Source organism: Zea mays, chromosome 7 (assembly GCF_902167145.1).
Source record: "Zea mays cultivar B73 chromosome 7, Zm-B73-REFERENCE-NAM-5.0, whole genome shotgun sequence".
Classification (NCBI taxonomy): domain Eukaryota; kingdom Viridiplantae; phylum Streptophyta; class Magnoliopsida; order Poales; family Poaceae; genus Zea; species Zea mays.
Genome location: NC_050102.1, coordinates 119,706,577 through 119,778,665, shown reverse-complemented (window position 1 = coordinate 119,778,665; position 72,089 = coordinate 119,706,577). Strand labels below are relative to the sequence as shown.

The 72,089-nt window shown below is 42.6% G+C and overlaps 3 protein-coding genes, 1 long non-coding RNA gene and 1 pseudogene across 5 annotated transcripts; 4 read left to right on the top strand and 1 right to left on the bottom strand.

The window, feature by feature from the left end:
* The first annotated feature begins 27,961 nt into the window (after window positions 1-27,961).
* On the top strand, window positions 27,962-28,995 carry LOC100126914 (uncharacterized). The gene has a single exon (XM_008654488.2). The coding sequence runs from the start codon at window positions 27,985-27,987 to the stop codon at window positions 28,894-28,896; it is 912 nt and encodes a 303-aa protein (XP_008652710.1). The 5' UTR covers window positions 27,962-27,984; the 3' UTR covers window positions 28,897-28,995.
* Window positions 28,996-31,150: 2,155 nt separating this feature from the next.
* Window positions 31,151-47,338, top strand: LOC109941144 (uncharacterized; annotated as a pseudogene).
* Window positions 32,898-34,160, top strand: LOC103632752 (uncharacterized). The gene is made up of 2 exons (XM_008654487.4): window positions 32,898-33,775; window positions 33,859-34,160. Exons 1-2 carry the CDS (start codon window positions 33,134-33,136, stop codon window positions 33,868-33,870), a joined length of 654 nt encoding a protein of 217 aa, XP_008652709.1. The 5' UTR covers window positions 32,898-33,133; the 3' UTR covers window positions 33,871-34,160.
* Window positions 47,339-47,653: 315 nt separating the features above from the next.
* Window positions 47,654-53,593, bottom strand: LOC103632751 (uncharacterized). Of its 2 annotated transcripts, XR_002263876.2 has the most exons (6): window positions 53,437-53,593; window positions 49,881-49,973; window positions 49,605-49,781; window positions 48,883-48,963; window positions 48,600-48,707; window positions 47,654-48,046 (listed from the first exon to the last, which is right to left on the bottom strand). It is a non-coding gene; the product is annotated as an uncharacterized lncRNA (long non-coding RNA). The 2 variants fall into 2 exon arrangements; XR_556125.2 differs by having other exon boundaries at window positions 47,723-48,046; window positions 49,605-49,973; window positions 53,437-53,525.
* LOC100283918 (uncharacterized) lies at window positions 53,307-55,133 on the top strand. The gene is made up of 2 exons (NM_001156816.2): window positions 53,307-54,193; window positions 54,303-55,133. Exons 1-2 carry the CDS (start codon window positions 53,313-53,315, stop codon window positions 54,934-54,936), a joined length of 1,515 nt encoding a protein of 504 aa, NP_001150288.2. The 5' UTR covers window positions 53,307-53,312; the 3' UTR covers window positions 54,937-55,133.
* Window positions 55,134-72,089: the final 16,956 nt, after the last annotated feature.

The window sequence follows — 72,089 nt, the reverse complement described above, 5'->3', positions numbered from 1 at the left end:
TGGTCACATGCCTCGTCATGGGTAAGCCTTGCCTCGGGCAAACTAAGGCTAGAATAAGATAACACGAAATGGGCGTGGAGCGGTGGCGAGAGTAGCCTGTACCCTCCGTGGCAAGAGGCTGGACGGTGGTGTATCTGTGCTCTCGGTTTGCGTGAACCTGATCTGGTCTTAAGAACCCCGGTGGCGGGTTGACATATGCAAGGGTTAAGTGCTACATATGTCGTGTGATTGGAGATCCTCAGCTGAGTATAATCGATTCGGATCGCCGTACCTTCGCGGTTATGAAGACTTGGTCAGTGCCCTACACATAGCATTCCACTAAAGATGATGGGTTTTTGTTAAGAAATTGGCTAGTGCAGGACCAGTGATTGAACTAGGGTAGAAAGAACTCTAGTTACAGGTAATTCTACTTAACTTGACAAATAAAACTGGATTTTAAGGATCCACTTTAGTAAGCATTTCTGCAAAACAGAGTCTTTGATTATTGAAAAGCCTTACCTTGACTCCCATATAACCAGCATACCCTTGAGAGTCTTTTCTTTAGTCGGGTAAGACTTGCTGAGTAATTCCATACTCAGGGTTTATCCCTTCGTTGTTTTTATGTGAGGAAGTAGCAGATTTCTGTTGCTTCTGTACTAAGGTGGTTCCTAAGGAGGAGAAACAAGAGTGAAGATGCGGGAGGACTTGGTCCTCCGTATAGAAAACTTTTGTGAAAAACTTATCGGGAGGAGTTTTTGCCTCCCTTAGTTATGTAATAATACTACTCTGCACTGGTTTATATTTCTGGTCTGTAATAAACAACTTGATCTTACTTTTTAATAAATGTAAGTTATGTAATCGCTTCCGCATTTCTTCATCTCCGATGTTCTGTATGTCTGCAAGACGGGTGAAACGTTCCTGGAAAGGTAAGGAAAGATACCGAACTTGTCAAGTAGTTCAGGGGCACCTACAGGGTTGTCTGAGGTCTGTTGGACAAGGACAATTGTAGGTGGGCCTAATTACTTGGGAGGTTCCGTCACAGCTGGTATCGGAGCGTAGCCCTTCTTTGCAGATATTATGAGGCATCTTCAAAAGAATTTTCTAAAAGTCTTACCTAGAAATTCTCTTCTCTTCTTACCTAAGTATTCTGAAGAGTCTATCTTAAAGACCAGATAGGAAGAGTGCAATGAATAAAAGGTTGAATCAACTAAGGTTGATTCTGTATTTACACATGCATCATGCTAAGAATTATACTAATAAAATTTCCCCCCTTAGAAAGATGCCGCCGCGCACAAGGAAAACGGCGCGCAAGTCAACTGGACCAATCGGCATGCCCCAACATCAACTGGCCCCTCGACATGAGAACAGTAGCAGCGGGAGTAATGATCCAATAGGAGATCTTGAAGCACGAGTAAGTCGACTTCAAGCGGAGTTGCAACACAGGACCAACGCTTGGGTTGCGGACGGAGATAGAATAAATGAACTAAGAAGAGACATCCGCCACCTGCGGGATCAGCTTGCTGATCGGGACTTGGCGCTCGACTGGGCAGTCCAGTCCCGTTTGCTGGCATGTGCTAAGGAAGCAAGGGCTCAAGCCTGAATCAAGGAACTTAGCTCAACTGTCGACGACCTGCAGGTCTATTACAATACGTTACATGAGGAAGTCCATGTACTGTATTCGCAATTACACCCTAGTGCACCTGCGCACCCTGTTGAGGCGGAAGCCGGACCCTCCCGTGTTGCAGGACACGCGCTCGGTGGGGAGTTAGACCTTTTTGAGCCCCCTCCTTCCATGAGGCTGGTCGACGTATGGACTCCCACACCCGACGACGAGGCCGCCAAGAGCAATGGGAAGCAGGACTAGTGGTATAATAGAAGTAGTGTAGTGTATTGTAGGTTGTACTGGTGTATAATAGGTAATGCTATTGTAAACTAGGTATTGTATCTTGTGTAAGAGTCTTGAGTCTGTAACATTACTTTTGGTAATGTAAAATGGAATGGCTTTTTCTTTGGCATATCATATTGTTTTCAAATGTTGTTGCCACAGATGCCTTCCAAGACTCGAGCTCAGGACGAAGCTGGTACCTCCCGAGGGAGGGAATCTACACCCAATCCACCTCCTGTTCCTCCAACATTGGCTGAGGCGATTGCCGCCTTAGTAAACGCAACTGCTGACAATACCCGCTTTCTAAGAGAAATGGCGGGCCAACAGTTCCAGCAGCCTGGTGGGCGGGGCTATCAACAAGGCCCCCGCGAAACTTCTTATTTGGACTTCTCGGAAACCCGTCCACCACTATTTGTGAAAGCTGAAGATCCACTGGAAGCCGATGAATGGATATGGGTTATTGAGCAAAAATTTGGTCTTATGCGCTGTTCAGAGACACAGAAGCCTTTATTTGCAGCGCAACAACTACGCGGCCCTGCCAGCACTTGGTGGGGTAATTTCGTGGCCATTCAGCCGGCCAATCATCAAGTAACCTGGGAAGAATTTAAAGTGGCATTCCGCGAGCATTATATACCCGAAGGTGTTCTGCATATGAAGCAAGAAGAGTTCATGAAGCTAAAACAGGGAGGAGATACTGTCAATCAGTATCTCAACAAGTTTAATCACCTGTCGCAATATGCAATCGATCAGGTGAACACTGATCTGAAAAAAGAAAAATTGCTTTATGAGGGGTCTAAATGATCGATTGCAGAGAAAAATGGCCACCTGCATAGATCTCACGTATGGAAAGGCTGTCAGCACAGCCCTATCTGTTGAAGCAAAATATGCAGGTTCCGGAAAGAACAAGGGATTTGGTGGTGAGAAGACTAATCAGGGCCAGGCAAAAAGGCAACGGTTTATTCTCCGGCCTTCTAACCAGACTCCTCCACGTGCACCAACCTTCCCTTTCAAGCAGCCGATAAGTATTCGTCCCAATAAAGCCCCCACTGCCCCAAGTCAGCCGGGTGCCCCGGGCACTCGATTCCCAGCTTTGCCTAGCTCTTCAACCGGATGTTTTAATTGTGGCAAGTCTGGACATTTCATCAAAGACTGCCCATATCCCAAGCAGAATCAAGCAAATGCTCAGCAAGGATCTGGGAAATCAGCTCAACCCAAGGGAAACAATGTGGGGAAGAATACAAGGAAGACGGGACACGTATACTATACACAAGTGGCCACTACACCGGAAGGTGAACCTGTGATGATGGGTACGTTTCTCGTGGCCAGTCATCCTGCAATTATTCTTTTTGATTCTGGTGCTTCGCATACGTTCATTAGCAAGAAATTTGTGGAGCAACATCATATTGCATGCCATGAATCAAAAGAGGGATTTAAAGTACACTCGCCTGGGGGACAAATCTTTACTAGAGAAGTGGCCTATCAAGTGCCCGTATCATTGGCCGGACGGGACTTTCCTACCAATATGATCGTCCTGAAAGGCCAAGACATAGATGTTATTTTGGGTATGAATTGGTTGGCCAAGCATAAAGCAACACTCAATACTGATCAAAGAACCATCAGGTTGAGTCATAATCAAGAAGAAATTCTTTTGCCCATCCCTATTCCAAACAAAACTACTGGCAGAGTTTATGAAGTCATGGTACCGGAAATCAAGGATATCTCGGTAGTATGCGAGTTCCCTGATGTCTTTCCCGAGGATTTGCCGGGATTGCCACCTGAGCGGGAGGTAGAATTTGTAATAGAGTTGAAGCCCGGTACGGCTCCCATTTCTCGAAGATCGTACCGTATGCCTCCTAATGAGTTGGCAGAATTGAAGATTCAATTACAAGATCTCCTGGAGAAGGGATTTATCCGGCCAAGCTCATCGCCATGGGGTTGTCCAGCCATATTCGTCAAAAAGAAGGATCAAATCTTACGAATGTGTGTGGATTATCGACCCTTGAATGAGGTCACCATCAAAAACAAATACCCTCTTCCAAGGATTGACATTCTATTTGATCAACTGACTGGAGCAAGGGTATTTTCAAAGATTGATCTCCGATCAGGCTATCACCAGATCCGTATTCGGCCTGAAGATATACCAAAGACCGCCTTCACTACGCGGTATGGGTTGTTTGAATATCTGGTAATGTCTTTCGGGTTAACAAATGCTCCGGCCCACTTTACATATTTGATGAACTCGGTGTTCATGCCCGAGCTAGACAAGTTTGTGGTGGTCTTCATTGATGACATTTTGATATACTCCAAGAATGAAGAGGAGCACGCCCAACATTTACGGATCGTGTTAACGCGCCTGAGGGAACATCAGTTGTATGCCAAGTTCAGCAAATGCGCGTTTTGGCTGGAGGAAATTCAATTTCTGGGACATGTTCTATCTGTTAGAGGGATTGCGGTAGACCCCAGCAAAGTCAAGGACATTTTGGAGTGGAAACCCCCGACCACTGTTCATGAGGTCCGAAGTTTCCTTGGACTGGCGGGATATTACCGCAGATTTATACCAGACTTTTTTAAGCTTGTGAAGCCAATCACAAGTTTATTGAAGAATGATGTTAAGTTCAATTGGTCTTCAAAGTGTGATGAAGCCTTTAAACAATTAAAGACCTTATTAACCACTGCTCCGGTATTGGCTCAACCGGACATCACCAAGCCTTTTGATGTATATTGTGATGCATCTGGTAGTGGACTCGACCGTGTACTAATGCAAGAGGGCCGAGTAATTGCGTATGCTTCACGGCAGTTACGCCGACATGAGGAGCATTACCCAACTCATGATCTGGAGCTAGCTGCTGTTATTCATGCCCTGAAAATTTGGCGTCACTATCTGCTGGGAAATATCTGTCACATTTATACAGATCATAAAAGCCTGAAGTACATCTTCACCCAGTCAGAATTGAATATGAGGCAGAGACGATGGCTTGAGCTTATTAAGGACTATGAACTGGAAATTCATTATCACCCAGGCAAAGCCAATGTTGTGGCAGATGCACTAAGCCGCAAGGTTTCCTGCCATTGTTTAACGATGAAGACCTCTGACAACACTTTATGTCAAGAGATGGAGAAGCTAAACCTGGGAATGGTCCAACAAGGAACTTTGAATCAGCTAAAGCTTGAGTCAGTCCTCTTGCAAAGGATAATTGATGCCCAAAAGGATAATGAGGGTATGAGACAGATTCGTGAGAAGTTAAGGGCTGGAAAAGGCAAATGCTTCAAAGAAGATGAACAAGGCATTGTATGGTTTAATAACCGCATAGTTGTACCGAAGAATGAAGAGATCCGCCAGCAAATTCTTGATGAAGCACATCTTAGCCGCTACTCTATTCATCCCGGAAGCACTAAGATGTACCAAGACTTGAAACAACATTACTGGTGGACAAAGATGAAGGTCGAAATTGCACGCTATGTGGCGAGATGTGACACCTGCACACGTGTCAAAGCCATACATTTGAAAGCTGCCGGTCCATTACAGTCACTACCAATACCAACATGGAAATGGGAAGACATAAGTATGGACTTCATTGTGGGATTACCCAGAACCGCAAAAGGGTATGACGCTATTTGGGTTATCATTGATCGACTTACCAAGATCGCCCACTTCCTCCCTGTCAAAGTAAAATATCCTGTCATTACCTATGCGGAGTTGTACATTGCCCGTATTCTCAGTTTGCATGGTGTTCCAAAGACTATAGTGTCGGATCGTGGACCACAATTTGTATCCAAATTCTAGGAAGAACTTCATAGATCCCTGGGTACTAAACTGCTCCACAGTTCGGCCTATCATCCTCAAACCAGTGGACAAACTGAGAGAGTGAACCAGATACTTGAAGATATGTTGTGGGCATGTGTTCTGGACTTCTCACAGAAATGGGATGAATGTTTGCCCTTGGCGGAGTTTTCATATAAAAATAGCTATCAAGAAAGTATCAAGATGGCACCCTTCGAAGCTTTATATGGACGACGATGTCATACTCCGCTAAATTGGTCTGAACCTGGGGAAAGGTGCTTCTTTAGGCCTGATATGGTGAAGGAGGCCGAGGATAAGGTTCAGAAAATTATTCATAATATGAAGAAAGCACAAGCTCGTCAGAAGAGTTATGCAGACAAACGGCGAATGCCCTTATATTTCCTGGAAGGAGACTATGTCTACCTGAAGGTCTCACCAATGAAGGGAGTATCACGTTTTGGGGTTAAAGGGAAGCTTGCACCACGATATATTGGTCCTTTTCTTATTTTGGAAAGATATGGGCTAGTGGCATACCGACTCCAACTACCCGAAACATTGTCTGCGGTGCATAATGTGTTCCACGTATCACAATTGAAGAAGTGTCTTCGGGTTCCTGATCGAACCGTTGAAGTGACAGATGTTGTCCTTGAACCGGACTTGACATACTCTGAGCACCCTATTCGAGTCTTGGATCAAAAGGACAGGGTTACCCGGAGAAAAACTCTCAAGTTTTATAAGATACAGTGGAACCAGCATTCCGAAGATGAGGCTACATGGGAAACTCAAGACTTTTTAGATAAGAATTTCCCAGACTTTTTAGCCTCTTGTAAATTGTAAAGCCTGTATAGCTGTTGTAATAAAGGAGTAAATTCCCAAACCACCCTTGCCTTGTACCAGAAATAAGGAAATAAAAGTATGCCGCGTTTCCTTTTCCATTACTTACCCTAGGACTTTTAATCTCAGGACGAGATTCTTTTATGGTGGGAAGGATGTAACACCCCTGGTGTTACTATAACTAAAACTTGAGCATGGCATCATAATCATTGGCATTGCATATGTTTGATACACCTAGAGTGCATTCACTATGTAAAAATTTCAAACAAGTTGTATTGTTTTGGTGTTTTGCAAACAAGACCCTGGAATAGGAAACTTAACCCTAAATAGGGATTAAAGGGGTAAAACCTAACCCAAAGTGAGAAAACTTAAAGGCTTTAGGGAATTAGTCATAAAATGCCCCCAAAAATAAAGTTGAATCACACTTATACCCCTGGGATACCAAAAACCCTAATTGGAACCTTGGAAAACCCTAAAACCAAACCCTAGGGACCTATGTGCAAAATTAGTCCACTTTTGGACTAAAGTGCAAAAACTATCAAAGTAAGGTATCTTAAGTCATATGGTTCACAATCATGAAGATTTGCAATCTAAACCCTGAGATTTGGACTTAAGTGCAAAAGAGCCACACTTTTTCTCAAATGCTTAAGTCTGATTTTCAGTGATATGGGCTCAACTTTGGAGCCTTGTAACTTTCAAAGTATAGGGTGTTTTCCCTAGGTCACCACATCAAAATTGTAGAGCAATCAATGGATATCAAGTTTGCTTAAGAGTGCAAGCCATGTTCTTGTGAGAAATTTAGAGATAATCATGCCTAAAGTCAGGATGTCAGGCTGAATAAGTCTGAAAATCAGACTGACAGATTGATGCCATCAACTTCAAGCTTAAATTCAAGCATGATCCAATGGGGTTTTGTGGCATCATAATATTACAAAGTTGTAGAGGGCATATTGCTCTACACTTTTGCTGCAGAGCTTGACTTGTGTTGACATTAGAAATTAAGAGAAAATGATGCTCCAAGTTTGGCTGACAGGCTGTCTGAATGGGGTTTGCCATTGTACAGTACTGAAGAAGATCAGAACGCCAGCGCGACAGTCTCTCACCGCCGTGATTCGTGTCGCCGGCGTCGAGATTAGTGCCTGGGTGTTGGATAGCGCTGCGGGGTCACGAAAATATCGTCGCCATGGATAACTCCGGGCAGTAAACAATTCCGGCCGCCGTACCGCACTCACCACGGCGGATTTGGATATGCTCGCCGGCGACAGCCGCCTCCCGACCTTGCGCCGTGTGGCTCAGCCCCTCCACTGCATAGCCGTGAACCCTTGTGCCTCTTCGTGGCTCGTCGGAGTAACTGCCACGGTAGATGCCACGAATTCACGTGCGTCAGTATCTTCTCCACCTCCGGCCGCCGCGCGTCCATCGTAAAATTCCCGGCCACCGCTTGCGATGCCTATAAATTGAGCCCTCCCCTATCTGCGTTAGATTATCGCGAACCCAGACACGAAGAATCGTTAGCTATCATCCCCCAGTGAGTCCCAATTTCCAATTTCCCCCAATTCAAGCTTCCGCCACCGTGAAACGAGCTTCACTGTCGCCAGCCCTTTTCCGGTCAGTCCCCGTCCCCTGCTTCCTCGTTTAAGCTTTCTCACATGCCTACGATGCTTGCTGAACCACCAATTTGAACTGCGGGCTCACCAATCACCGGGAACACGATCAACTGTCCGCCGCCCATTCGGTTCACGCGGACAGAGTTTGATAGCTCACCAATTGTGCAATTAGGTTAGGGGAAACACTCGGGGTAGGTCCGATGTGATGTCCGCCGCTCGGGAGCGCCGGTCATCGCCCCAATCGGCCGATCTGCTAGCTCGCCGGAGCTCTGCGCAACGCTGTTCGACACCGGGGGTTTATCCAGTGAAGAAATAGAAGTCGGGGGACCCCTGTGTAAAGTGTCAGCGACTGTTTTGAATAGTGTTCGGACTTTCTCGGGTTATTCAAAACTGTGGGGGCCTCTGCGCAAACCTGCCCCGCGGGCTCGGGCGCGCGCGCGTTTCTGGGTGAATCTGGGCCGCTTGGGCCGAAACCAGCCAAGAACTATTCACTGGTTTTTCCTTTTCTTTTTATTCCAGAGCCAAAACAATTATAGAAAATGTTAGAAAAATCCTAAAATTGTGAAACTAATTTTCCTAGATTACTTATTTTTCATAGTATTTAATAAAAATAATTTTATGATTTTTAGAGGAAATAAGGAATTTTAAGGCATTTTAAATAGTTTAAAGTCTTAGTTCTGGATTTTTAGAAAATAGATAATAAGTCCAAAAATGCCCAAACTTTTATATGAACTTAAAACAATACTTAGAAGCCTTGGGTAGAGTTTGAATTGATTTGGACTATGTTTGATAACTAAACCCCAAAATCCCCCCTGCCCTTTGAACTCCTTTACAAACTCCGGAAACCCTAAGTTCTCGGAGTTCCGTGAAGGAAAGTTGTATTCAAGACTTAGATAATAAATCTTTATTATCTTCGCACTTCATAAGCATTACATGGCATCCATTCTTATATATGTATATATATGGTTATGTTAGAACGCGAAGAAGAAGTGGAAGTCACTGAAGAGAAGACACCACCACCCTCGGATTCACAGGCAGGAAACTGCTTCTACTTCGATATTTGTGGATCCGAGCCAGACTCACCTGTGAACGAAGGCAAGCCCCGGTGCATTTGCCACCTCCCTTGATGTTTTTAAAATCTTTCTCACTTGCTTGCTGCATTAGGTGATAGGAGTTGATTGCTTAAACAATTCCTGCATTACCTTCCTTGAACTTGATTACCTTCCTTGAAACCCTGTTTTTACAAAAAGGTTTTTCTATGCTTAGTATTGCTTTAGAAAAACAAAAGGATTTGTTTTACAAAAGATGTTTGGCAAAGTGGGAGGGTTGTTTTCGAAAATAAAATTTGATGGTGGATCCATCAGGGCCATGATGGGTTCAACATCGGAAAAGATGTACCTCTGCCAGGTACCAAGATTTGGGTTTAAATGATTAAGCTGAGACCGGGCGGGTGACTTGCACGAGAAGAGAGTCTCGGTGTAGTGTCTCCGTCTGAGTCGATTAAGGACCATCTCGATATAGGCTTGATGATCGAGGACCCTTTAACTGGTCACATGCCTCGTCATGGGTAAGCCTTGCCTCGGGCAGACTAAGGCCAGAATAAGATAACACAAAATGGGCGTGGAGCGGTGGCGAGAGTAGCGTGTACCCTCCGTGGCAAGAGGCTGGACGGTGGTGTATCTGTGCTCTCGGTTTGCGTGAACCTGATCTGGTCTTAAGAACCCCGGTGGCGGGTTGACATATGCAAGGGTTAAGTGCTACATATGTCGTGTGATTGGAGATCCTCAGCTGAGTATAATCGATTCGGATCGCCGTACCTTCGCGGTTATGAAGACTTGGTCACTGCCCTACACGTAGCATTCCACTAAAGATGATGGGTTTTTGTTAAGAAATTGGCTAGTGCAGGACCAGTGATTGAACTAGGGTAGAAAGAACTCTAGTTACAGGTAATTCTACTTAACTTGACAAATAAAACTGGATTTTAAGGATCCACTTTAGTAAGCATTTCTGCAAAACAGAGTCTTTGATTATTGAAAAGCCTTACCTTGACTCCCATATAACCAGCATACCCTTGAGAGTCTTTTCTTTAGTCGGGTAAGACTTGCTGAGTAATTCCATACTTAGGGTTTATCCCTTCGTTGTTTTTAGGTGAGGAAGTAGCAGATTTCTGTTGCTTCTGTACCAAGGTGGTTCCTAAGGAGGAGAAACAAGAGTGAAGATGCGGGAGGACTTGGTCCTCCATATAGAAAACTTTTGTGAAAAACTTATCGGGAGGAGTTTTTGCCTCCCTTAGTTATGTAATAATACTACTCTGCACTCGTTTATATTTCTGGTCTGTAATAAACAACTTGATCTTACTTTTTAATAAATGTAAGTTATGTAATCGCTTCCGCATTTCTTCATCTCCGATGTTCTGTAATGTCTGCAAGACGGGTGAAACGTTCCTGGAAAGGTAAGGAAAGATACCGAACTTGTCAAGTAGTTCAGGGGCACCTACAGGGTTGTCTGAGGTCCGTTGGACAAGGACAACTGTAGGTGGGCCTAATTACTTGGGAGGTTCCGTCACACTTACTCCGTGCTTCTTTGTGAATTTCAAGTGTAAGGGCGAGAGGCTCCAAAGTGTGGAGATTCCTCGCAAACGGGTTATAGTAATGCAAGCAAAACACCGTGGTATTCAAGTGGGTCTTTGGACCGCTTGAGAGGGGTTGATTGCAACCCTCGTTCGTTGGGACGCCACAACGTGGAGTAGGCAAGCGTTGGTCTTGGCCGAACCACGGGATATACCACTGTGCCATCTCTGTGATTGATCTCTTGTGGTTATTATGTTTTGTTGAGACTCCTCTCTAGCCACTTGGCATTATTGTGCTAACGCCTAATCAAGTTTTTGTGGCATTAAGTTCAAGTTTTACAGGATCACCTATTCACCCCCCTCTAGGTGCTCTCAATTGGTATCAGAGGAGTTCTCTTCAAGAAAGGGACTAACCGCCCGAAGAGATGGATCCTAAGGGCAAGGGGATTGTGATCAATGACAAGGAGAAGGAGTCACTCGTCAACGAGCCCAAGGATGACAAGCCTACCGACTCGGGCTCGGGCCACAAACGCAAAGATGGGAAGAAGAAGAAGACAAGACGCATCAAGGAGATCGTCTACTACGACGACACCGATGAGTCCACTTCTTCCCAAAAGGACAACGACGACAACGACTACGAGAGAAGGAAACCGGTTAATCCGAACTTTTCTTTTGACTACTCTCGTATTCCGCAAAGTACAAATGCTCATTTGCTCTCCATTCCACTTGGCAAACCTCCTCACTTTGATGGAGAGGACTACGGATTTTGGAGCCACAAAATGCGTAGTCACCTGTTCTCTCTCCATCCGAGCATATGGGAGATTGTGCAAAGTGGAATCAAATTTGATAGCTCAGATAGTCCTATGTTTATCAATGAACAGATTCATAGAAATGCACAAGCTACTACTGTGTTGTTAGCCTCTTTGTGCAGGGACGAGTATCATAAGGTGAGCGGCTTGGACAATGCCAAGCAGATCTGGGACACCCTTAGGATCTCACATGAGGGGAACAACGTCACCTTACTCACCAAAATGGAGTTGGTGGAGGGCGAGCTTGGAAGATTCGCAATGATCAGGGGAGAGGAACCAACCCAAACATACAACCGGCTCAAGACCCTCATCAACAAGATAAGGAGCTACGGAAGCACACGATGGACGGACCACGACGTCATTCGTCTAATGCTAAGGTCCTTTACTGTACTTGATCCACATTTGGTGAACAATATCCGTGAAAATCCTAGGTACACCAAGATGTCGCCCGAAGAAGTTCTTGGGAAATTTGTAAGCGAGCGAATGATGATCAAGGAGGCGAGATATGTCGACGACGCATTGAACAGTCCAATCCATGAGCCTCAACCCATTGCTCTCAAGGCAACAAGGAGCAAGGAGGCTCTACCTAGCAAGGTGGCGCAAGTTGAGGCGGCCGGGCTCAATGATGAAGAGATGGCCCTCATCATCAAGCGCTTCAAGACGGCGCTAAAGGGTCGCAAGGGGCAGCCAAGCAAGACCAAGACAAAGGGGAAGCGCTCATGCTTCAAATGTGGTAAGGTTGGTCATTTTATTGCTAACTGTCCCGACAATGATAGTGACCAGGAACAAGGGAACAAGAGGGAGAAGAAGAAGAACTATAAGAAGGCAAAAGGCTAGGCACATCTTGGCAAGGAGTGGGACTCGGATTGTTCGTCATCCGACTCCGACAACGAAGGACTCGCCGCCACTGCCTTCAACAAGTCATCCCTCTTCCCCAACGAGCATCACACTTGCCTCATGGCAAGGGAAAAGAAGGTAAGCGCTCGTAACACTAGTACTTATGCTTCTTCAAGTGAGGATGAGTCTAGTGATGATGATGAAATAGATTATTCATGTTTATTTAAGGGTCTAGATAGAACCAAGGTGGATAAAATAAATGAATTGATTGATGCTTTGAATGATAAGAATAGATTGCTAGAAAAGCAAGAGGATCTCTTATATGATGAACATGATAAGTTTGTAGAAGCTCAAAAATCCCTTGCTTTAGAAATAAAGAGGAATGAAATGCTTTCTTGTGAATTGTCTACATGCCATGACTCTATTTCTAGTTTAAAAAGCATAAACGATGACTTGAATGCTAAGTTAGAAATAGCTAATAAATCAACATCTTGTGTAGAACATGTTGTGGTTTGCACTAGGTGTAAAGATTTTAATGTTGATGCTTGTAGTGAACACCTAGTTTCAATTTCTAAATTGAATGATGAAGTGGCTAGTCTTAATGCCCAACTTAAGACTAGCAAAAGCGATTTTGATAAGTTAAAATTTGCAAGGGATGCCTACACGATTGGTAGACACCCCTCAATTAAGGATGGACTTGGGTTCAGGAGAGAAGCCAAGAACTTAACAAGCCATAAGGCTCCCATCCCCGCTAAGGAGAAAGGGAAGGCCCCTATGGCTAGTAGTGCTAAAAAGAACCATGCTTTTATGTATCATGATAGGAGACATGCTAGAAATGCAAATAGAAGTTATGATGCTTTTGATTCACATATGTATGATTCATATGCTATGTTTGCTTCTAGTTCTTCCTGTATGCATGGTAGAAGTGTGCCTAGGAGAAATGGTGTTAATGTTCCTAGGAAAATTAATGAACCTTCGACAATATATCATGCTTTAAATGCTTCCTTTGCTATTTGTAGAAAGGATAGGAAGATAGTTGCTAGAAAATTAGGGGCAAAATGCAAGGGAGACAAAACTTGCATTTGGGTCCTTAAGACAATTGTGACTAACCTTGTAGGACCCAACAAGAGTTGGGTACCTAAGACCCAAGCCTAAAATTTCCTTGCAGGTTTATGCATCCGGGGGTTCAAGCTGGATTATCGACAGCGGATGCACAAACCATATGACGGGGGAGAAGAAGATGTTCACCTCCTACGTCAAAAACAAGGATTCCCAAGATTCAATAATATTCGGTGATGAGAATCAAGGCAAGGTAAAAGGGTTAGGTAAAATTGCTATTTCATCCGAGCACTCTATATCTAATGTGTTTTTAGTTGAGTCTCTTGGATATAATTTGTTATCTGTTAGTCAATTATGCAATATGGGATATAATTGTCTATTCACAAATATAGATGTGTCTGTCTTTAGAAGAAGTGATGGTTCATTAGCTTTTAAGGGTGTATTAGACGGCAAACTTTACTTAGTTGATTTTGCAAAAGAGGAGGCCGGTCTAGATGCATGCTTAATTGCTAAGACTAGCATGGGCTGGTTGTGGCATCGCCGCTTAGCACATGTGGGGATGAAGAACCTTCACAAGCTCCTAAAGGGAGAACACGTGATAGGTCTAACTAATGTGCAATTCGAAAAAGATAGACCTTGTGCAGCTTGTCAAGCAGGCAAACAGGTGGGAAGCTCTCATCACACTAAAAATGTGATGACCACATCAAGACCTTTGGAGATGCTTCACACGGACCTCTTCGGACCCGTTGCCTATCTAAGTATAGGAGGAAGTAAGTATGGTCTTGTTATAGTTGATGACTTTTCTCGCTTCACTTGAGTATTCTTTTTGCAGGATAAATCTGAAACCCAAGGGACCCTCAAGCGCTTCCTAAGGAGAGCTCAAAACGAGTTTGAGCTCAAGGTGAAAAAGATAAGGAGCGACAATGGGTCCGAGTTCAAGAACCTTCAAGTGGAGGAGTACCTTGAGGAGGAAGGGATCAAGCACGAGTTCTCCGCTCCCTACACACCACAGCAAAATGGTGTGGTAGAGAGGAAGAACAGGACGCTTATAGACATGGCGAGGACAATGCTTGGAGAGTTCAAGACCCCCGAGCGCTTTTGGTCGGAAGCCGTGAACACGGCTTGCCACGCCATCAACAGGGTCTACCTTCATCGCCTCCTCAAGAAGACGTCGTATGAGCTACTAACCGGTAACAAACCCAATGTTTCGTATTTTCGAGTTTTTGGGAGTAAATGCTACATTCTAGTGAAGAAGGGTAGGAATTCCAAATTTGCTCCCAAAGCCGTAGAAGGGTTTTTGTTAAGTTATGACTCAAATACAAAGGCGTATAGAGTCTTCAACAAATCATCGGGTTTGGTTGAAGTCTCTAGGGACGTTGTATTTGATGAGACTAATGGCTCTCCAAGAGAGCAAGTTGTTGATTTTGATGATGTAGATGAAGAAGAAGTTCCAACGACCGCAATACGCACCATGGCGATTGGAGATGTGCGGCCACAAGAACAAGATGAGCAAGATCAATCTTCTTCCTCAACAATGGTGCAACCCCCAACTCAAGATGATGAACATGAGGCGTGTGATCAAGGGGGAGCACAAGATGATCATGTAATGGAGGAAGAAGCACAACCGGCACCTCCAGCCCAAGTTCGAGCAATGATTCAAAGGGATCATCCCGTCGACCAAATTTTGGGTGATATTAGCAAGGGAGTAACTACTCGATCTCGATTAGTTAATTTTTGTGAGCATTACTCCTTTGTCTCTTCTATTGAGCCTTTCAGGGTAGAAGAGGCCTTGCTAGATCCGGACTGGGTGTTGGCCATGCAGGAGGAGCTCAACAACTTCGAAAGAAATGAAGTCTGGACACTGGTGCCACGTCCCAAGCAAAATGTTGTGGGAACCAAGTGGGTGTTCCGCAACAAACAAGACAAGCACGGGGTGGTGACAAGGAACAAGGCACGACTTGTGGCAAAAGGTTATGCCCAAGTCGCAGGTTTGGACTTTGAGGAGACTTTTGCTCCTGTGGCTAGGCTAGAGTCCATTCGTATTTTGCTAGCATATGCCGCTCACCATTCTTTCAGGTTGTTCCAAATGGATGTGAAGAGCGCTTTCCTCAATGGGCCAATTAAGGAGGAGGTGTACGTGGAGCAACCCCCTGGCTTCGAGGATGAACGGTACCCCGACCACGTGTGTAAGCTCTCTAAGGCGCTCTATGGACTTAAGCAAGCCCCAAGAGCATGGTATGAATGCCTTAGAGATTTTTTAATTGCTAATGCTTTCAAGGTGGGGAAAGCCGATCCAACTCTTTTTACTAAGACTTGTGATGGTGATCTTTTTGTGTGCCAAATTTATGTCGATGACATAATCTTTGGTTCTACTAACCAAAAGTCTTGTGAAGAGTTTAGCAGGGTGATGACTCAGAAATTCGAGATGTCGATGATGGGTGAGCTAAGCTACTTCCTTGGGTTCCAAGTGAGGCAACTCAAGGATGGAACCTTCATCTCCCAAACGAAGTACACATAAGATTTGATCAAGAGGTTTGGGATGAAGGACGCCAAGCCCGCAAAGACTCCGATGGGAACCGACGGACACACCGACCTCAACAAAGGAGGTAAGTCCGTTGATCAAAAAGCATATCGGTCTATGATAGGGTCTTTACTTTATTTATGTGCTAGTAGACCGGATATTATTCTCAGCGTATGCATGTGTGCTAGATTTCAATCCGATCCTAAGGAGTGTCACTTAGTGGCGGTGAAGCGAATCCTTAGATATTTAGTTGCTACGCCTTGCTTCGGGCTCTGGTATCCAAAAGGGTCTACCTTTGACTTAATTGGATATTTAGATTCTGACTATGCTGGATGTAAGGTCGATAGGAAGAGTACATCGGGGACGTGCCAATTCTTAGGAAGGTCCCTGGTGTCATGGAATTCTAAGAAACAAACCTCCGTTGCCCTATCCACCGCTAAGGCCGAGTATGTTGCCGCAGGACAGTGTTGCGTGCAACTACTTTGGATGAGGCAAACCCTCCGGGACTTTGGCTACAATCTGAGCAAAGTCCCACTCCTATGTGATAATGAGAGTGCTATCCGCATGGCGGAAAATCCTGTTGAACACAGCCGCACAAAGCACATAGACATCTGGCATCACTTTTTGAGAGACCACCAGCAAAAGGGAGATATCAAAGTGTTTCATGTTAGCACCGAGAACCAGCTAGCCGATATCTTTACCAAGCCTCTAGATGAGAAGACCTTTTGCAGGTTGTGTAGTGAGCTAAATGTCTTAGATTCGCGGAACGTGGATTGGATTATAGCATACTTGTGTTTATGCCTTTGATCATGTTCCTTATGCATTTTGTTGCTTATTTATGGTACTCAAGTTGTACAAACACTCCCCGGACCTCACAAGTCTGTTGCAAAATGGTGCACCTATTTAGGGGGAGATGTGTTACAACTTGACCCTTTGAGACTAACTGTGTGCTTGAGTTTGCTTAATTTAGTCTCAAAGGAGGATTGAAAGGGAAAAGGTGAACTTGGACCATGCAAGACTTCCACTGCACTCCGATGAACGAGTAACTTCTTCCAAGTTCATCTTAGTACTCTTATTGCCTTTTACTCTTAGTTGAAGATTTTTGGTGAGGCAATGGGGTTAAAGGGCCAAAATTGATCCCGTTTTGGTGCTTGATGCCAAAGGGGGAGAAAATAAGGCCAAAGCAATAAATGGATCGGCTACCACTTGTGAATTTTTGAAAATAATAGAGTTAGAGTTTTTGTTTGTCAAAATACTCTTAATTGCTCTTATTGTCGAAAGTTGGTCTCCTGTGGGGAGAAGGTTTAATTATGGTAAAAAGGGGGAGTTTTTGAATCCTTGATCAATTTTTCGTGAAATATCTCTCTTTATGTTTCAACATGTGCGTTTGACTTAGAGATAGGAAATTGAGTTTGATTTGCAAAAACAAACCAAGTGGTGGCAAAGAATGATCCATATATGCCAAATTTGATTCAAAACAAATTTGAGTTCTTATTTGAAATGATATTGTACTTGTTCTACTTGCTTTATGTTATGTTGGCATTAATCACCAAAAAGGGGGAGATTGAAAGGGAAATGTGCCCTTGGGCCATTTCTAAGTGTTTTGGTGATTTAGTGTCCAACACAAGTGCCTAAGTGTCAAATGGTGGACAATGTACAAATCAAGTATAAAGGTATGTTTCTCAGACTTAGTACATTGTTTTAGTGACTAATGTATTGTGTCTAACTGCTGGAAACAGGAGAAATCGAATTGGAGAAGAGATGGCCTTGTTCAGCCTAAGCCAGCTCTGTCTGGGTGCACCGGACTGTCCGGTGAGCCAACGGTCGGCCTGGCCAACGGTCGGCTGCGCGATCCGCGCGAGACACGTGGCCGAGCCAACGGTCGGGAGGGGGCACCGGACTGTCCGGTGTGCACCGGACAGTGTCCGGTGCGCCAACGGCTCCAAGGCTGCCAAAGGTCGGCTTCGCCAAATAAGGAAGGAAATCCGCACCGGACAGTGTTCGGTGGTGCACCGGACTGTCCAGTGCGCCAGGCGACAGAAGGCAAGAATTGCCTTCCCGGATTGCTCTCAACGGCTCTTAGCTGCCTTGGGGCTATAAAAGGGACCCCTAGGCGCATGGAGGAGCAGACCAAGCATTCCTTGAGCACTCTTGATCACTCACACTCCATTCTTGCGCACTTGTTCAACATTCTAGTGATTTGAGCTCCGTTCTAGTGTGCTAGTCTTTTGAGCTTAAGTCTGGGTCTTGTGTGTGCGTATTTGCTGTGATCTTTGTGTCTTGTGTGAGTTGCTAATCCCTCCCTTACTCCGTGCTTCTTTGTGAATTTCAAGTGTAAGGGCGAGAGGCTCCAAAGTGTGGAGATTCCTCGCAAACGGGTTATAGTAAAGCAAGCAAAACACCGTGGTATTCAAGTGGGTCTTTGGACCGCTTGAGAGGGGTTGATTGCAACCCTCGTCCGTTGGGACGCCACAACGTGGAGTAGGCAAGCGTTGGTCTTGGCCGAACCACGGGATATACCACTGTGCCATCTCTGTGATTGATCTCTTGTGGTTTTTGTGTTTTGTTGAGACTCCTCTCCAGCCACTTGGCATTATTGTGCTAACGCCTAATCAAGTTTTTGTGGCATTAAGTTCAAGTTTTACAGGATCACCTATTCACCCCCCTCTAGGTGCTCTCAGTACCCTATTGAACTCCTGAAGAACTGCCCAACAATAAAAGTGGGGTCTAACGATTGTGGATTCTTTGTTATGAGATATATGCAACACTACGACTATATGGATGGAGCTACGAGTGCAGTTATTGATCCGATACGTAATCTATAGCTAGGCTTTTTTTGTGTTATGACATAATGTATGTATAATTTTGTCTAACTCACCTTTTCCTTATATTGGTTTGCAGGATAATTCAGAGGACATTCGCTCTCCTGTACTACATTACATCATATTCCATCGCCTAAACAAAAATAGCTCCATGCTTTCACATCTAGAGAGATTCAAGTTCTCTCAGTAGTAGGCTAGTATAGTTTACTGTCACTGAATGGTAGTCTCAACATGATGGTCTGTTGGCTTTTGTTGGCTTCAAGTTATCTCAGTACTAGCCTAGTTTAGGGTACTGTCACTAAATGATGCTTATGTACATAATGGTCTGTTGGCTTATGTTAGCATACACATAATACTTTTGTCCATATGCGCTCTTAGCAAACTCCTAGATATGTCGTACCAGATATGTTTTATATGGACATATTTATATATGCTAGTTATGCACTTTATCATTTCTACCCTGGCATGATTATTCATCTATCTGTAATGGTTTATGCCTTTTTATTTAGTGTTTTACGATATGCATCATATACCTAGTGACTTCAATGCGCCGGCTGTTTATGTTCAGTTATGTACTCTTTTCAGTTCTGCTCTGTCGTTATTATGCATTTAACTAAAATGGTTTAAGCCTTTTTATTTAGTTTTTTATGGTATGCGCCAGTATATACACCGTTACTTCAATGCGTAGGCTGTTTATTTTTTGCAATATAAATACTTTATGTCATGGAATGAATATCTGCTTATATGGCCAAACAAATCCAACATTAGCATAGTTCATAGGTAATTATTACGTTGCATTAATAGATATAATCCATACAGTGAGCTTTTTAACGTAAATAATCATCATATAGTATCATGATCATAACATTTCCATACAATCATGTCAAATTATCGCCATCAGATCCATGTTCTCCAGAATCAATCAGTTTATGCTTCTTTGATGCGGATGTCTCATTCCACTGGGGGGCTGTTGGAGACTTGTTCTCAAATGATATGAATTAAGAACAAGGCAACACAAGATGTTAAATGTTAAAGTCCTTCGTCCTTCGAAACATTATTTCCCTTAGGATATAATGATCTTTAGACGAAGGTTATGAAGGACATACCTTCATTATCGCAGTGTACATTAAATAAAAGAAGAAGAAGTATATGAAATATAGGAAACAATATGTACAATTATATAACATTACTGATTCATTTTATATAATCATAGAAAAGCAGAAACATGAATTACAGAAGTACCTTCGGCTTGACAGAAGGCAAAAAAGTACAAGCGTGACGCAAAAGCGAGTACATGTCAGCGTGAACAGTATGGGGGTACTATTCACCTATTTATAGGCACAGGACACAGCCTATGAGAAATTACAACCATGCCCTTCACATTTACTATTGGCCTATAGAAAAATCTATGAGGACTGAATAGCCTTTTCCCTTTGAAGTCGGTTCCCTTTTCTGCGATTTAGCCGAAGCTCCCTTGCGCACAGCTTCGGCACTGCGTCAACCTTCGTATTGTTCGTGCTTTTCAAACTGCGTGGTTCTGATCCGAGTCCGAAGGTACCTGTTCATATATTACACTCGGGAAAAATTGTTAAATCATGTTTTTGAGGACCTTCGGAAGATGAAGGCCCCCAACAGGGGCCATTGTTGAATTCTTGTTTCTAGACACATGCGGTCGTCCTCTTTTTCTATCAGCAAGGCTAGCCAATTTAACCCTATTTTCCTCCACTGATAGGCAGGTGTGACTGTTGTGTCCATCAACAATGCCACATTTTTGGCACTTTTGAGTCTTTTTCTTTTCTCCTTTCGCACCCAGTTTCACAACTCTTTGCTCACTAGTTTTGATCGTCCTTCCCTTTGGCCTTGCATTATTTGGGCGCACTAAGCTTATGCCATCTACATCATATTCGAGTCTTTACATGCCATACAAAAAAATATTTATAGGGACAAATGTTATGATGTCCGATTATAAATATTTATGAACATTAAATAAACAGAATATTTGCAATTTAATAAAATTAAAATTTATACCTTTCTAACATCCTCATATTGTGTCCCTTCACAATCATCATTTCCAACAAGTGTCATTTGCAACTCAGATTGATGATGTGCATCAATATTTCTACTTACATCCTACTCGTTAGTGCATTATAGTCAATATTTCAAACAATGTATAAATCATCACATGTGTTTGCATTATACATAAATTGCCATTGATTTTTTGCCATATATTACCTGTTGCAGTGAACGTACTACCACATTCTCCTCGTTATCACATTGCGATACATGTTCACCTTCATCGTTTCCAACAACATCCTCTTCGCCCTGTAACGTTTAATTATTACAATTAGCAATAATTAAGTTGTGAATAAAATGTACAATAATTGTATAAAAAACAACACCCACATGGTTGGCCTCTCCAGTACTTGTACCACCAACATCATCACATCCTATATCTGGCTCCAAACGCCCAAGCAGCTCCAATAGTTCATCCATTATGTCCAAGGCCTTATCACTTCCTGCCTTTGACATACTAGCATGGTTTACCACCTTCATTGCCTTTTTAAGCAACGTTTTCTGCCTATATGATTTTGTCTCTCCATCTTTTCGACTCATTTTCCTGTCATCTCTTGAAAATACCACATCTTGCCTAGATGAGTATGTGTAACGCTGTAGAATGTATTTCTTAGGTATCCTTTCTAGCTGAATGTGCATGAATGTTCGGATAAGATGCACACAAAATAGGCCTACATTTAAACAAGGGGGCAACATTTCACATTCACCTTTAATTATTAGCGTATAAATCATATGACGTTATATCAGAACTCTAGCTTACCTGTGTGCTCCCACTGTTTGCATTCACATTTAAACTTCCCAGCCTCTACATCCGCCATCACTCTGAATTGGTGTTGTCCCCACATGATTTTTTTCGATCTCGATGTATGCTGCACCAACCAATCATTTGCGCCTCCATCTAGATCAAGTGATATCCTATATGCAGTAGCGTATTTTATTGACTCCTCGAACCTATTCATCACAGCCCTTGTGTATGCCCTTGCAACCCTAATTTCGAACATATATAGTGTTGTGGTATCTTTTTGACCATGCATATGTAGTAATTAGATACTTATTGTGAGCCTAATAAACAATATAATGCATAAATAATATTACATACCACACAACCTAGTGTCTCCTTTCCTTCTTGCATCTTCTTGCTATGCAGTAGTTTCAACATTCGCTTCGCAAACTCATGAAGTGGGGTGTTTGAATCGACATGAGCGCTCTTCACTAGTTTGTTCATGCTCCCGCTACGTTGTGTAGAGACCATAAGCCCACAATAGTCATGTTTGAAAAAAACAGGAATCCATTCCTTACACATTTCATATAATTTTCTAAGAGTGCCATCTTCATGTAGGTTAAAGTCATCAAGCAACATTGTCCATGCAGCCTCAAACTCTATTACAGTCAATGGATGATGTACTATGGACTAGAATTTTGTCTTAAAATCCGCTACAACATAACGTGCATACAACTCATTTAGAAATGTCATGTACCTATTTTGCACATGCCGTAGACACAACCTGTGGACTGTTTTTGGGAAGACCCGACGTAATGCCACTGGCATTGCAGGGTCTTGATATGTAAATATACATTGTGAGACATTATTAGATGATTATTTATGTAAACAATGTATGGTACATACCAAAACATGACTCACATGCATTGTAAATAAGCACAAGTTGTTGAATTTATACTCCATGTATTTCGAGTTCATATTTATTATATATACATAAATCATACCTGTCAACATTACTCTTGGTCCTTCAGTCCCCATGCATGTCTTGAATGCATTAAACACCCACTCGAATGTTTCAACAGTTTCATCTCCCAACAATGAAAACCCAAACACCGTGCATTGTAGGTGGTGGTTTGCACCAACAAACATCCCTAGGGGTTTTCCAGACAAATTAGTCTTATGAGTTGTATCAAAGGTAACTACATCCCCAAAATCAACATACTCTCCTTGCTGACTAGCATGAGACCAAAAAATACTCAAATTTTTTCCTTTGCTGTCTAGCTGGAAGTCAGAGAAAAATTGTGGATTATCCCTTTTACATAAGGAAAAAAAGCCAAAAGCTTAGACACATCATTGGCATTCTTTTCTCGTTGCTTCGCCTATTTCCTGTATAGTTCAAAAAAATTATAATTATTACTCATTTGCTTTAACCAATTTGTATGGACATTGCTTGCGCCAGTGCTTTAACCAGCTACAATTCTACTATAGGGATCTTGCCCATTTGCTTATTCCTTTGAGCATGAATCGAGTTCAAAGTTCCTCAAAACTCACTGATAGTCAGTATTCAGCTTTAGAGTGGTCTGATAGCCAGACTTTAGGGCTAATTATCTCCATTTTTTGTATAACAACAAGGCTTAAGCACTTAAGCAAAGTTGTACTCCTACAATGGCTCTACAAGTTTGATGTGTTGACCTTAGGCAAATTCCTTATTTTTTTAGAAATATAGAGCTCCAAAGTGAGCCCTCTTCATTGGTTTTGGGACTTTTTGCAAGTAAGCCCAATTCTCATCCTTTGACTTGGGAATCCTCAAATGTGTGAAGCATATGATTTGAGGTGCCCAATACCTTGGTTTTTGCACTTGGGTCCAAAAGTGTGCAAAATTTACATATAACCCCCTAGGGTTTCAACTCAGGGTTTTCCAGGGGGGTCTTTTAGGGTTTTTGGCACTTTTAGGGTTTGGATGCCACTCAAGTCCATTAATGGTGATATCTTATGACCATTTCTAATGAGGTTTGAAGTTTTCTCATGTTTGGGCTTCATTGTCACTCCTAATCCTGTTTTAGTGTTAAGTACCCTACCCTAGGGTTTCACCCATAACAAGTCACATCAATACAACTTGTTTGAAATTTTTACCTAGTGAATGCACTCTAAGTGTAACAAACACATGATATGCTAATGCTCATGATGTTATGCTCAAGTTTTAGTGACAATAATACCAGAGGTGTTACATACACAGTGCGTGACAACTTTTTTGAAACTATCTCAAATTTTTACTAGAGTCTCTACACATGATACCATGACATGTCAAAAAGTTTCATGATTTTCTGACTTTGTTTGTGTTTTATACAATTTTAAAACAACTGAATCGCAAGTTCACGGTCATGTTTCGTAAGCACGGTGCTCGAAAATTTTGGTCTGTTCCTAAAATAGGTCGTAACATGTGCGAAATAACATGAATATAGTTTTTGCATTTCGCTGTTTCCTATTTTCGAGTGACTTGCACTTCAAATATGAATTATCCGAAGACATTTAATTAAACAAACTAAATCTAATAGTTATAGCAAACACTTTGATAATTGTGTCAAAATTGAACATGTAGGTCCATATAGTGTAGAAACATAGTTGAAATTTGGTGAAAAAAAACAAAAATATACTTTGCCGAGTGTCAGAAAAAGACACTCGACAAAGAAGTTATTTTGCTGACTGTCAACTTCGGACACTCGGCATAGGTAACGAGCGTCAGCTATAGACGGCTGCTGACGGCCCTTTGCCGCGCGTCCGATTTCGCCGAGAGCTTGACACTCGGCAAAGGCTACTTTGTCGAGCGTCAGTATGTGCCGAGTGTTTCGCGCTCGGCAAAAGAGGTCTGTGTCGAGTGTCATTATTCGTCGAGAGTGGCACTAGCACTCGACAATTCATATTTTGCCAATTTCCGATAAATTACACTTGGCAAAGCGCCTGACACTCAACAAATAGTCTGTTTACGGTAGTGAACATTATATTAGTTGAACGAAACTACTATTTCAACGATCAATAATGACTAAATGTGTGTTAATTATATTATTTTGATTCATAAACAAGCAGTTGTATGACTAACTATAAGTAATTAACGACTAGTTACATTCTATGCTAATCACAAATTTTGGCGGCTAACAAGAAACAGTAAAAAAAATAGATTATATAAAATTAGACACTCACCTCACGGAGGCAGTCAGGCAGCAGGGTTGGAGCAGCCGGGGGAGAGGGCGGGATTTTCGGTGGCATTGTCCAGGTTGCTGGAAATTGCTACGGACATCGAAAGTAAATCCTTTACGTGGGATAAAAAAAAACTAGTTTAGGGCTAATTTGTTAACCTTATTTTTTTTAAAAAAATTAGTTCATTATCTTTTGGAAAAATAAAAATCTCTTAGGGCTAGTTTGGGAGCCTAAATACCGAAGAGAATTGGAAGGGCTAAAATCCCCACCTTATTCAAAATTGTATAATGAGAGAAATTTAGCGTCTCCAATTCCCTCCGATTTTGTGGCTCCCAAACTAGCCATTAGAGTTGATTTGGTGACAAAAGAATCAGGGGAATTGGAGGGAAATGAACTAATTTCTCGTTCAAACCCCCCGTCCCCCACCCATAATCTCTGGTCACCAAATCAGCTTTCTAAACTAGTCCTTAGGGTGGAATTGATTCTAGCGTTTGGTTACGGAGGCCATCTCCATTAGTTCCCGAAAAAGAAGTTCCTAAAATTAATTTAGGGTGTTAATAACAAAAAAAATAATGCTCCAACAATTTCTTGAATAAGATTATCAAATATACTAAATATATATCTCTATTAATGTATTCTCTAAACTTGGGGAGTTGTTTCGTATGCCCAATAACCTATTCTGCTCATAAATCGTACCATGAAATAATTACTTGTCAGCCATATGAGTTCGCACCGTGTATACAAGTGATGCACTTAGAATAATTTAAGTTGCGGAAATGATGAATTTATTATCGAGGTAGCATAATTTAAAAACTGGAACTGTTGGAGGTTAAGTATATTTTTGTTCTTAATATATATTTATGAACTTGCTAAATTAAAGTTTGTGGAGCTTTTTTTTTGAAGTAATGGAGATGCTCTAAGGGGAAGTCATTTTCTAAACAAATTTAAGAATAAAAAAGGAAAACACAGGAGCAGCTATAGGTAAGGTGCTATAATCGAAAAAGAATTGTTGTACTAGGTAGCATTCGAGGAGCATTTTGTAGCTAGATGATTAAGGTAAAAAAAGTGTGACTGCTGCGGCCAAAGAAGCATGCGCAAATCTTTCTCTCGGCTCCCTTTGCATGCACAACCTACTCTTTGCCGAGTGCCCTCGATCCGGCACTCGGCAAAGGCCTTTTTGTCGAGTGTTCACTCAAAGAATTGACTTAGGGTTTTTAGAAATACTTTGCCGAGTGTCACACGGATGGCACTCGGCAAAGGCATCTTTGCCGAGTGTCCAAGCCTGGACACTCGGCAAAGTATATTTTTATTTTTTAAATTTTATCAACCAAACTTTTTGTGGTATGTTTTTGTACACTATGTAGACCTATATGTATCATTTGTGGACAATTATAACAGAGTTTTCAATCGTTAGTAGATTTAGTTCGTTTATTTGAATTTCTTCGAAAAATTCAGATTTGAACTGCAAGTCACTCGAAACTTGGAAAACCGTGCATGCAAAAATGATATTCATGTTACTTAGCATAAGTTACGACCGATTACAGGAGCGGACCGGAAACTTCGAGCAACATGCTCACTAAACATGGCTGTGAACTTGCCATCCACATGTTTAAAAATTGTATAAAACACAAACAAAGTCAGAAAATCATGAAACTTGTCCACGTGTCATGATATCATATGTACAGGCTGTGATAAAAATTTTAGAATGTTTTGAGAAAGTTGTGAGACACTATGTGTAGAAACCTAAGAGAACCACACATGAAATCATAGAGTTTCAATGTGGATCTCTTAAGTTTGTACGCATAGCGCGTAATAGTTTTCTCGAAACTTTTTCAAATTTTTATCACAGCCTGTACAAATTTTGGCGGCTAACAAGAAACAGTAAAAAATAGATTATATAAAATTAGACACGTTGTATGACTAACTATAATTAATTAACAACTAGTTATATTCTTGCTAATCACAAATTTTGGCGGCTAACAAGAAACAGTAAAAAAATAGATTATATAAAATTAGACACTCACCTCACGGAGGCAGCAGGGTTGGAGCAGCGGGGGGAGAGGGCGGCATTTTCGGTGGCATTGTCCAGGTTGCTGGAAATTGCTACGGACATCGTTAGTAAATCCTTTACGTGGGATAAAAAAAAACTAGTTTATGGCTAGTTTGTTAACCTCGTTTTTTAAGGAAAATTAGTTTATTATCTTTTGGAAAAAATAAAAATCTCTTAGGGCTATTTTGGGAGTCTAAATACCGGAGGGAATTGGAAGGGCTAAAATCCCCTAAAAAACTAGTTTATGGCTAGTTTGTTAACCTCGTTTTTTTAAGGAAAATTAGTTTACTATCTTTTGGAAAAATAAAAATCTCTTAGGGCTAGTTTGGGAGTCTAAATACCGGAGGGAATTGGAAGGGCTAAAATCCCCTCATTATTCAAAATTGTATAAGGAGAGAATTTTAGCGTCTCTAATTCCCTCTGATTTTGTGGCTCCCAAACTAGCCCTTAGGGTTGATTTGGTGACAAAAGAATTGGGGGATGAACAAATTTCTTGTTCAAACCCCTCGTCCCCCACCCATAATCTCTGGTCACCAAATCAGCCCTTAGAAAAATAAAGTTTCCAAACTAGTCTTTAGGGTGGAATTGATTCAGGCGGTTGGTTACGAAGGTCATCTCGATTAGTTTCCCGAAAAAGAAGTTCCTAAAATTAATTTAGGGTGTTAGTAAGAAAAAAAATAATGCTCCAACAATTTCTTGAATAAGATTAGCCATATCGAGTTCGCACCTGTGTATATAAGTGATGCACTTGAAATAATTTAAGTTGTAGAAACGATAAATTTAATATCGAGGTAGCATAATTTAAAAATTGGAACTGTTAGAGGCTAAGTATATTTTTGTTCCCAATATATATTTATGAACTTGCTAAATTAAAGTTTATGGAGCTTTTTTTTGAAGTAATGGAGATGCTATAAGGGGATGTCATTTTCTAAACTAATTTAAGAATAAAAAAGGAAAACACAGGAGCAGCTATAGGTAAGGGCTATAATCGAAAAAGAATTGTTGTACTAGGTAGCATTCGAGGAGCATTTTGTAGCTAGATGATTAAGGTAAAAAAAAGTGTGACTACTGCGGCCAAAGAAGCATGCACAAATCTTTCTCTCGGCTCCCTTTGCATGCACAACCTACTCGCTACCTTACCCTCCCGCTACCTCGCTCGATCTGTGCATGCACAGGTATATATACCTAGCTAGCTGCTAGTTTGTCCCAGCCCAGGCATCGCCAAGCAAGTGGAGTAGTACGATGGTGATCAATAGTCGATCATCCCGCCCGCAGCCGCAGTTAGTTTGTAGTATAATAGTCTGTTTTGCAACCTGCTGTTTTGCACCTCCACCGCCTATCCACCACATGTATGTTGACATCACTACTCAGACTTACAATAGTTTATATATTGAGCTTGCAAGTCTGCTCAAGATCCCGATAGGGCCTGTATATGATCCCCAAGAGGTCATGCAAAGATACGTTCTCGGACCTCGCCGCTTTGGTTTTTATGATGAGCCACCTGAATGGATATATATTCATGTCGTCGGGGAAGAACAAGACAGGGTAATTCTGGCCATAGCCATTGATGACTTATGTCTTATTGGCTTCAGTAATGCTAGTGACCATTGGTACAAGTTTAATGGACAGTCATCATCGTTCAAAGGTTTGCCGGGAGCCACCGTGCTACCGATCAGACAAAATTATCAAGATTTGATCAAAGGACACGCCAACCTTTGGAAGGTTCCTCTGGGGAAGAAATCAGCCATACATGCCACCAAGCAGCTTGCGTCGTATGACCGAGCCGTCACCCCTGACTCCGAACTCAAGGACGGGCTGGTTAGGTTCGTGGTGATGATGTGTGAAGGCATGCGGTTCCGATCGATCCGCGACATGTTCTCGTCGTTGTCGGGCAATAACTGGGAGGAGGAGACCTTCATCACTGAGCTCCAAGCAAAATCTGTCGTCTACTGGTCACAACTCTCGATGCTCCTCATTCGGTGGGAGCTAACCGGAAGGCTGCCCGGGGGGCCAAAATGGGGTGCTGTTGATGGTCGATATAACAGTATGGCTAAGCATGTCCAAGAGACTATTAATGTCAATGATGCGAACGATGCTTTGACAATCATTGATTTTCTGCTTCGCCCAACAGAGGAAGTAGATACTGGTAATTAGTTTTAATATATATAATTATTAGTTACGTCATCGATCTGTTGTAATAGTTTATATATATCTCTAATATTAAAAAAAAAAAGTAAAATTTCAGCCTTGTTTTTCATCTGGGCATCTCTCTCTCTTTCTGAGTCACGAATTGCGCGTGTGCATCACCCCTAATCCCTTGTTCATTGCTGGTTGTGCTTGAGCCGTAAACTCCTTGCTTCAGCTAGCTAACATGTAAGTACGTCATACAAATCTCTAACTTAAACAAAAACAAATTCTCAAAACTGAATCAATTCATGTGCAACAATGTTACGACTCTAATCGAATCAAAAGATGGAACAAAAAAATCATATGACAAATTCTCACCTTTATAGCCCCGCCGTGTCCCAAATCTGATCTTGAGCACCTGTTAACGCCAATACCCTCCCAACAAATGGCACTGGTGGCCGAGGGCCAGACATGCACCTGTTAATCATGGCGGGCCATGTGTTTAAATGGTAGAAATTATTGTCGACCTGTTAATCGTGATAGGCCATTACAGTCCAATAAATAGGATTCAAATCATGGTCTATTAAGACATGTGACTATCTATGCGCTTCTAAAGAGTGTAACTCAGATTCATTTATGGTACTTAAAAAATTGATATTGTAAATATATATACTAGCAATATAAAATATGGTACTACGTTCATGCCGGGCTAGCACGGACCGTTTTGTATCGACTCAGGCCGTGTCGCGTCACTATTAAATAGGTTGTGTTTGGACCGGTCCATCTGACCATCTATACATCAAAGATAGGAAAACCAAAGCCAAAATAATTTTTGTGGACTTCTAACAAAACCCACGAAAATTGCTCAGTTTTCATCGATCCTCGAGCGACAAAAAGAAATTATGGTGCTTAGAGGAACTCCTACAGATTGCTAAAATATTATTGCCAAAAATGCCATTTTAGCGGCTACTAAATTTTTCCCCCCTAAATACCTCCAAAGCCACAGGAGAACACTAAAAGATTGACCTTTAAAATTTTCAAACAGTCTACGTGACCCTGCGCACAAATAAACGGCTTGGTTTATAGCCCATTTGCTATTCATGCCCTTATATTTTTTGCCCTATGCCTACACCAGTATGTCAAGCGCCGCCATACTTAATTCAGCGCCTAGGAGATACGAACAGGGTAGTTGTGCATCCGTAGGTAATTGCTTGGGAGCCATAATTGAACTACAATATCGCACATCATTCATTTCTTTGGTCAGCCATCATTGATCATGCATGTTTGTAGGTTTTTTTTTTACTTTGCCGAGTATTTCAATAGCCTGTAAGTCATATCACAATAAGTTGACGAATCTTGTCAATGCAATTGGTGTTGAATTCATCGTCAGATGATGATGATGATTTCGTTCTCTCTATTACTCATGTGTCCATGAATGCAGATAGCGAAACAAAACATCGTGGTTCTTTAAAGAGGGGCACCGAGTACTTCAGCAAGATATACAAGCAGGATATCTATAATACTCTGAATTTGAGGGTACAAATTTTATCTCTAATATCTACCAAATTCATGTGCTACTCCTTTTCTCATCTCTATAGATTTCCTTAATCTTCTTTTTCATAGAATTTTATATATTTATTTGAGAGGTGTATTATTTCTTTAGAATATTAAAACCTAGGGGACACATGAAATGTTGCATCATGCTGATCCTAAACTATGTTTTTGGTTGACGCACATATTTGAAATATTTAAAATTGAATTTGTGGTTTGGTTGGATTTGAATTCAAAAGAGAAAATAAAATAAAAACGGATTAGAAATTCAGATATAAAAAGAAAAACCAAAGAAGCTCGTGGGCCCCGTCTGTCAGTCCCGTCCCTCCCCAACTGTCCACGCGCACGACCCGCCCGCCCGCCGTGGACTCCGCGTCCACAACGCACGGCGAGGCCGCGACCGCCCCACCCCAGCCATTTCTAGAGGCCCGCACCCCCTCCCTCACTCGCACACTCAGCTCACATCGCGCGCGTGCCAAAGAAGACATCGCCACCGTCCGTCGTGGTCTTGTGCCTGTTCCACAATCGCCATCGAGCCCTCGCCGTGTTCGTTGCCTCGGTGAGCTTTGCCTCGACGTCAGCAACCCGGGACACCCCTCGGTTCGCCCCCTCCCCCTCTATTTCTATCTGTCCACGCTCACCGGCCCTTCCTCCGCGTAGCAGCAACTCTGCCACCGTCTATCCAATTTTACATAGAAATCGAGTTGCCGCGGTGAGGCGGTGATCGGGAATGAAACAGTTCAGCCCCAACAAGAATTTCGCTGTAAAGGGAAGAAGTGTTTGTTTCAGCATGTTCGTTTGGCTTTAATCCGTACCAGTTTCTACTACTTCTATAGTGTTTTTGTCTCCATTAATTATAGCTGCAGCAATCCATGACTTTAATCCGAAGCGACCAGCCCATATGATATACTCATATTATATAATCTAACTTATTGTAAATTAAATATAACCTGACCAAATTATAATCTTAAACAAATAGCTTCTAAATGTTAGTTCAAAATAATATAATCTGCGTAGACTATAATTCCAGACAAATGTTTGTGAAGTCGGAGAGAGAAGAGAGAGAGAGAGTCCTCCGACGCCGCCTACGCCTTCGCCGTCCAGGCCATCGATCTCACGAGCGCCGAGGAGGACCGTCGCGACGCCGAGGTCTGTGGAGCCGCCAACGCCCGCATCGTCGCGCACGACACCCTCTTCGTCCATGACCTAGCCGCCATCTCCGAGGAGCAGTGGGCCCACGACGACTACTACTTCGAGCTACCAAATTTTTGCATTTTGGCTCTTTTTTAGAAAAAAAATCACGTTTAGATCCTAGAAAATTTAATGTCATTTTTGGACTATTTGCTCGACGTCATAGTATATGACGCCGATGTAACACAGTTCGGCGCTATAGCATATGAAGTCGAGGTACCCGCTGCGCTGGTACAATCTAGACGCCGTGGCGTCGACGTGGCATGTACCGTGTCTGCTGCCCTTTCGTACCAGCCAATCCCTTTATTCGTCCTTCCGTGCGTACATGCATGAGCTAGGCTAGGGCCGGACATCAAAAATTAATAAGCACTCAAAGGCATGGCCTGCTTCTGCTGGGACGATGTCATGCACAGCTTTAGGCTGTACGACACGCACAGTTCTTTTCCAAAAACCGAGAAAGCTACAGGTCACTGATGAAGCTGTGGACACAAGCATCGCTGCACCAGGTCGCAGTACCAGTGTACCACCACCACCGCTGCCGCGACCGGCGACCGCGCCCAGCTCAGCAGCGGCGGGTACTACCACCACCGCTGCATGCAGTGGTTGCCCGGCGCCTCCCAGTCCCAGCCCCAGGGCTGGACCAGCGCGCGCTGTACTTGGGTCTTGGGCAGTGCAAAGCCATACGCAGGCAGAGAGATCAGATTCAGATGCATGTATGTACCAGACGCGCATGGATGTACTTGGAACAGCGTGCGCTGTACTTGGGCAGCAGACACGGTACATGCATGCAGGGAAGGACGACCGATTTTTTTTTATAAAATCGAGCTCGGCGCCAAGATCTGTGGCGTCAAGCTCTATGCCATATCGACGTCACGGCGTTCGGTTGTACGCAGGGGCGGATCTACGACTGGATGGGCTGTAGCCCCAGTCGCGGCCCAGTACAAGTAAATAGGCCCAGTACAAGTAGTGTCTCCGCCTCCAGCTTCCAGCCGCCAGCCGCGTAACTGCGTCGGCGCGTCGCGTAATCGCATCCAGCCGCCAGCCCGCCAGCGGAGCAGCTCAGCAGCGTCGAAGTGGAGACGAAAACAGGAAGGGAAAATTGGTTTCTTGGCACCGAAAGATTCCGGCTTTAGAAATCTACCATCGAACTTTCCTGGTGCACTTTAATACCATGCAAAGAATTGATTCTTTAGAAATCTACCAAGAAACCAGTTTGGAGGCTGTTTTGAGTTGTTTTCTTTTAAAAAAACCAGCAGCACACGGAAAAAGACACACTTGCCCTCCTCTCACCTAATCAATACAGGCATCGGATCCTCCTCTGCTCTGCCGCTCTGGAGAGAGTGAGGCGTCGACTCTAGCTCGACGCAGCAGGCGCCCCCTAGTCGCCACCCCTGCCGCTGCCAAGGAGACCTCCCCCGCCCTGCAAATCATCTCACGAAGGAGACCTCCCCCGCCCTGCAAATCATCAGAATGTTTCAACAATTGGATTAAAAATGTGAAGGAGTTGCCTGCAGTTGATCTCATGGACATGCTCAGGGTGATGATAATGGAGAAGATTGCTACAAGACAGTCCATAGCCAATAAAATGCAAGGCCACATCCTACCTAGTGTAGTTAATGATCTGCATGAGAAGAGTAGGAATCTTCGATATACCATCACTAAAAGTGGGTACATGAAGGGTGAGGTTTCTGGTGCTAGTAGAGATGGTGTTGCTTGGAGATATGGAGTAAACCTTGTTACTAAGGCTTGTTCATGTGGACAGTGGGATGTAACCGGAAAACCATGCACTCATGCCATAGCATTCATAACTTCTCAACGAAATTTGAGAATCGAGGACTATGTTGGAGAATGTTATTCGGTTCAAAGGTTTAAAGATGCATACCAATTTGAGGTGTATCCAATGGGAGACAGGTTACAGTGGCCGAAATTGGACCCAGGATTCGAAATGAGGCCACCAAAACTTGAGGGCAGGCCTGCTGGCAGACCAAGAAAGAAAAGAATCAAGAGTGCTGGAGAGCCAGGTAAGAGAGGGCCATATCAATGCAAGAGGTGCTTCCAGTATGGCCACATTGAAAAAGGATGCAAAAATCCAGTGGTGGAGCCACATGAAGACCTTCCAGACAACCATTTGCAGAGAAAGACAAAAAAAGGCACCAAAAAAAAGGTGATGTACTGCTGCTCTAGTTCTATATAGCTCTTAATTGTACTGCAGGTAAGCATTGACAAATTTCACTTTATACTATATAGGAAGAAAAGTGAGCCAGAACAGGCTTCAACTTCACTTGTTCAAATATCGCCATCTAGTTCTGGACCAATGACAAGGAGAAGGGTGGCGATGTCCCCAACCTGCAGCTCACCTTCAGCCAGCAAGCAAGGAGAAGCACCGACTTCAAGCAAAAGGAGATTAATTATCTAGCTGACTGTGATGGATTGTATGTCATTTGCATGTGTTTGCTACTTATGCGATGGACGTGTAAGCCATATATTGTATTTTATTGTTAGAATCAGGCACCCCTGAATTATATTGTTGCAAAGTATCGATTGGGAGAGAGGAGGGCAAGAGTGTCTTTTCCCATGGGCTGCTGGGTAAAAAAAAAGAAAACAATTCAAAACAGCCTCCGAACTGGTTTTGTGGTAGATTTCTAAAGAATCGATTCTTTGCATGGTATTAAAGTGCACCAGGAAAGTTCGATGGTAGATTTCTAAAGCCGGAATCTTTCGGTGCCAAGAAACCAATTTTCCCAAACAGGAACTACCGAAGTAGAAACGAGCAGGAAGCGCCGAAGCTGAGCAGCACGGAGACAAGCGGAACAGCGCTGCGTCCAGTGGCAGATCTGAATTTTGCTTCATCCTGGTCTCCAGGAAGCCAAGCACCAGCCACCAGGTAAGCCTCGTTCGGTTAGATTAGACCATGGTTTAATCTGGATTGGATTCAATCGAGCCCACAATTCATGACAAAAAAATCTAGAATTATTTTATTTCCCCCTCTTCAGTTAAACCCACTATGGTTCGCACTTCGCAGGCCAGGGTTTTGGATCTGGCCGACCGACAGACTCAAGCTGTTCCTGTTCGTTCTATAAAGGTAGGAATATGTTATATTTCACTCGAGATTGGTCACTGTAATAATACAATTCACTAGCTAAAAATATGTTTGTAGATATTTAAAATGAAAATATTTTGAAGCATTTTTAAGGCTTAAGAACTCGGAAAATAAATTTATCTTGCACCATCAACTCATGAACAATATGTATTGATTATTGTATTTCTAGAATTCGTATCGACTTATTTTAGGCTACATATTTCTTAAATGTTTAAATTATATCTTGTTTCTGGTGTCATATTAAATATCAATTATATTTTTTTGTTTGATTTAAAAAATTTTATAGACTTAGCTTATTAGCCCCTCTCTTGGATCAATCCTGGATCCGCCACTGGTTGTACCAGCGCAGTAGATACCTCGGCGCCATAGAATATGTCGCCGAGCTGTGTTAACTCGGCGCCGAGCAAAGGATCTAAAAATGACATTAATTTTTTTACGGTCCAAACATGTTTTTTTTCGAAAAAAAAACTAAAATACAAAAAAATTCGGTTCGAGCGCCCCGTCGAGTCCTCGCCGGTCCCCTTGTTCCGCGTCTTCTCCAAGGGCATGGTGAGCAGGGAGGTTGTGGCCCCGCGGGACCGCGACCCTAGCGTCGCCGTAGCTATCTGTGGGCCGCAGTCACTAGTACAATTTGGCTTTATACAAGCGGTAGGCTTTTTACATCACAGGCGGTTCGGTTAGAAAACCGCCTGTGATGTCTCAGGCGGTTCAGTACGCCTGTGATGTAATAGTATCACAAGCGGTTTTTGTTTAGGACCGCCTGTGGTGCTCTATCCTTTTCACAAACGGACCCTAAGAAAAAACCGCCTGTGATTGTAAAAATATGAAAATACAATTTAAATATGAAAATAATTTTATTTTTTAACAGAAATATGCAAATACAATTTAAATGAATTATAATAGCACACATAGATAACTAGATAGATTTTAAATTAATTGGCAACCACAATTCATAGTCGATCATACATGATAACAAATACAATTTGATTCATACAATTTTTCATGAACTACCATTTTTCCGCATGTATGGCTTTAAGTTCTTATCAATTTTCTTTTCCACACGCTTGATTCTCTCTGGACCGTTAAAGACGAACATCTCTTCATACTTATTGTATTCCTCATCTTGGTCTCCCACATTCTCAACTCCAACAATTTTTTTGCTTTCCAGAAATAACTACATGCATCTTCTCATCTGCTGGATCGAGTACATAGAACACTTGTGCAACACATTCGGCGAGAACCCACGGGTCATCTTTATATCCTACTTTCTTTAAGTCTACCAGTGTGAGTCCGTAGTTATCCACTATCACCCCCACGGGATGTTGTACCCATTGGCACTTAAATAAGGGTATTTTCATGCTTGGGCCATAATCAAGTTCTCATATTTCCTCTATGAATCCAAAATATGTGGTCTTCTGTCCATGTAGGTCAAAAGCATCGATACGAACACCGCTATTTTGTGCAACACTTTTCATGTCTTTTGATTTAGTGTAGAATGTGTACCCATTGATGTCATATGCTTGCCATGATGTCACAAAACACGATGGCCCAGAAGCCAAATTCTTCATTGTTTTCTCTTCCAAAGAGTCTCCGGATGGGATGTTTTTGTCCATTAACCATTCGCTGAAACGATGTTTGTGCTCCCTCATGATCCAGTCATCTGTGCGGTTCTGATTTTCTTTACAAAGCTCATCCAGGTGTTCCTCTATGTAAGGCTCGGCTATCGTGAGATGTTGTAGTACACTACCATGAGCACAATGTACTAGCTTGTAATCCTCAACGCGAAAAGTTTTCTTGCCCATTCTCCCTCTCCCACATAGTTTACCCTCATGTTTAGGTACAGACACACCTATCATTGTTCCGTCACTGATGTAATCTATACAGCTCTCAATCACTTCTTCTGTAGTGTATCCCTCCATGATTGAACCCTCTGGGTGAGCGCGATTTCGCACATAACCTTTTAATACTCCCAGGTATCGCTCCAACTGAAACATATGATGTAAATATAGTGGCCCTAATATTTTTATCTGATCCACGAGATGTATGATTAGGTGTACTTGCATATCAAAAAATGATGGAGGAAAACACATTTCAAGCTTGCACATAGTCTCGATGATGTATGCCTTTAGATAGTCCAAGTCTTCTAAAGCTATTACTTTTTGTGAAACCGCATTGAAAAAGTAACACAAGCGTGTGATGACAACTTTGACATGCTCTGTTTCGAGGGCTCTTACCGCAATTGGGAGGAACACCGTCATCATCACATGGCAGTCATGAGAGTTGTAGCCAAATAGAGACAAGTCCTTCATCCTGACTAGTCTGCTGATATTGGATGAGAAACCTGTGGGCACTTTGACCCCACGCAAACATTTGCAAATCTTTGTTCTCTCCTCAACTGACAAGTTGTAGCTAGCTGGGGGGAGGTAAGGCTTCCCTTTGCCACTATCCACTGGATGAAGTTCCGGTCTGATTTGAAGATCTACTAGATCATTGCGTGATTTGAGTCCGTCTTTTGTCTTACTCGGCATGCCCAGCAAGGTTCCAATGATGCTGTCAAAAACATTTTTTGTTACATGCATCAAATCAATGCTGTGGCAAATTTCCATATCCTTCCAGTACGGGAGGTACTTGAAAAAATTGATTGCTTCTTGAAAGTTGTGTAAGTTGAAGGGTCAGTTCTCTTTCTCTTTTCTCCTTTGTTTTTTCCCTTTCCGAATACAACATGAATGTTCTTTACAATTTCAAAAACAAGTTTCCCACTATAAGGCTTTGGTGCACCTTCACTTTCCAGTTGATTGTTAAATTCCGCTTTCATCTTTCGGTACTTATGCTGCTTCATCAAGAACCGTCTGTGTCCCATGAACACCAACTTCTTGGATGATTTAAGGTACATGGAAGCAGTTCCATCGACGCACACTACACAACCATTCTTTCCTTTAGTCTTTTGCCCTGATAGTGTGGCGCCACCGGGAGAATCATGGATGGTAACAAATATAATTGCTCTTAAGTTGAAATACTCATGGCAATACTCATCCCATATTCTAACTCCTTCATTCCAGAGCTTTGTCATATCTTCCATAAGAGGTTCTAGGAACACATCAATATCAACACCAGCTGATTTCGGACCTTGAATAAGAATAGTCAACATAATGTACTTTCTTTTGTGACACAGCCATGATGGAAGGTTGTACATCGTTAAAGTCACGGGCCAGGTGCTATGTACACTTCTTTTTTCACCAAATGGATTCATTCCGTCTGTACCCAAAGCAAATCTTACATTTCTGGTTTCTTTGGCAAACTCAGGATACATAAGATCGAAATTTTTCCATTGTGATGCATCAGCAGGGTGTCGAATCTGTTTGTTATTCTGCTTGCGATTTTCAGCATGCCAACGCATAAGCTCAGCCTCCCTAGGATTTCAGAACAAACGTTTTAAGCGATCAACTACTGGAAGATACCACATCACCAAAGCTGGGTTCTTTGACTTCTTTTTCCCATCCATGTCATCAAAAGTGTCATCGTCACTTTCAGGTCCAATAGTGGATTTCTTGTTTTTATTTTTCTTCGGGAATTTTTTTACACAGTCTTGATTGTAGCTCTTCTTGTATCGACTGACATTGCAAACTGGGCATCTTGATGCGTTCTCAAAATCGCCACGATACAGAATACAATGGTTCGGACATGCATGAATTTTTGCACACCCAGAGCTATGGGAGATATAAGCTTCTTCGCTTTATAAGTGCTTGTTGGTAGTTTGTTGGGTTTTGGTAGTAATTGAGACAGAAAATTCAAAAGATCTGTGAAGCTAGTATCAGACCATCCGGCGCTAGCCTTCAACTTCAAAAGTTCTAGAACTGTACGCAGTGTAGTAAACTCTTTGTCACAACCCTTTGATTCATCATATAAAGGTTCTTTTGAAGCACTTTCCAGTCCCTCCATTTTAGATAGCCCTTTCTGCGATCCCACAGAACTCAACATTTCTGGTTCCATATGGCGCAACATCTCTTCGCAATCAAATTCTTCAAAATCTTGATTAGCATCCACATTATCCACTTTACCATCAACTTTAAGATCTAAAATTCCGACAACTCTCTCGTCATTACCAGGCACTTCACACGGATCCAACTCACCATGTTCTGACCATATCGTGTAATTGTTTGTAAACCCTCTTTTTAGCAGATGTGATTGGATTACTCCTGTATCTCTCCAAGCTATCTTATTATCACAGTCGATGCACGGACATAATATCTCCTTGCTCTTTCGCAAATTCGCGTGCTTTTTGGCCGCTTCAATAAAGCTTCTCAATTTTCGAATATATGACGGATGTGGTCTTGGCACATTGTACATCCAACCTCGGTCCATTACCTATCCTTATATTGATTAACATCAATAAAATCATTAATTAATTGAATTCATCCATAAAACATGAAACGAATTGATATGTATGAAAATAAAACAAACATTGCAACAATAGATACCTTGAGGTGAGACAATTGTGTTTTTAAAGAATCTTTAAACTAGATCAACTATTATAAGTCCAAATCTTGAATTCCAAAGCTTTTCTTCAAATCCGTTCTATATTACAAAATTAAGGCAAAAAATCGCATCAAAATGAGAAAGAAAACAAATGGAGATCATATATATGCATAAACTATTGAAATCAATCAATAAACTCAAAAACAAAACCTTCTCCCTGTAGATCTCAAAAAAAACCCGCCGCCGCTAGTGCTGTGAATTAGGGTTCTGCGAGTTAGGGTTCTGGAACCCATCGGGGGCTAGCCCTTTTATAGTGTACACCCATCACAGGCGGTTATTTAGCAAAACCGCTTGTGATAGATAACATCACAGGCGGTTTTTTTGTCGACCGCCTGTGAAGTTAATTTATCACAGGCGGTCGGAATTAACAACCGCCTGTGATGTTGTCTATCACAGGCGGTTTGGCTAAATATCCGCCTATGATTCTTTACAATATAAAAAGCTCGTTGGTCGGCAGGAACCCTAACTCTTCCCGCCCGAGCACGAACCCGAGCGCCGCCAGGCTGCCGTCGTGTCCCCGTCCCCGAGCACGAACCCGAGCGCCGCCGTCCCCGTCCCCGAGCCCGAGCGCCGCCATCCCCGAGCGCCCGAGCAACGCCGTCCCCTTCACCGAGCCCGAGCGCCGCCGTCCCCTTCACCGAGCTCGAGCCCCGCCGTCCTCGTCCCCGAGCCCGAGCGCCCGAGCAACACCGTCCCCGAGACCGAGCCCGAGCGCCGCCATCCCCTTCACCGAGCCCGAGCGCCCGCCGCCCCCGAGCCCGAGCTCGAGCCCCGCCGTCCTCGTTTCCGAGCCCAAGGGCCGCCGTCACGGTCCCCGAGCCTGAAGCGCCGCCGTCCCCAAGCTCTTTCTTCTTCCTCTCGTAGTAAGGTCAAAGTTCAGGTTCATTTCTTCTAAGTTCATGGCTCGAATTTCCTATATGTGTTTGAATCATATATGTGTTTGAATCATATATGTTAATTGATGGCAGATTACTTGTGTTTGAATCATATATGTGTTTGAATACACAGCTGGATATATATGTGTTTGAATCATAGCTTAGGTTAATAAAATGGTTAGGTTAATCGAATGCTTAGGTTAATCAATGGTTCAAACACATTAAGGTGTTAATCAATGGCTATCCATGATTATCAGTTCTTAGATTAATTACTGTTGTTGTTTTCACTTACATATTTTGTTTGGTTGTCAATATGCTTATTGCTTATTGCTTGGTTGTCAATTACTTGTTTGGCTATCCCTGAATCATATGCTTATTGCTTGGTTGTCAATTACTTCTCATGTATCAATTTTTTTTATTTCTTTTATCCCTTCTGATTAAATGTTTGTATACCATTAAGGTGTTAGTATCCTTCGAATGAAGAATTTTGTGTCCCTCCATCGATTGGGATCTATTTTTATCCCTTCTGATTAAATGTTTTTTCACTTACATATTCAGTTATAAGAAAATCATGGAAGTACATAGCCATGACAATGTTATTATCTCCCTATGTTATAAGACTTGTTCTTATCTCCCTTCTTAGTTTTTTGACTACCTATCTTTGCTTCCCAACCCTATGTTATAAGACTTGTTCTTATCTCCCATCTTTGACTTGTTCATAGCCATGACAATGTTATTTGGACCCCTCTTTTTGCCCTATAAGCCACATCCTTGTTTTCCCTTTGATCCCTGCCTTTGTTGCGATCTCAATTTTGATTGTGAGACTTGGCCATTTTCAGTTTTAGAGATGGAAAAAGAGCCACTTGACATGGTTGAGAGCTCAGTTCGAGTCATCGAGACACATGTTGACATCATTCGCAGTCTAGTGACTGATGGGGTTGTGGATACTAGTGAACCGGAATCAGTGTACACACTTAAGACCACTTTGTTTCAAATTGGAGATGTATGCGACATGCTTGAGAAGTGTGCTCTGTCCATCAAAAAGTATGCTGACTCCAAGAGGGCTAAAATTATTCAAGATGAAGCCCTGCAATATGCTGAAGATGATGAAGCTGCAGATGATTTGGAGGAACTCCCAAGCCCAGATCTCCTTACTCAAGCCGACATATTGGAAAAATATTTTGGAATTGAGTATGATAGCGACCAGTCAATGGGTTGTTGATGTTTAGTCCTAAACAACACGATATGAGTATCGTAGGTTTCACTCTTAGAGATAATGTATTTTGTATGAACCTCTTAGAGAGTGTCAAGTCAATGAACTATCTTTGAGTACTATTGGGAAGTGGATCTCTTTGATGTATTTTTTTTCTAGTGATATCGATGGTGCCGAGTAGCACCAAATTTGGACTTGTGTCCATATCTATAGATGCTAGTAGTTGAGCACTAGCGCCTACAATCTTGACTACCTCATCCCTATTCTCTGTTTGGGACTTATATGGAGAATGGCATCGGCGGAATGCCTGAATCGGGTCGGGAAGCAAGCTCGCCTGAATTGAGAAGTGCACTTTCCAATGCAGTTAGACAGAGAAGGCATGGCTGTGATGTTATAATGCTGAAGGACCCCAAGAAGAGATTAAGCCCTGTAGTCTACCACCTCCCGTTATTTGTGGGCTTCACCGATGGCTGGAAACATTTGGTGATAGCAAACGACCTTCGAGCTGAAGACGTCTGCGAGCTTGTTAAGGGGCCAGACGATGGTGAGCCGGTGTACTATGTCCGGATGTGTGGTCACAAAATTTAAAGCCGCATCGGCTGCATGTGTGTGCTTCTCTTCTCTTAGGTGGGGTGCTAAGTGATCTTAGTAGCCGACATAAGAGAAGAGAAGCGCACAGATGAAGTCGGAGCGGCTTTAAATTTTGTGACCACACATCTGGACAGAGTACACCGGCTCACCATCGTCTGGCCCCTTAACAAGCTCGCAGACGTCCCCAGCCCGAAGGTCGTTTGATGTCACCAAATGTTTCCCGCCCTCGGTGAAGCCCACAAATAACGAGAGGTGGTAGACTATAGGGCATAATCTCTTCTTGGGGTCCTTCAGCATTATAACATCACAACCATGCCTTCTCTGTCTAACTGCATTGGAAAGTGCACTTCTATCTGCGAGCTTGCTTCCCGACCCGATCCTGCCCCGGAGGGGGGTTTGGGCTCGATTTCTTTTGAATCACCTTTTCTCCAAGTTCCCTTATTGATGGAACCAGTATATCAGACTAACAGTATATCCCTTTATCGATGGAACCAGCTTGAATGGCAGACAACGAGCAGCCTAGTATGGATGTGGTCTGCACCGGTGCGTCTAACAAAGTTGATGAAGACGCGACCAAACTTGAATGGCAGACAACGAGCAGCTCCGGTGAAGGGAGCAGGGAGGATAGTTCTAGTGACGACAATCCTTGTACTCCTATACCTCCAAGGAAGAAAAAAACATCAGATGAGCTTGATGCCGACTATATTCCCAACGATGAAGAGGTAAATAGAAATATGCCGACTATATTCTAAAATAATGTTCATATATGAAAGGCCATTAATTGTTTCACTATATAGATTTCAAATGAAGAGAAGAAAGAGGATGCATCTTCTACACGAAACACGGAGGATGCTCTGATGCCTGAATCATCCGTTTCACATAAGCGGAAACGAGGGCGACGAGGTCCGAATCAGATGAAAGAAGGTGCAGTTATGTACGTAACAAAACTAAATGCAGAGGGGTTTCCTGAAGAACCACTTGACATGGTTACAAAGTTTCGAAATTCCTGCGGGTCTACTGTTAGAGATATAGTGCCAATCACACTTCAAAAATGGAAGGATTTAGATGAAGACACCCGCAATAAGCTATGGGCTAAGTTGTCTGAGTCATTCAAGTTCCCAAAAGGCACAGAGGATGCAGTAAGGAAGTCGATGCTCTCTGCTATGGCCAAGATGTTTCGTGGGTGGAAGGCCGAGATGAATAGGGAATTTGTTAAGAAGAATAAGGTTCCTCCGCCCAAGAAAATGGGGAAAATCACTCAAGCTCAGTGGGAGGAACTTGTTCGTCAGAAGACCGAACTGAAGGCCAAAGAACTGGGCGAAACTAATTCTCAGAGAGCGAAGATGAACAAACACCCCCATCGCCTGGGGTCAACCGGATATCACCATAAAGTTATGCCGTGGAACAGGATAATCGAGGAAGCTATAACTAACGGCACTTTGGACCCAATATTAAAAGATATCGATGAGCGAGCTATTCGTTGGATCTTAGGTCGGGCAGGTTTGAGTGAGGACGACAAACTTTTGCATCCAGAATTGGTAGGCGAAGTTTCGACAAAAATTCAAGAATATGCAGATAAGAGAAAAAAGGAGAATTTAAGCCTCGGAGGGAGAATGACATACTAACTGCAGCACTAGGCAATCCTGAACACACTGGACGGGCTCGGGGAATCTCTTCTAAGATTTCCTGGAGAGAGGCGTTTCCAGAGTATGCGTCGTCATATAGGAAACACGAGAAGTCGGAAAGGACCCTTGAAGAGACTATTGATGAAAGGGTACAAAAGGCTATTAATGACGTGATGAACAAAATGAAGAAAACAGAATGCATATCATTTGAACTCAAGCCAAGCCACATGAGTCCACCTATAGTCCCTAGCAGCGTTGGATCTGTGCAAGACTTGACCAAGTACCCTGTAGACGATATTGTTGAGGACAAGCCTTGCTTTCTTCATATTCCAATCAATCGATCTGGGACAAAAACAAAGCAAGCTGCTACTGGTTTGGTAAAACCAGGACTTGTTAACTACAAGGATAATCCTGTCCCGCCACACTATGCTGTGGTCCAAGTTTTAGAAATCACAGACAGTGGTTGTGAAGATTGGGAGATAGATTTTCCAGTTGAGGGGATCATAACTTTGCAGGAGGCAATGAACGAGTTGGTCCTTTGGCATCGACGCGACATCAAGTTGGGTGATGAGCCGAATTCAACACCAATGCAACAAAAAGATAGTTCGATCATTCCACACCCCATGGTGCAGGAAAATATGACACCGACCTCCAAAAAAATCATTGAAACAATCATATCGCCTCTTGCGAAGGAACTCGACGAGGGGGACGTAGACAAAATTGTTCCTCAGAATGTCGACGTCAACATAAAAAAGGAACCAAAGGTTGGCACCAATGTTGAAGGACCAACTATTTCAAAGAAAATTCATATGCGAATCGCCACTGACGATGTCAAGAAACCATCAGAATCAGTGGCACGCTACCTGCATAAATTGCAGAGAGTTATGACAAATCAATCAAAAGCGGAATCAGCATCACATGGAGTTGGCACATGGTCCCAAATAGACAATTTCGAAGTATGGGAAGAATATGGAATGATTCATACTCGAGAATCATTACGTCTTAAAACCAATATCTCGGTATACAAGAAGGAGGATGTTCCTCCAAAATTTGTGAATGGGAGGCCGTTCTTGACGACGGTGCAACTTTCTAAGTTGTCGACTCCGGAGATTAGAATGCATGAGTGGTACATGGTGGCTAGCAACAAATACAAACTCGAGGACTTCACATTTGTTGTGCCAGAAGATGCATTTTGGAGCAATGATCATATAGATCCTGTGCGGCATTTATTCTTTGACGATCTCTGGTCGTTGTACCACTGACAAAGGATGGAAACCAACTACTTAACCCTCTTTTGCTTGTAAGTACCTCTAAACTTTCATATTTGTTAGTTTTGTACACGCACACATAAACGAGAGTCTAACGATTAACACTATTACACGTAGGATGCAATACATGGATGATAAGAAGAAACAACTTAAGACAGGGTTTCTTGACCCGTTGATGATATCCCAAGCTCGCTACAAAGTAGTTGCTCGGAGGCATGGAGAAGAATACAAAGACTTGGACGATGCTGAATTTGAGAAAGCCGTCAAACAGAATCAGAGAAAGAAAATGAAGGTAATGACGGCATACATTGGACGAGCCATGTATAATCATGTACAACATGGCAAGGACTTAATAATAGCTCCGCACCACTTTAAGTAAGTTATCAACATGGTTTAATTTTGAACTATAAATTATGGCAATCGTGATCTTAACATGTGTTTTCGTCTATGTCTATATAGTGACCACTACATTTGTATCATGATCTGGCCAAAGGATGGTAAAGTCGTTGTCTTCGACTCACTGAGAATGGAAAAGGCTACGTATAATGACTTCTTGAAGATTTTAGAGAAGTATGATTATTATTGCACACTTATACTTATTACAACTTAACAAATGTATTCTTAATCTCACAATGCTATTCTTATATGCAGTGCATACCGTTTTTATTGGAAAGATCTTGGCGGAGAACATCCAGAGGACAAGCCTAATTTGTCAATATCATTATTTCCATATGGTGACAAACAACCTCCGGGTACTGTCCTGTGCGGTTATTATGTATGCGAATGGTGTCGTGTCACCTTCCATTACATGGTCAATCGTGAGGATGTAAGTTCGCTATCATTGTCTATGTTGCAATTTTTATGTTATATTGTTGCTCATCACATTACTCTTAGCACCGCTTGCATTTTGCTTTCATTGCAGGTTCCTAAATCCAAGATCAATGCTGAATGGTTAGAAAGAGATATGGTTTCCGTCGGCGTTGCTAAGGTTGTAAGAGACTTGCTTTACTTTATGCGCCGTGAAGTTCTTCATCAACAAGAGCTATTCTACAATACAAATGGAAATTTGCAAAAATTCCCAGAACTAAGTTTGTACACAATATCACACGGTGTTTAGGTCTTTAGTTAGGAACTTTAGATGTTTAGTTGTCTATGGAACTTTGAGATAACTTGATATGTGTATAAATCTGTGTATGACGATGGAACTTGATATGTGGATGAATCTGTGTATTATACCTGTTATGGAACTTGTAATATGTGTATGAAATCTGTGTATGCAATCTGTGTGAATCTGTGTATAATCTGTGTATGAAATCTGTGTATATTCAGTGTTTGAAAATTCTGTATATATGAATCTGTATATTGAAAACCGTCTGTGATTTATATTGTATGCAGTCAGACTTATATAAAAACCGCCTGTGATGTGTGGCTAACACAAGCGGCTAGGATAAGAAACCGCCTGTGATGTGTGTCTATCACAGGTGGTTCCTTTGAACTGGACCGCCTGTAATCTGTGTTTTTCACAGGCGGTTTTTGATTGACCGCCTGTGATGTTGTTTTACATCACAGGCGGTGCACCACAAGCGGTTCCTGGAACCGCCTGTGTAGAGGCGAACCAAACCGCCTGTACAGAGGTATGCTGTAGTAGTGAGTGGAGCGCTTCGTGGGTGGCCGCATGATGGTGGACTTGATGGCGCTGATGGAAAGCCTCGACGCCGCTCTGGGTTTGGGCATCCGCAGTGTCACCATGGTTACCCCTCTCTACAAGCATGTATGCCATGCCAAATGCCAACTGATTGAAAGGAAAAAAAAACCTTCAAGTTAGATCCTTCATCTATTTTATATTAGTTGATTGACCTGCCTAAGAGATATCGTTAGTAGAGAACAAGTCTAGTTTAATCAATAAAAAATCTACTTTTATTGACTTGCCTAAGTTAGATAGATTTGTTTCAAGGGTATTTCTTTCGCCATGGCTAGTAGAGATCATGGTGCAACTCATGAGGGAAGGACAGAACCCTCCGAGCCAAAAGGTTTACTGCCCATACCCCAGGTGCTCAGCCTTCATCCGATGCAGGAGTCCTCCTCAAGGCACACAGCTGCTGATGCTGCCACATTGAGGAAGTGCGTGAAACGCAGAGGCTCTTTGTGCTTGAGCTGTAAAGTCCCATGCATATGGCATTATAGCATGAGTTACTATGAATACAAGATGAGGTACCCCCACGCTCACCCAGGAGATGTGAAGTTGCAGAGCCTAGCAAGGCAGAGGCTGTGGCGCCAGTGCGTGAAATGCAAGCACATGATCGAGCTTGCGGAGGGCTGCTACCACATGATCTGCGTGTAAAACGCTAGCTCTGTTGCTGCTGCTTCTCGCATTGCAGGTGCGGCTATGAGTTCTGCTACACTTGGGAATGAATGGAAGAGTAAGAAAGTAAGCCTCTCCTGCCCGCTGGGATGAACGCAACATCATCAGAGATGAAAACGATGATGACTACGGGGAAGACGAAGATGGTCTTTACTAGAGAAGGCTGTTTGCAATTCCTTTGCTTCTATGTTGTTGCGGCTGCATGGAATGTTACTTATGTTAGGATTTCTTCTGCAAACCATCATTTCTGAGACAGTTAAATGGTGAAACATATGCATCAGCTCTATCTATCTGATGTAATTTTTTTTTCCACATTCATTTGAAACAGTTTGCCCTGTCATGTTTGATAGATTTAATTAGTTTTTTTTAAATCCTCATTGGTTTTTTTGCTCCAGATTTACACATTTGGTCCAACGTTTAGGGCTGAAAATTCAAACATTTGAAGGCATTTGGCTGAACTTTGGTGTACTAGTTTTGCGTAAAGCAGTTGCACCTTGGCCGTGCCTGCCACCGTGTTATATAGTCATCAACAGATCACATCATGTAACAACCGGATAACTATCGTTAGCTATCTTAGGCCGGCACCGTCGCAGGTTGTTATGATATTACAAACGCATGCTTATCTAATTAACTAGCTATATACCCGTGCGTTACTACGGAACCAATGTGATTAAATACATATATACAAAAACACTAACTGTTATTCTATTTTTTTTTGTTAGCATCACTAAATTTTGAGTGGTATTGCTGAAAAAAACTGAATTTTGCTGACAACCTATATCAAGTTTCATTTGCTCATATCTGGTGTGGCGCCAAAACCATCTCCAAGAAAGCCAACTGCCTTCACATGGTCAAGAGTTATTTCCTGAAATTCAAAATAAAGTGATGTACAACAAAATAAAATGGACCAAAAGTAAATAGAGCAAAAAAGGATAAATAAACTAAGTTTCATAGTATCATTGTGCCACCTGGAAATGATTCATTAATGTCTCTATAGAAGTCGTACGATCAACACCAATCTTATAGGACCGAATCAAAAAGTTTTACTTGAAGACCAGCCCATCTTGGATGATTCTACCAAAACCATATGTATCAACAAGCAGACCTCTAAAAACCACAACCAGCATCATCGTCAAGGAAACTGATATGAAATTCATGTGAAGTAAACGACAATGGGCCAGCTATGTACAGGTTCTTCCTACCATTATAGGTCGGTAGCCTCTCACCCAACTAAGATTGCTTGTAGAGAGTCATTAAGACAATGATTTATGCATATTTGTGGGGTTCTTTTGTGGATTTCATGTGCTTTATGGTGAAAGAAAATATGTGTACAAATTACAGGCATATAAGACAAGAGGCATATAAGACAAGAAGAAAAAAACATGTACATGCACAGTGTTGGAAATAGTAGAATGTACCTGGGCAAGGTGAGCCCAACAGTCAAAGAAACTCTCGTCACACCTTAAACCAATGAGATGCTCATCTTCAGCACGCTTGTACTATCCAAGTGATGAAAGAGTAAGGCACTGGAAAATTGAGGAAAGGATTACAGTGTCCACATATAAAATTAACATGGGGAAAAGAAATTTGTGTGCAGTGAGAGATCGGGTAATTAAGACAGTAATTTATGCATGCTACGCGATAGCACACGGTAAAACTAAAATTTTTTAGTCACGCCGGTAGCTTGGCGAGGAGTCTTACTTGGAAGCGAAGCGCTTGTACTGGCCGCCTCGGTGATGGCAAAGTTCGCCATTCATCCAGATCGATGGTGCCATCTCTCTCCTAAATTTTCCAAAAAAAAACAGGAGCGAAATGATGTGGTTATCATCACTCAAAATAAGCATATACGAATGAAATGAAATAGGTAGAGTAATTACAAGGTTGGTAGAGACCTATGCTATAACATATGGAGCATAATCTCCAAGGAATTGAAAGTAGTTTAGGATGGGATTCAATACTGCATTTGTTTATACTTGTGAGAGAGCAAAAAGTAATTGCATTAAAAAACAAGGTATCTCCTAAAGCAGATCTCCCAAATATTTCCTATTATCGTGTCCCAATGCAAGTTTAGTTTGCTGCAATTTAGTATGGACGAATCTGCCCCACTACCCCAGTTGGGTTTCTTAGCAGAGGTTCAGGCATTCCCTTGAGAAATCAAAGCAGTGACGATAGGCCAAGTCAGTACAACAAGTAGCTAGGGAAGAGTTCAAATTCCAATCCTGTAAAATCATGGTTCACTGAAAATAAAAAGAAACCAAGGTATTTTCAAGGGCCATTTCATTCACCAGGCTCTAGGAACTCTTTTGTAAGCTCTTCAAAAGCTCCTGCTAGTAAATATTGCGATGAGAGACATAAACAACCCTTTTTGGCAGAGATAGACATTGATGAAAGAAGTAACAGAAGAACTGAGGTTAGATGCCTACAAAGTGGCAAGAAAGCTTCTGTATTTGGTGATGGGCATCCATACATGCAGAAGAGTATCCCATAAGCTTCATCATCCTCAACAACTACTGGAGGCTTGCCAGAAGAGCATGATCTTGGAGTTTTATATGTTTCTGATTCTTCGGGTAGTTATGCACATGTAGTTAATTCCAGGAATACTGCATTGAATGCTTTAGCACATATGCAAAAGGATAAAGAAGAAATGAATTCAGGTAGACCTCAAGGTGCTTCCACTTTTGTTCGCCGACATACTTTACCTCAAAGTTTTTCCACAGGTGTCGAGTCATCAATTGCCCCTAGCACTAAAAATCTTGGTTGCACTTCAATATCTGATGTTCTGCCTTCATGATCTGCAGCCGCCAATAGAAAATATGAGGACAAATGGTCGAAGACACAAGTACATTTAGGACATCAAAAAGACATAGATAACCTTGTCCCTCAGATCTCATAGCTATTACCCATCATCAATGAACTTAGAGTGGACTGGTTTTAACCACAAGCCTATATGCCAAAGAGTAGAGACAACAAAGGCTTGAAGCTAAAACTAATCAATCATTTATCTATAGTCAAAGAATATTTTCTTCAATGGGGCAGAGCCTGATCAAACAGAAAACACAAACAAAAACAAAATAATGGAATTGGTTCAGAGAAGTAACTAAAAAAAGTGATCATACAAGTCCCTTGGATCTCATAGCTATTATTGGCCATCACGGATGGTTCTCAAAATTAGTTTTAGCCACAAGCCACCCATTAATCGAGAATAACATGTTAGTTGGCTTGAAGCTAAAACCAGTCTTCCTTAAGCCAATCACATATTTCACTGGAACCGCTAATTGACGGAAACTTAAAACAAAGAAAATGACACCAATCCAACCAAAAAGACAATACTACCAAAATGGAACTCTTTGATTTTCCTCATCAGTGCCCATCAGTGATATATCTTTGAATTTGCTTAGACAAACAGGAAAAAACACATAAAGAAACTTCAGAACAGAAGTACTTCAGGCATCATACCTAATTCATGGCACATTAAAGACAAAACCATTCCAAATCCAAACCAAAAACAATATAATAATCCATGGCACATTAAAGACAGAACCATACCAGAAGTGGTGAAAGTACCCTGAACAAAACACAACAATGAATCCAGCTAGCTAAGGGAACATAACTGTTAGAACAATACTCGTTGTCCACAAACACAATGACCTAGTGATAAATCATAGTGACTGAAAGAAACATGGATAATCCCAAGGATGTTAGCAAAGCAGCAAAGAGAAGGAAACGACTACTCAGCATCTAGAAAATAATAAAAGCAAATGTGAAAATAGGCCAAGGACATCTGATGAGGAAGTAATCATCAGAATGAATAAAGAGTGCAATAAACTGGATCACAATGCTCATGTGGAGAAACAAAGCATCTTTGATTTTCTCATCATTGCCTATCAATGATATATCTTTGAATTTACATTGTCCAAGTACTAAATACTCAGCTGGTCACCACCTCATAAGCAAAAGTAGTTATCTTCCATCACCACTTTAAAAGCAAGCAAAGCAACAACTTTGATTTTCCTCATCAGTGCCCATCAGTGATATATCTTTGAATTTGCACTATGCAATAATCAGCTCAGCACCACCTCATTTTTTTCATAACACTCTGGAACTCTTGAAATTTTAAGGATCATGTAGACAACCATGTTGCACAATGCAATGTCCTTCTACATCTAACAACACATCTACCCTTCGTATATATATATATATATATATATATATATATATATATATATATATATATATATATATATATATATATATATATATATATATATATTTATTTATTTATAAAGTAATAACATTAGTAAAAAGTAATAACATTAGAAAAGATTGCAAGGTTGTGCCAGATGCAACTCAGCAAAGTGGCTAAAGTGTGGTGTATGTTTAAACAAAATCTAGAGTTCAATTTCATCAGAGAAGTTCAGAGCAACGACAGGCCATTCAGAGTTAGCCATTAGTTGGTCATTAGGAGATAGCTTCAGTTTAGATAGATAAATAAAAGATAAATAAACTAAAAAAGGTTTTGACCATATAGATAAGTTAGAATAGATTGAATCTGTATTGCCCTTTCTCGTGCTATATTAGATCCCAATCAACACATGTGTCCAGATTGATTTATTGCACGGATCCTAACCTGCGGGTGCATCTTGTTAGCATTACAAAAGCTAAATGAGCGCAAAACAACCTTAAACTTATGATGGCTTATGAACCGCAATAGGAGGAAATACAAGCAAATGCCCCACCGAACTTATATATCAGGGCATGCAATCAAGAAGCCTAGCACTAAAAACCACAAGCCAAGCTAAAGGAATCCACACGAGGACGAGAAGATAGAAGATTGGAGCCAAGCAGACACATACTGATGATGACGTCGACGTCGCCTCCGGTCCAAGCAACGTGTGGAGGATCTGAACGATAATGTTGTCCAGGATGATGAAGGCCTTTTGCGCATCATGAGTTCATGACCCCACAGGTGCGTCATTTTTTCCTGCTCCCGTAGGATGATGAAGGGGCGCCCGAACTCGTCGAAGGCGAGAGCCATGGTCGGCGCTCGGTCCGAATCCGAGGAGCCGAGGCGAAGGAGGCAAAGGCGAAGATGCACGATGGCAGAGGGCGCATGTGGGATGATGCATCCGGGGATGCATGCGGTGCAGTCGGGGGAGAGGGCACTCACGGACCTGGCCATCAAGAGCGGACCATTGCACGTGGACGGGGGGCGGCGGCCGCAGATTTGGTGCAGTCTGGGCTTTTGACTGAGGCAGCAGGGAGGAGGACGGCTGCTGGGAGGATGGCGGCAGCGCGGGCGCGTCGGTGGAGAGGGAGAGCGAGAGCGAGAGCTGGAGTGACTCTAGGCGGGGCTTCTTACCCCCTACCACGGAGGCGTTGTCGCCGGGCGGATCCCCGCGCTTGGGCGCTGTGAGGTGGAGCAAATCCTGCTCGACGCACAGCTTGGCGTTGGCGCGGCGTCTTCGGTTGGGCCAGCCGCCGCCTTGGGGTTGGGCGGCGAGGATGGCCCCGCCGCGGCGGGCGGCGCCTTGTCGCAAAGGTAGCTGCTGAGCGTGAGCTCCCGGCTGGGGAAGGGCGGCTACGGCGGGTTGGACCCTGGCGCGGCGGCGCTGGCGTCCTTAGATCCGTCAGAGTTACTGAACATCGGTACCAGGACGGCGAGGCGTTTAGGTAGCGGAGGACGGCGGGGCGTTCGGGAGGCCGTTGCGGAAGCGAGGTCGGCGGGCGTGCGGGAGCGGGGGTTTCGCTGGCGGGGCGTTGCGGGAGCAGGAGTTGCGGGAGCGGGGGGCAGTCTACACTACCCCTTAATAGTTAGTAGAGATAGATCGGACTTGATATTACAAACACGCGATGGAGTCGGTTAGCGCTGCGCGGAATGATCATCCTTGCTGCCTGCAGGGTGATCTGATCAAACTAGATACATATACCAGCTGTACCGGCAATCGATCAGTGCATGCAATCGGTATCTCTACTAACGTTTTACCGGCGATCAGTGCATGCATGCAAAGGGATCAGGCGCCTGTTCAAGCGGATCGGAAACGAAGAGACCTAATCCTCATCCAATTCCATCGATCATCTATCTCATCACCATATGTATATATATATATATATATATCTATCTATCTACAGAGATGAGACCTAGCAGCGCATCTTCTCCTCGACCTGTATCGACACGTTCAATCCACCACCATCATATCCTTAAGGGAAGAGATAATCATATTCTCAAGGGAAGGGAAGAGATGGAGGAGCAGCTACCTGACGATATGCTTGTGGAAATCCTGAGCCGCCTCCCGCCCAGCAGCCTAGCGGCGTCACGCTGCGTCTCCAAGCACTTGTGCTCCATCGTGGACGCCCGACGTCTCCTGCGCGCCGGCCACCTCCTTCCTCTCCGCCTCGACGCCTTCTACTGCATCAGCCTGGCCTCGGTCGATCGGGAGACATATCTTTTCGCACGGCCATCGGTAGCGCGTCGGATCCCCGGCGCCTGCCTTGACTTCAGGGTAGATCTTGAGGTTGTGGATCACTGCAACGGTCTACTGTTGCTGTGTGACATGGTGCTCAACCCTGCCACACGGCAATCGGCAGCCCTGCCTAACGCCCCGGATCCATCCATTGAGAACATGCTTGGGGTCGCCACAGTTTGGGCCGGGACAGCGCCGCACCGCCCCCCATTTTACTTGTATACAGACTTTAATCTTGTGTACGACCCCATGGCCGAGTCGCCGGAGCATTTCGAGGTATTTCTGATCCCCGTGTTATCGTGCGGCCATAGTGGTTTGATGTCCGACAATATCACCATCAACCTTGAGGAGCAAGAATGGCCGCCATCGACATTCAGAACCCACGTCTTCTCGTCGAGGAGCTGGAGGTGGGAGGAGAGGTCCTGGGTCCGCCAAGGGGAGCCTACGGGGACCATGGCCGATATGCTGCGCTCCGAGCATGGCTCGAATCAGAAGGCTGTCTATTTTCGAGGTGCACTCTATGTGCATTATTCAAATGAATCTGTCATGAGGTATCGATATCAATGGCGTTTCATCATCATCTATTATTATTATTATTGTTGTTGTTGTTGTTGTTAATAAATAAATATATTTGGTATCATTAATTTTAATTAATTGTAGGATATCCATATCCAAGGATAGGAATACATATCAAATGATGAGACTTCCAGCAATACGGAGCAAACAGATAGTTGAGAGTGCTACCTTTTACTTGGGAAAATCTGAGAAAGGAGTATATTGTGCGTTGTTTTATTGGGCCCAGGATGACAGCGACCCCCAGTTTCGAGTCTGGTCTCTTATGGAGGAAGAGATGAATGGACGTGATGGACAAATTCATATGAAGTGGTTGATAAAGACTAGCATCAGCCTTAAACCCCTGCTGGCACAACTTCATCATTGTGGTCACGACTTGACTCCAGATGAATGGATGATCATCTATAACCGCCATGACCGTGACCTTGCTGGTTCATCTGCACAAGATGATAATGATGATGAATGGGACTTTGAAAATGCTCATGAGATTGTCCTTGAAGCACCTAACAATGTTAAAGACTGGTACCCTATAGATTTTCTCGGATTTCATCCTTACAAGGAGATTGTCTTCTTTTCCTTATCATGGAAGACAATATCTTATAATTTGAATACCACAAAGGTTCGACAGCTGGGCTGCGCAGCTTATATACCGGTGGGCATAAAAACTTGTTTTCCATACACACCCTGCTACCTGACGATGGAGAAATTAACTAACAGTTGATCGTCCTCCGCCCACCACTTTTGATGATGATTAGTGCTTATAATTACTTACTTAACTAGAGAGTGCACATCTTTCTTCCACTTTACATTATATTTGTCAGATTATCTTTAATTTTGGCAATACATATTTTACTTCCGTTTTTTTAAAAAGAGATGATAATAATAAAGAAGCAGTGGACATATTATATTAATTAGCTATTATACTAGTCAAATTGAATGGACATTGTTTTAATCGATCGCACATGCATGAAGGTGTCTTGCTCGACAAAGCACGACGAGAGCCAACCATGCCATCAGGTGGCCGGCACATCCACTGCTATTGCCGGTGCCCAACAACATACACGAGCCCGGACGGATAACAAAGATCATCGCTACGACTCTGTTAACAAAGATCATACCGTCGTAGATCGCCCTTCACTCTGCGATTAATTAGTCTTTGCTCGCGACGCGATTGTTCGTGAGTCTGTGTGTTCACAACCATCGCCAACGACCAGCCAGCCAACCTCCTCGATCAGTGTCGTAGATGCCACGATGGCAAGAGCAAGGCGCACCCTCGATCGCCTATTCTGGGTGCTCGACAATAAGAGGTGTCACCATCTCTCTCAAGTGACCAATAACTTTTTATCACCATCATTTGCGCTTCTTCTCCCTAGCTTCACGCCTTGACCTCACCCTCATGTAGCCATCTCCATCTTGTTGTTGTGTGGGGTTGGATTTAGGGTATAAAAAAAACTTGGCTAGGAGAGAAAGAAGGCCCTCCTCCCCCAGTTTCATATTAAAAAAAGACTAAAACATGGTCCCGACCATAAAAACACCTAAACCTTTGTCCCTATCACTAATGGGTCGATCAACTGACCACTCTGCAACGGTCCATCCAGAGAGTGGCACGCATGATTCGATACGCTAGAGGCCCTTTCACGTTGGGTTTAGGGTATAACCTATATCTTGGGCTACCAAATTCCTTAAGCAAGGCCACTGGTTGAGTCCCGAGTCGTTTTATAATTTTCAAAATCCGTTTGGTTAACCAAAATTTGGTTGTTATATTTTCAAATTATAAACCGAAATTTAAAAAAAATGGACCAATATGTGTATACGGAACAATACCGAAAATAGTAAATTTACCAAAATCCGCTACTTCCCTCTCGGGAAGTTCATCCCTTGTCCCAAATGTTCGGTCAGGGTTAAAAAATAATCGAGTGAAAGAAAAAATATCCAAAATATAATAAGAAAAACTTCTAGAAGGATAAAAGACTAGTAGGTATTTTCACAGACGAGTGTCATGCCACCCAAAGAAATTATTTTAAAAACAAATAATATGAGAAAAATTCTTTTGAGAAGACATGTGAATCTATCCCCTGATAGGTGTCAAATAAACTTTTTATATTTTTTTTCACGCACATGTTTTCTGCATGATTCAAACCTATGACTTCCCTCGCTGCTATGGTTGGGCAAAAAAACCCGAGACAACACCAAACCCAAATATTCTGAAACCGAACCTGAACAAACCAAAATATCGGTTCTCGGTTCCCTATTCGGTTCCCAATTGATAGAAACCGATGTTTTGTTTGGTCCTTAGGTTATAGACCTCGGTTACCCGAACAACCTAACAATATGTAGATTCAACCCACAACATGACAGCCCAAAACCCACTCAACCTCATTACACACGTATGCGTAAGGGGTTGTTTGTTTGGGATTATAATATGTCCAGCTTATATATCCTAACTTTGTTTGAGATAATAATGGACAGATTATATATTCTAACCATTAGTTTAAAATAAGTTAGAATATATAATATGGACAGATTATAATGCCAAACAAACAGACCCTAAGTCACCCAACATAGGGCAGCTTCTCAACCCACTCCACCATCTGTCCAAGTTGGGTGCAGCCCCAAGAAGCGGCGACGGCGCATCGCACTTGCATGGCAGCGTGCTCACACCGAGGAGCTACACTTTGCTAGTCATCGCTAAAGGCTAAACTCTCCCTCAATGGCTCGTCTCGGCAGGCTACGATGCCTCCTCCAATACTTAGACTGTCTCCAGTAGAGCGTGGAAAATAGGGGACGCAAAACTGTAGATGACACTGTTTGACACTGTTTGCAGGGAGAAGATTGAAATAGGAGATGAGATAGAGGATCTGCTGGCTGGAGATAGCCTTAGTCACCGACTGCTAGTGTCTCGCGTCCCCAAGCCCCATTGTTGTCGGCTGCCGCCTAGGGCGTGTCGCGTGTAGTGTGCCCGAACCTGGTTACATCTTACGTGCTAGCGTGGAGCAGTGCTCCCCTCTCCATTCTCCAATGCTCAAAGGCCACAACTCGAAATGGAGTTGTTGGAATCTTTGCAATGTAAAAGTATGACTAGGATACACAGTCAATCCTATTAAAATCTGGCCCAAGATACCAGATCCCACACGGACCAAAATATCACAGTATTACAGTTGTCTGGGTCCCGCCTGACTATTGTCCCATGTGACACAATAGGTAGGAACAATTGCCACCAACGTAAACCTCAGCTCATGAACAGTCCAGAAATAATTTCTGGCACTCTGCTCAAAAATATTTTTCGAATATCCCCAAATATTCAAATTTTGGAATATTCCAGGAATATTCCTTTTTTCTTTTCTTTTTCTAATTCATATGATTATAAAATCTAAAACTCCTCCATCCAAACTCAGATTTCGACAATTCTTGTTTCTAAATTTCTACCAAATTATCATCTATCCAACCATGTCATCCCTTAAGCATGATTCATATTCCAGAAAACTCCAAAAATACTCTTGTCCCATATCCTGCCTATAATTTCCCCATTTGAACTGAGTCAGACAATTCCTTCGCCACTATTATTATAAACAATGAATTCTATTGTACTAGACCACATGTACCCAGCTATAAATACACCCAATTACCCTCTACCTCTCCACAGCCTCAACACCCAAGGCAAACCCACACACTCAGTTCCCTCGCTCTGTTGACTACACGCATAAAGTCGCTTCACCTCCAATCCACCCTTCTAGAAAGCACCTACACTCTACCACAAGTAATATCACAACACCACATGACACAGATTCTGCCCAAGACTCTACCCATCCATATATCACCATTCTTGACCAATATATTAAAAATTTGTTGATATACTTGCTGGTTTGTGTGTTGGCTTGTTCTTGCCGCGTAATTATTGGAGCGTTCGTGTTGTCTTGTGAAGGCTAGTTCCGCGAGTCTACGCCAGACGGTGAAGCAAGAAGCCAGTTCTGCGAGCTCTCGCCCCTTCGCCGGTTAATTCTTGACCACTATATTTTGCTTCTTTTGGCATGTTTGAGGTCGATGTTGGACTCCCAAACTCCAAGTCTTCATAACTTGGTTTAGATTGCCATCTATGAGCTCCAACATCCTGTAAAGGTCACATAGAACATATCCAAACACAGGAACAACCCAAACTAAATGTCAAGTGTACTTAGCTCATTTGGGTTATTTTAAGGTTCTGGCTTTGACACCATTCCTTCTTCTTGTGACCTTATCCTACATCTTGATCTTGATCTTGAGCATTATGACTTACACCGCATAACCATAGGAATTACCTCATTTGTTTAAGTCATGTCCTTATGTCGTGATCTTCGATGCACCATAGTTCTTCTCAACTTGATCAATCCATGACTTTGCAAGTCTTCTTATTCACCCCTACCTTTGGGTACCTCGGCCTCGTTGGCCTTCTCCTGTGCACTCTGTAGCTCAAAGCTTTTCTTGCCGTGGCTTGACAAGTTTTCTCCGACTTATGCACATGAGTCTCACATAAGCATTGTACTCCTTTACTTGTGATGTCTACAACCATAGTTTGCTCAGCCTTTGGACCATCACATTTGAACACTTGAGTTGAACTCTTACAAGCTTTGCACTCAAAACCTATTCAACACTTAATACACCTATTAGTCCTTTAATTGGGTTGTCATTCAAACACCAAAACCCATAAGGGAGCTTTCATCACCGTGATGGTGATGTCGATGGCGGGGTTGTGGTGGTTGACTGGGGTTGGGTGAGGTGTGCAGTGATCTCGTGAAGCTAGTGAAGCTCATGTGCTAGCTTGATTGGGCTCTGGGCAGCTGGAGGACGTGGTGGGGGTCTCACCAAAGCTGGGGAGGGCGGCGACGCCGGCTCCAATTGGGCTTAGGGGAGGGGAGGAAGAGGGGTGTGAGAGCATCTAGAGGGGGTGAATAGGTGATCCTGTAAAAATCAAGGCTAAACAACATAAACTTGGTTTATGAAATGTTAGTGAAGTCAAAACCAAGGTGCTATGACTAAAGAAGGAGAGAACGAGTAGAGACAACTTCTTCACTTAATTGCTCTTCATAAGATGAGTATTAAACTTAGAGCAATTATAAAGTGAGTAGAAGTAGAGAAAATCGCATAAGAATAAAGACAGGTGACACGACAATTTTTATCTCGTGGTTCTCCCAAGTGAAACACTTGCTTAGTCCATGTTGTGGCGTCCCAACGGATGAGGGTTACACTCAACCCGTTTCAAGTGATCCAATGATCCACTTGAATACCACGGTTTTATTTATCTCGGGTTTATCCCACTTGAATACAAGAGTAAGGGAGGGGATAGAAACACACGCAAGAGCTAGAGTCACAGCACAACACGCACACAAACCAAGAAACAAGCACAAAACATAGCGCAGCGTGCTCACAACTCAAACAAGTGCTCAAATCTCAAACACAATGAATCGAATGTGTCCTTGCAGAGTCTAGGCATCTTAGGATGTTCAAGGAGTGCTTGTTATACTGCTCCATGCACCTAGGGGTCCCTTTTATAGCCCCAAGGCAGCTAGGAGCCGTTGCAGCTCCATTTGGTAGGCAATAGTTGCCTTCTGTACGTGGATGCACCGGACAGTCCGGTGCCCCACTGGACAGTGAACAATGTCGATTTCGTTCCTTCTTTGGCGAAGCCGACCGTTGCAGCCACGGTCCTCGTGGCACACTGGACAGTCTGTTGCGGCCTGGTGACTGTTAGCGCTGGCCACGAGTCGTTTGCTGATTGTGTGCTAATTGCGCTGTCGACCGTTGGTGCGGGCGCTGCTGGCTCACCGGACAGTCTGGTGCACACCAGACAGTCCGGTGAATTTTAGCCACAGCGTCCCCAACAATTCCCAAGAGCAACGAGTTCGTCAAGCGCTCCAGCCTAGGCACCAGACACTATCCGGTGCACATGGAACAGTCCGGTGCACTGCAGGCTGGTGCAAGTCTAGCTTGTTTCAGCTAAACTTCTTTAGCTCCTTTTAGACTTGACTTTACTGAGTTCCTAGCACTTAGACAAACATGTTTAGTACATAAAACAATTGACTAAGGCTAGAGACATACCATGATTCTTGATTTGCATCTCTTTAGCACTTTAGCACATATCCACTAACACAATATGTGTTGGGCATCTAATCACCAAAACATTTATAGAAATGGCCTAAGGGCACATTTCCCTTTCAATCTTCCCCTTTTTGGTGATTTATGCCAACACATTAAAAGCAATTCAAAATGCAACAACCTTTTCAAAGAGAAGCTAAAGAGTGCAAATTTGAAGACCAATTTATCTCACATAGGATTTGGCATATTTGGATCACTTTTGCCACCACTTGGTTTATTTTCACAAAGCAAATTCTTTTTCCTCTCTCTACATAAAAAACACTTGTTTTGGCAAAACAAAAGATCTCTCAAGAGTAAATTTGATCAAATGCCAAAAACTTCCCCTTTTCCCATAATCAAACTTCTTCCTCATAAGAGAACAATTTTCGCAATAAGAGGGTTTTGATCAAACACCAAGAATCTAACTCTACAATTTTTGAAATTCACAAGTGGTTGGTTGATCCAATTGCTTTGGCCTTAATGTCTCCCTCTTTGGCATCAAGCACCAAAACAAGAGTATTTGGCCCTTTAACCCCATTGCCTCACCAAAATGTCAAATAAGAGCAAAAGGCAATGAGAACACAAATAAGAACATGGGACAAGGGACATTGATACCAGAATGCAGTGGAAGCCCTTTCTTGTCCAATTTCACCTTTTCCCTTTCAATTCAACTTGGAGACTATATCAAAAATACTCAACAAACATGTTAGTCTCAAAGGAGTCAAGTTGTAGCACACCCCCCTAAACATGTGCATCATTTGCATAGGGACTTGTGAGGTCCGGGGATGACTTGTACAACTTGAGCACCAATAATAAGCAAGTAAAGACGTTAATGCTTAAAGTAACATGATCAAAGCATAAAACACATGTATGCTATAGATCAATCCAAGTTACACGAATCTAAGACATTTAGCTCACTACGCAACCTGCAAAACCTTTTCTCATCTAAAGGCTTGGTGAAGATATCGGCTAGCTGGTTCTCGGCGCTAATGTGGTAAATATCAATATATCCCCTTTTGTTGGTGGTCTCTCAAAAAGTGATGTTGGATGTCTATGTGCTCAGTGTGGCTGTGTTCAATAGGATTATCCGCTAAGTGTATTGTACTCTCATTATCACATAGGAGTGGGACTTTGCTCAGATTGTAGCCAAAGTCTCGGAGGGTTTGCCTCATCCAAAGTAGTTGCGCGCAACACTGTCCTGCGGCAACATACTCGACCTTAGTGGTGGATAGTGCAATGGAAGTTTATTTTTTAGAGCTCCAAGACACTAGCGACCTTCCAAAAAACTGACAAGTCCCTGATGTGCTCTTCCTATCAACCTTGCACCCGGCATAGTCGGAATCTGAGTATCCGATTAAGTCAAAGTTAGACCCCTTTGGATACCAGATCCCAAAGCAAGGCATAGAAACCAAATATCTAAGAATTCGCTTAACGGCCACAGGGTGACATTCCTTGGGGTCGGATTGAAATATAGCACACATGCATATGCTTAGCATAATATCTGGTCTACTAGCACAAAGATAAAGCAAATAACCTATCATAGACCGGTATGCCTTTTGATCAACAGACTTACCTCCTTTGTTGAAGTTCAAGCGCCTGTCAGTTCCCATCGGTGTCTTTGCGGGCTTTGCATCCTTCATCCCAAACCTCTTGAGCAAGCCTTAGGTGTACTTCGTTTGAGAGATGAAGGTCCCTTCCTTGAGTTGCTTCACTTGGAATCCAAGGAAGTAGTTCAACTCGCCCATCAATGACAGCTTGAATTTCTGCATCATCACCCTGCTAAACTCCTCATAAGGCCTTGTATTAGTAGAACCAAATATTATGTCATCGACATATATTTGGCATACAAAAAGATCGCCATTACAAGTCTTAGTAAAGAGAGTAGGATTAGCTTTCCCAACCTTGAAAGCATTAGAAATAAGGAAATCTCTAAGGCATTCATACCATGATCTTGGGGCTTGCTTAAGTCCATAGAGCGCCTTAGTGAACCTGTAGGTCGGGATACATGTCATCCTCGAAGCCAGGGGGTTGTTCCACATAAACTTCCTCCTTGATTGGTCCATTGAGGAAGGCACTCTTCATGTCCATTTGAAACAACTTAAACGAATGGTGAGCAACATAGGCCAATAATATGCGAATTGATTCTAGCCTAGCTACAGGAGCAAAAGTCTACTCAAAATCCAAACCTGTGACTTGGGCATAACATTTTGCAACAAGTCGAGCCTTGTTTGTTGTCACCATGTCATGTTCGTCTTGCTTGTTGCGGAACACCCACTTGGTTCCCACAACATTTTGCTTCGGACGTGGCACTAGGCTCCAAACTTCATTTCTCTTGAAGTTGTTGAGCTTTTTCTGCATGGCCAACACCCAGTCCGGATCCTGCAAGGCTTCTTCTACCCTAAAAGGCTCAATAGAAGAAACAAACAAGTAATGCTCACAAAAGTTAGCTAAACATGAGCGAGTAGGTATTCCCTTGCTGATATCACCCAGAATCTGATCCACTGGATGATTCCTTTGTATTGTTGCCCGGACCTGAGTTGGAGGAGCTTGTTGTGCTTCTTCCTCCTTATCCTGTTCTCAATGTGCTCCCCTTTGATGCAAGCCTTCATCTTGAGGTACATGTTCCTCATCTTGAGTTGGGGGATGCACTAATGTAGAGGAAGAAGGTTGATCTTGGTCTTGTTGCTCCTGCGGTTGCACATCACCTATTGCCATTATTCGCATTGCGGCCATCGAAACCTCATCCTCATCTACATCATCAATATCAACTTGCTCTCTTGGAGAGCCATTAGTCTCATCAAATACAACGTCACTAGAGACTTCAACTAATCCTAATGATTTGTTGAAGACCCTATACGCCTTTGTATTTGAGTCATAACCTAGTAAAAACCCTTCTACAGCTTTGGGAGCAAACTTCGAATGTCTACCTTTCTTTACCAAGATGTAGCATTTGCTCCCAAATACACGAAAGTACGAAACATTGGGTTTGTTACCGGGTAGGAGTTCATATGATGTCTTCTTGAGGAGGCGATGCAAATAGAGCTGGCTTATGGCATGGTAAGCTGTATTCACATCTTCCGACCAAAACCGCTCAAGCGTCATGTACTCTCCAAGCATTGTCCTCGCCATGTCAATTACCGTCCCATTCTTCCTCTCTACTACACCATTTTGCTGTGGTGTGTAGGGAGCGGAGAACTCATGCTTGATGCCTTCCTCCTCAAGATACTCGTCTACTTGAAGATTCTTGAACTCTGATCCATTATCTCTCTATCTTTTTCACCTTTATCTCAAACTCATTTTAAGCTCTCTTTAGGAAGCGCTTTAGTGTTTCTTGGGTTTTAGATTTATCCTGCAAAAAGAACGCCCAAGTGAAGCAGGAAAAATCATCAACAATAACAAGACCATACTTACTTACCCTGATGCTAAGATAAGCAATGAGCCCAAAGAGATCCATATGTTGGAGTTCCAGTGGTCTTGACGTCGCCATCACGTTCTTGCTTTAATGAGTGGTTTCCACCTGTTTTCCTGCCTGGCACGCCGCACAAGGTCTGTCTTTCCCAAAACAGACATCAGTTAGTCCTAACATATGTTCTCCCTTTAGAAGCTTATGAAGGTTCTTCATCCCAACATGTGCTAGACGACGGTGCCAGAGCCAGCCCATATTAAGGGCATCTAGATCGGCATTCTCCTTTGAAAAATCAACTAAATAGAGCTTGCCATCTAATACACCCTTAAAAGCTAATGAGCCATCACTTCTTCTAAAGACAGATATATCAGTATTTGTAAATAAACAATTATAGCCCATATGACATAACTGACTTACAGATAACAAATTGTACCCAAGCGATTCTACTAGAAATACATTTGAAATTGAATGCTCGACAGTGATGGCTATTTTACCAAGACCTTTAACCTTGCCTTAATTCCTGTCTCCAAAGATGATAGTGTCTTGGGAATCCTTTTTTCTTGACGTAGGAGGTGAACATTTTCTTCACCCTGTCATGTGGTTTGTGCATCCGCTATCAATGATCCAGCTTGAGCCCCCGGATACATAAACCTGCAAGGTAATTAAGTTTGGGTTTTAGGTACCCAACTCTTGTTGGGTCCTACATGGTTAGTCACAATAGACTTTGGAACCCAGATGCAAGGTTTGTCTCTCTTGCACTTAGGTCCCAAAATTAAATCAACTACTTTATCATTTTTGCATATTAGAATAAATGAAGCATCACATGTTTGATAAATCATAGTTGCTCCAGTTGATGCCTTCCTAGGCATATGAGAAGCAACATGATGGTGCCTAGGTCTATTCCTACCATGAGCATATGAAGAACTAGATGCAAACATGTCATGAGAATTAAATGCAGCATCATGACGGGTAGGTAAAACAACATGATTATAACACCTATCATGATGAGCAACACTAGAAACATTCTTGACATGAGCATAAAGAAAAGTATGGTTTTTTTGGTCATGTGAAGAATACGAGCTACTAGCCATAGGAGCCTTCCCTTTCTCCTTGTTGAGATTGGAAGTCCTTTGGCTTGTTGAGTTCTTGGTTCCCTTTTGGAAATAAGTCCATCCTTAATAGAGGGGTGTCTACCAATGGTGTAGGTATCCCTGGCAAATTTTAATTTATCATAATCATTCTTGCAAGTCTTAAGTTGAGCATTAATACTTGCAACATCATTATTCAAATTAAGAATGGTAGAGGCATGTTTATTGCAAGCATTAATATCAAAATCTTTACATCTATTACAAATAGACACATGCTCCACAGATGAACTAGTGACATTCACTTTTCTAGCTTAACATTTAAATCAACATTTAAACCTTTAAGACTAGAAATAGAATCATGGCAAGTAGACAGCTCAGAAGGCAATAGTTCATTTTTCTTAATTTCTAGAGCAAGAGATTTTTGAACACTAATAAATTTATCATGTTCTTCATAAATTATATCTTCTTGCTTCTCTAGCAGCCTATCCTTTTCATTAAGAGCATCAATTAATTCCTTTATCTTATCTACTTTAGATATATCTAATCCCTTAAATAAATCACTATAATCTACCTCATCATCAAAAGATTCCTCACACTAGAAGAAGTGTACTTAGGTGTATCTCGTGTATGTACCTTCTTCTCCTTAGCCATGAGGCACGTGTGGCATTCCTTGTGGAAGAGGGAGGACTTGTCGAAGGCTGAGGTAGCTAGTCCTTCATCGTCGGAGTCGGATGAAGAACAGTTAGAGTCCCATTATTTTCCAATGTGTGCCTCGTCCTTTGCCTTCCTGTAGTTCTTCTTCCTTTCCTTCTTCCCTTTCTTTTCTTATGTCTGGTCATTGTCATTATCAGGACATTGTGCTATAAATTGACTAGACTTACCGCACTTGAAGAAAGAGCACTTTCCCTTTGACATGTTCTTGTTGGGATACTCCTTGCGTCCCTTCAAAGCGGTCTTGAAGCTCTTGATTATAAGCGCCATTTCATCCTCGTTGAGCCCGGTAGCCTCCACTTGTGCTACCTTGCTAGGTAGTGCCTCCTTGCTACTTGTTGCTTTGATAGCAACGGGCTGCGGCTCGTAGAGAGGAAGCGGTCCGTTTGCAGCATCGTCCAATACCTTGCTTCCTTCACCATCATGAGCCTGCTCATGAATTTTCTAAGGATTTCCTCGGGCGTCATCTTTGTGTACCGGGGATTCTCACGGATAAGATTTACAAGATGATGATCAATAACAGTAAATGACCTTAGCATTAGTCGGACGACGTCATGATCCGTCCATTTTGTACTTCCATAGCTTTGAATCTTGTTCACCAGGGTCTTGAGCCTGTTGTAAGCTTGGGTTGGCTCCTCTCCCCTTATCATGGCGAATCTACCAAGCTCGCATTCCACCAGTTCCATCTTGGTAATCATGGTGGCGTCATTACCCTCGTGAGAGATCCTGAGGGTATCCCATATTTTCTTGCTATTGTCCAAGCCGCTGACTTTGTTGTATTCATCCCTGCATAGAGATGCTAACAAAACAGTAGTAGCTTGAGCATTTTTATGTATTTTCTCATTAATCAATCTAGGATTATCAATGCTATCGAAACACATTCCATTTTTGTGGCAGAACCTCCCAAGGCATTAGGCCTACCTACAGTTGTCCTTGTCCTAAGGACCTCGGACAATCCTGTAGATGCTCATAATCACTCGACAAGTTTGGTCCTCTGTATCTTCCTTACATCGCCCAAGAGTGTTTTACCCATCACGCAGATATTACATCACCAACGAAGGAAAGAATAAGTGGAAGCAAATTACAATACTTAATTTACATTCATAAAATATATAGAGAGAGTATTATTACAATACTGGGGTTTAAGAGTGCATAAAGTATTACTGCAAACCAAGGAGGAAAAACACTCTCCCACACAAAAGTTCAGTGTTTTCAAACTGGGAGGCAAACATCCTCCCGCATACACGATCATGGATTCGGCTCCTCTTTTAGTACCACCTTTGAACAGAAATAGCAAAACTCCGTTGTTTCCTCACCTACAACAACATGGGTTCGAAAACCCTGAGTACGAAGTGTACTTTCTCAAGTCTTACCCAACAAAAGAAAAAAAGACTCTCAAGGATATGCTGGCTTGAGGGAGTCAAGGTAAGGCTATTCAAGAATCAAAGACTCTGTTTGCAGAAATGCTTACTAACAGTGGATCATTAAAATTCCAGTTTTATTATCAGGTTAAGTCATTACTTGCATATGGAGTTCTTTCTACCCTAGTACAAGCACTTGGCCTACACTAGCCGTCTTTTATCAACCCTTCATTTCACTAGATTGCTATGTGTAGGGCAGTGACCAAGTCTTCATATCCAAGAAGTAACGGCGATCCGAATCGATTAATACCTAGCTGGGGATCTCCAACCACACGACATATGTAGCACTTAACCCTTGCATATGTCAACTCGCCACCGGATTTCTCAAGACTAGACCGGGTTCATGCCAACCGAGAGCACAGATACACCACCATCCAGCCTCTTACCACGGAGGGTACACCCTACTCCCTCCATCTCTCGACTCCCATTGCGTGTTGGCATTTCTGGTATTGGTCCGACCGAGGCAAAGCTTACCCATGATGAGGCATGTGGCCAGTTAAAAGGTCCTCAATCATCAAGCCTACATCGACACGGTCCTTAATCGACTCAGACGGAGACACTACACCGAGACTTCCTTGTCGTGCAAGTCACCCGCCTGGTCTCATTTTTATCATTTACAATCCCAAAGTTTGGTACCTGACAGAGGTACATCTTTTCTGATGTTGAACCCATCACGACCATGATGGATTCACCATCAAGTTTTATGTTTGAAAACATCCCATTCCATCTGAAGCATCATCTTTTGTTTAAAACAAAACATTTTGTTTTCTAAGCAAGACTAAGCATCAGAAAAACACTTTTAAGTAAAACAGGTATCAAGGAATGGTAATCAATTTCAAGGTAGGAAATGCAGCAATTGTGTAGCACTCAACTCCTATCACCTAATGCATCATTTCAAGTGATAAAGAATTTTAAATAACAAGGAAGGGGTAAATGCACCAGGGCTTGCCTTGTGTCGTAGGGGACTTGGGATCTATTCCACAAATGTCAAAGTAGAAACTGTCCCCGACAGGTGGAATTTTAGTCGGTGGTGCAACTTCCTCTTCAACAACTACTTCTTCTTTGTTTTCTAAACATAACAATATACATACATAAATGCCCATGTGATGTTATGAACATGTAGTTATGATAGAACACAGTAAGTTATATCTTGAATATAACTTTCCTTCACGGTACTCCTAAGTCACTAGGGTTTCCTGGGTTAATACCCTATCAAGGTTAAGCAAGTTCTATTCTAAGAAGCTACGGTTTTGGGTTTGGGATCAAATAAGGTCCAAAACACACCAAACTTTACTCAAGGGCTTTTATTATTATATTAAACTTACCCAAAAAGTTTTATGATTTTTGGAGCTAGTAATTAAATTCTAAAATTCTAAAATACTAGGTTTAGGCACCTTTAATTGCTAAATAATTCATGATTGAGACTTAAAATCTTGGAACTATTTTTATTAAATACTAGAGGAATTTAGGAGTCTATTAAAATTGGTCCCATGATTTTATCATTTTTAGAGTTTTCTATAAATTTCCTAAGCCTCATAGAAAAAAGAAAAGGAAAAAGATTAAACAGTAATGGGCTCAAACCAGCCCAAGCGGCCCACGAACGGGGGAAACATGCCCGCGTGCGCACCCGCGCGCGCCCGCGCTGGCAAATTTGCGCAGAAGACCCTGGTGGTTCAAATAACTAGTAAAGAATCCCTAGCCACTATTCACTATCTCTCTAACATTCTCACTTAGGCCCCTACACTTCTGTTTCTTCGCAAACCCAGGTCCCCGACGACGAAAGGCGGTGAACACGCCCTCAGGCGAGCCTGTACCGGCCGGGATACGCAAAGGCTAAGCTTCTTACTTGGTCGACACCAAATTCTACCCCTAGCGACCCTAATCCCTCTACCAATTGCACAATTCTAGCTCAAAATCCCTCTGTCCACGACGACGATGAAAATTGAGGTCAACCCGAGGTGTTCCCGGCGATCTAGCATGGTCTAGTTCAATTGGTTGGGACGATAAGCATCCTTAGCATGCAAAGGTGCTGAAACGAGGGTAATGAGGATGTGAACGAACCTGGAGACGGCGGTCCACGGCGCGATGGTTCACGGCGGCGCGGAGAACCGAATTGGGGCAAGTTTTAAATTTGCGAGCTACGATGGCTAATCGGAGGCGAGGACTGGTGCACTGGGCGCATAACAACCTATCAGAGTTCGCTAGGGCATCAATTTATAGATTCCATCAGCGGTGGCATCCAATTTGGGGAAGACACGCGGGCAGCCGGAGAGAGGGGGAGGTCACTAGCGCGAGTTACCATGGCATTCGCTGGAGCAACGGCTCAGAGGACAAACATGCCATCTATTGTGACCTACGGCGATGTGGTAACACTACTGATTACGTGGCACACGGGCGGCAAGAGGCCGACTCCGGCGAGGATCATTTTGGCTGGTTGCGGAGCAAGTGGGTACGGTGGCCAGCACACAACCACATCCGCGGTAAGATCTTTTCACTATCGGTCGTAATCCGCACCCCAGAGAGCATGAATCGCAGCGCCAGCGCGAATCTGGGCACTAAGGTCACCAACGGCGAGATTCAGTGCACCTAAGATCTTCTTCAGTACTGTACCATCAGAGTGTTTATCAGTGCGTCTGACAGAGGTAATTAGAGAACTTATTTATTCCATTTTTATGTGACAACTTAACCAGCCCTCTGTAGCAAAGTTGTTAATCATAATCTAGCTACAATTCGACTATAGGAACCTTGATCATGTACTTACTCGATCAAGCTTGAATCTACCCCAAAGTTCATCAGAACCCACTGTGAGACCAATTTTAGACTTCAGTGGTGACTGATAGCCAGACTTCTAGTCCATCTATCTCCATTTTTTATACAACATCATTGCTTAGTCTCTTAATCAAAATTGTACTCCTAACATAGCTCTACAAATTTGATGCATTGGACTAGGGCAAAATCCTCATGAATTTAGAAATGCAAAGCTCTAAAGTTGGCTCCATCTCACTGAATCTCAGACTTAGCCATATGGTGTTCATGGGACTTTTGCAAATAAGTCCAAATTTCTCCACACATCTTGAAAATCCTCCAATGTAAAAGTTACTTAATTTTTGGTGTTCTATCACTTTCATATTTGCACTTTGGTCCAAAAGTGCATAGATTTTGAATTTACCCCCTAGGGTACCATTTAGGGTTTTCTAGGGTTTCTTTTAGGGTTTTGGGCACTCTAGGGTTTTTGTGCCTCTCAACTTCATCACTTTTGATCTCTTTTGAGTATTTCTAATGACTTTTTGAGACATTGCTCAATTTGGCCTACTATTGTCCACTTGCCCTAATCTTAGGGTTAAGTACCCTACCCTAGGGTTAAGCACACTTCAAGTCACCACATCACAACTTGTTTTGAAATTTTACCTAGTGAATGCATTCTAGGTGTGACAAACAAAATGAAATGTTAATACATATGATGTCATGCTCAAGATTTAGTGCTAGTAACACCAGGGGTGTTACATCCTTCCCCTATAAAAGAATCTCATCTTGAGATTTAAGGTCCAAGGGTAAGTAGTGGAAAAGGAAACACGTCACATCTTTATTTCCTTATTTGTCCTATAGGGTAGGGGGTGGTATGGGGTTCATTTCAATTTTTACAATCAGATATACACTTCTTACAAGTTACATGAAGCTAAAAACCTAGGAAAATTCTTCTCCAAGAAATCTTGAGTCTCCCAGGTAGCTTCATCTTCAGTATGCTGGTTCCATTGTACCTTATAGAATTTAAGAGTCCTTTTTCGAGTGATCTTGTCCTTCTAATCCAAAACTCGAATGGGATGTTCTGAATAGGTCAAATCTGGTTCCAAAGTAACATCCACCACATCGATGGTTCGATCAGGAATCCGAAGGCACTTCTTCAATTGAGATACATGGAATACATTATGTACTGCAAACAATGTTTTTGGCAGTTGAAGTATGTACGCCACTGGTCTGCATTGTTCAAGAATGGGAAATGGGCCAATGTATCGGGGTGCCAACTTTCCTTTTACTCCAAATCGATTAACACCCTTCATTGGTGATACTTTCAGGTATACATGATCCTTGACTTGGAAGAACAAAGGTCGGCGTCGTTTATCCGCATAATTTTTCTACCGAGCCTGAGCTTCTTTCAAGTGGTGCCTTATTTGTTGAACTTTTTCCGCTGATTCCTTGACTAAATCAGGCCTAAAATACCACAGTTCTCCAGGTTCTGACCAATTTAAGGGTGCCCGACACCGTCGCCCGTACAGTGCTTCAAATGGTGCCATCTTAATGCTCTCTTTATAGTTGTTATTATAATAAAATTATGCCAATGGCAGACAATCATCCATTTTTGCGGAAACTCCAGGACACATGCCCGCAACATATCTTCAAGTATCTGATTTACTCTCTCAGTTTGTCCACTTGTTGAGGATGATAAGTCGAACTGTGGAGCAGCTTAGTACCCAAGGATTTATGCAGTTCACTCGAAAATTTGGATACAAATTGTGGTCCACGGTCTGACAATATCGTTTTTGGAACTCCATGTAAACAGAGAATACATGCAATATAAAGTTCCACGTATGCGACCACTAGATATTTTGTCTTGACGGGTAGAAAATGAGCAATCTTCGTAAGCCGATCAATTATGACCCATATAGAGTCAAAACCTTTGGCTATTTTGGGCAATCCCACAATGAAATCCATACTAATATCTTCCCATTTTCATGTTGGGATGGGCAAGGATTGTAATGGTCCAGCGGTCTTCATATGCACTGCCTTGACACGTCTACAGGTGTCACATCTTGCCACATAGCGTGCAATTTCAATCTTCATTTTTGTCCACCAATAGTGTTGCTTTAAGTCTTGATACATCTTAGTACTTCCAGAATGAATGGAATATCGACTAAGATGAGCTTCATCCAAAATTTGTTGGCGGACTTCAGCATCTTTGGGCACCACTATGCGATCATTGAACCATATTATTCCTTGGTCATCTTTTCAGAAGCAATTTGCTTTGTCGGCTTCTATTTTCTCATGAATATGTTTCATACCCTTGTCGGTTATTTAGGCATCAATAATTCTCTATAGAAGAACTGACTCAAGCTTTAATTGTGTCAAAGTTCCATGTTGTATC

Excerpts from the sequence above, each read along its gene's own strand:
- LOC100126914 (XM_008654488.2), top strand. The coding sequence starts at position 27,985 with ATGGTGATCAATAGTCGATCATCCCGCCCGCAGCCGCAGTTAGTTTGT.
- LOC103632752 (XM_008654487.4), top strand. The coding sequence starts at position 33,134 with ATGGACATGCTCAGGGTGATGATAATGGAGAAGATTGCTACAAGACAG.
- LOC100283918 (NM_001156816.2), top strand. The coding sequence starts at position 53,313 with ATGAGACCTAGCAGCGCATCTTCTCCTCGACCTGTATCGACACGTTCA. Across the intron at positions 54,194-54,302 it reads TCAAATGAATCTGTCATGAG|GATATCCATATCCAAGGATA; the intron begins GTATCGATATCA and ends AATTAATTGTAG.